Raw genomic sequence first — 72,089 nt, 5'->3', positions numbered from 1 at the left:
ATGGGGTTTTCGAAACTGGTTCTATGCCTGGTGCTAGATCAATCGTGAACTCGATTTCTCGATCTGGCGGTAACCCTGAGAGCTCGTCTGGAAAGACGTCCGGAAATTCACACACAACTGGAATGTCTTCTATTTTAGGACTTCCTTTTTCAGTATCTAATACATAAGCTATGTACACTTCACAACCTTGTCGAAGCAATCGTTTGGTCTGCATTACTGTAAGAAATTTCTTTCGCTATTTTTCGCCCTTGAATGTTACCATTGTATTTTCCGTAGTTCGCAATTTGACTTTCTTATTCGCGCAGTCTATCTGAGCATTATGACATACTAACCAATCCATTCCCAAAATGATATCGAATTCTCCTAGCTTAAAAGGAATTAAGTCTACAGAAAAATGATGTCCAGCTATTTCTATATCACATGCAGGACACACGCGATCCACTGGAACTTGGTCGTCATTCGCTAATTTTATAATTAACGTCTCGCCCAACCATTCGATTTTGCAATGTAATTTATCAAGAAATTCTTCAGAAATAAATGAACGGGTAGCTCCAGAATCAATTAATACTTTTGAATCTACGGAGTTCACCAAAAGCGTGCCTGCGATCACACTTGGACTCTGCACTGCTTCTTTCATTATCATGTTAAAAGTCCTTGCTTTGGGTTGATTCGGCGGCAGCGGCAGAGGTAATTCCAATACTTTCGGAATACTGGCTGCCATTGCTGGTCCAATACAATTACTAGCGATATGCCATTTCTTTCTGCATTGGTAGCAAATGATTTCTGCTGTTTTCCTGTTGGACATTCATTAGAATAGTGCCCTTTTGCTTGCATTTGAAACATGTCACATCTGCTTTAATACATACGCCGGTATGTTTGCGTCCATAAGTTTTGCAATACGGCACTAGAACCTTAACAATTCCCTGCTGCTTGGAGGCTTGGAAATGATTACCTGCTTTTTGTGTACCCTGTCCTATTCTTTTGAAATTCAAATTTGCCCGGGCTTGAAATCCTGGCTTCCTGTTGGAACGGTCTTGGAAACTTCCCTGTCCTCTGTCTCGTTGAGATCTTTCACTTTCTTCTTTGATGATCAAGGCTTTTTGGACTACAGCGGTATATGTTGTTAATTCAAAAACTGCAACTTGTCCATGGATCCACGGTCGTAATCCCTCTTGAAACCTCTGAACTCGTTTCTCTTCAGTATCCACCTGTTCTGGGACGAACCTAGCCAACTCATTAAATTTGGCTTCATATTCTATCACGGACATACTTCCCTGCTTCAGTTCCAAAAACTTTATCTGCATCTGATTCCTTACGTAGCGAGGAAAATGCTTCTCTAAAAATAACTCTTTAAACCTATCCCAAGCAATAACATCTTCACCCTCTAAAGCCTTTTTAGATTCCCACCAATAATTTGCCTCTCCCTTCAACAAGTAACTAGCAAAATCAGTCTTCTAGTCCTCACCTATCTTCACTAGTGCAAACGCTTTCTCTATTTCTTTTAACTAGGTGGTGGCTTTAATAGGATCAGTAGACCCATCAAATTCTGGAGGTTTAACTGCCTGAAATTGCTTAAAAGTAACAACAGGTAATGCTGGTGGTAATTAAGGCTCAGGACGAGGTGGCTGTTGTAACATTTATTGTTGGATTTGTTGTTATTGATGTTGCATCTGCTGCTGCATCATTACCATCTGTTGTTCCATCAGACGGAACATTTGGTTCATGGTCTCATTAGTCTGACCTTCGGAATTGTTGTTAGAGGTCTCAGCCCTAGTCTTTCTTTTTGGTGCCATCTTCTTCTGATAATAAACAAGTGATATTTCTTTAACAGTTTAATAAACAATTGACAGTATGTAAGGAAAACAATTTATCCTGTATTAATAACATGATTTATATAAAGAAAACAGTTACTGAATGTAAAAACTGGAAATGTAAACAGTTAAATAAAATGGTTGTTCTTTTCTTCTTTTCTTCTCTCTTTTTTTTTTCAACAGGAATTATAATATGAAAAGCTGTAAAACAATGAAGTGAAAGTAAATGCTGAAAAACTGTAGAGACTGAAATTTAAATAAAAGAAATTTGGAAAAGTTCAGTTCATATATATGTGACACCAGCCTCAGGTGTAAATGCTTGATACAAAAAGTCTCGTGCTACTGGTAATCACTACGGCTACAAGTCATACTACCGCTATAGGTTAAAATCCTACTACAGGTTAATCTACTAATACACGCATACACACTACTCACTAGGTTATACTATGCTGCCTCTATATATATCTGTACTCTGAAATCACTGTCTCAAACTGTCCCTGTCTCAAAACCTAGACGGAATACGCCTAAGCTCCTCTCTAAGTGCCTGGACCAAAGTCTGTGCTAAGTGGAATATCCGATAGAATTCTGCGAAAGAAGGTGGTCCCTCATGGGTCAAATCATCAAGCTCCCAAGTAGCGCTCATCAACACCGACTGCACTCTCTGTCTCATATAGTAATCCGGCTGTAGGGCCGCTAACGGTCCTCTGTCCCTCTGGTCAAACAGATGCATGATCTCTCGACACTGTGCCCGCCAATACTCCACATCATCCCTCATAACTCTATACTCATGGTATGGTACCATATACGGCTGAGCAACCTGTCCTACTGACTCCTGTGAAGGAACCCTCGGTATACCTGCACCCTGCTGTGGTAATCCTAACTGTAGATCCACCTCATGTTCTCCCATCCCCTCGACTGGAATCATCTGAAACACATCCGGCTTTGGGGCATGCACTGGTATGAGAGGTAGTAATGGTGGTGGTGGTAACTCCTGCTCAATACCCGGTATAAACCGATGCTCAACTGGTAAAGGAACCATCGGCTCAAAGAACTTAAAGGGATCAAACATCTCTATGGGGTCATGAACTATCCCCTGTACTGGTGGTACCGGCTCCTGTGGCAATGGTGGTGGAGGTGGTAGAGGAGGAAACATGTACTCAGATACTGGAGGTATAACTGGTGCTGCTAGCCCGGTAACTGTCCTCTCGGAAGACGCAAAATAACCAGAAGATGCCATCTGATAATATACCAAAGAAAAGAAAAGGTCACTAGACAATCCTAAGATTTATACTTTCCTATTCTAACCTGACCTAAATCCTAACACTATTCTTCCTATTTGACTATTCCTATCCTATGTGATCTCCCTATCTTATCTTAATCCTAATGTTCTTGTTTTCAGGGACCAAACCTACAGCTCTGATGCCAAACTGTAATGCCCTCCAAACCCGGGGTATAAGTCTGGGGGTTATGAGCTATTCACCAAACCTGTACAATCTTATTAATAAATAATAAAGAAATGAAACTAAACCCCTTTAACACTAACTAGGACCTTTTTAGGTTGAAGTATGGAAATAAGAACCACTAACTACTTTTATTACAAACCAACATTCAAAATCTCACAAACTCTTTTTTTTATTACAAACCATTGTCTAATTCATTTTAAACTAATTAAGTTCATCTTTTATTCAAACACACATACTATCTATCAACACTCCACCTGCTCGGGCAACTCAAAGCTTTCTTCCTGGATTGGGATCAGCACCTTGGGTATGAGAGTATCCCGAGGCTTGACCCGCTTCTTTACCACTCGAGTCCTGATGGGTTTCATATTCCTTCTTAACTGAAAACAATAAGGTGAATAACAACAAAAGGGGTGAGCCAAAAATTGCTCAACAAGTCCACAAAATATAAATAGTGTTAAAGCAATTTAAATGAATCTGTAACCCAGGTATATCTGCAAAGATATAACCTCACGAGAATAGAAAGAAGGCCATTACTGGCGAATACAAACGAACTAAACTGGACTCAAGTTCGCAGCTATACCCTGTTGATCAGCCAGGATACAGTGCAGATCTATATCTCACTATATAGATCCCGTCGGGCACCCAGGCACTACGGCCTATCTCAAGGATCCGGTTTTGTTCCGATCCTTAGGATTAAGTAAACTTAATCCCCAAAGTATTATCCAGTCCCTGGAATAGTAACCGGAACAATCGGTATGCTTTGATATATTCTAATCACCAAAATATATCAATAATTGTGAATGACAATTGAAATATGAACAATGAATTCAAATGAAAAGAATAAATCAAGAATCGAAATGGAATATGAATAAGAGAATTAAAAGAGTACAAGCGTAATAAAAATTTGAAATGAATATTACTATTCTGAAAGTAGAATAGGGGAGAAACTTTCCTTCTACGCGACTTACTGCAATTAAATCACTTTCGTCTATCACCTACTTGACCTGCGTTGCTGGCTTAGCTTCTGTTAGAAAAATAGACTGGTTAAGTCATTTTGTACTTCAATTGCATCTTGAATCGACTTCATTTCGTTCTTATTATCTACCCATGCGCTCATGACTGACTCTTATATTACATATAAGCAAGTAAGACTCGATTAATCACATAATACACATAATCACATAATCACATAAGCACATAATCATTTTTTTATAGTTAAAATAAATTTTAGATACAAAATCGACTCGCTGATTACTCCGCTGATCACCTTTTGCCTCATTTCCCATTTTTTCCGGAATTCTTCGGACTCGTCTCGGCACGCATTTCGACTGATAATCAAGTAATTAATAAAGTCAACTAATTTCTAGAAGAAATTAGGTCTTCATATTATTTTTAATGAAAAGAATTCATTTTTCTGAGTAAAATGGCTTTCGTTCGCTCAATTCGGACTAACGGTTGAATTATTATCAATTAAACATTGATAATTCAATTTATTATTCAATATAAGTAATTATTACAAATTTTTAAATCATAAAATAATTATTTAAGAATAATCAAAGTCAAAATAATTTTTTTTATAATTTTTGGAGTTAAAATGAATAAGTTATGATTTATTGAAAGTTATTTGATTAATTATCGGAATAATCAATCACTTTTAATGATTTAATAAATAAATAACTAATAAATAATAATTTAATAGTTTAAAATAATTAATCCCTAATTATTAGGATTAATCACAATTTATTACAAATATTTACAACTTATCGTTATTTATTCAATTAGATCGATTATTTATAAATAAATAATCGATATCATTAACTGGTACGTTAATTATTGAATAAATGAGTTATTATTCGAATCATATTTCAACTCAACGATCCACTACTCGTATTTCTACGAGATATTCGCGTTTCTCGCATAATTATCGAAACATTACGGTTATTATTACAGTTTATGCGACTTAAATTAACTATCTGTATTTAATTACCCGCTACGAGTAATTATTACGATATTTTATGAACAATTAACTATCGACTGAATAATAATAATAATATTAATAATCGAACTTATCGTTCAATTACTCGTATAATTACGAGTTATTCATTTTATTCCCCTAATTATCGAATCTTTAATCATGGTATTCGATTAATTTTAATACTTAATTATTAAATAATTACTTAATTACTAAATAATAAATAAATAAATAAGTAATTAAATACTTAATTAAATCACTAAATTCGAATTTATAAATTAAGAAAATAATTTAAGAATTATTAATAATATTTTTCAGAATTTAAAACTGATTTTTAATTGATTTTCAGAATTAATAAAACTAATTTTATTTTATAAAAATATAATTAAATAATTAAAAATCCAGAAACATTTATCAGAAATCAACCATCTGACAAAACAGATCAAAACCGGGTCAACCACACGGGTCAACCGGGTCACCATCCGGGTCATGAAGAACATGACCGGATTTTTCCAGAATCCGGCGACTTCACCGGATTCCGGTGAATCAATTACAGCCCCAAATCAACACCGTTTGATACGGTTCTTGGGTGCTTTTCATTGCAAATCAACACAGCAATCTAATCATAATCAAAACATCCCGGAATCATCCCTGTAACAACTTCTCCGGCCAAAATCGATCAAACACCGACTTCAACTTCGGCCAAAAACCCATCTTTTGATTCTGTAAACGAAACTTAATGTTCTATAGTGCAAATTAAAGCTAAGAACATATACAATCAAAGCCCTAACCTTTCAAGAACCAAAGATTCACAGAAATCATCGAGTTATAATTTGAAAATTCGGTATAAACCCTAATAATCGAACTTCGCTATTTAGGTAGCGTTTCATCAATTAAACACCATGAATCAACTGTAAATCACATAACCAAGCTATATCAATCATCAAAACATCAAAATAACCCTGAAATCAAAAAGGCCTAATTCGAACATAAACCCGAGAAATCAAAAATCAAAAACTACGAATTAAAACTTGAAATTAATGCTAGAAATGGAAAGAACAGATCAAAACCTTTGATTTGGTTACTGGAATCACACGATTTGATGAAGAAATCAGCTGGAAATCACGGTTTGATTCTCGACCCGATTCAAGTTCTTCCCGACCCGAATTTCAGAGAAAATTCTGATTTTTAATGATTTATCAATTATAATTAATTAAAAATTAGGCTATTTATAGTAGTAAAATTAATACTCCTAAATAAAATTAAGGGGCTAATTATACATCTAATAAAAATATTTGGCCCTAATTTTCATAATTTTTGGGTATAAAAATTTAATTTATAATTATTTTATATATACAATATATATGTCAAAATTTCCCAAAAATTGTGAATAATTCAAAAATACAAAGAAATGGTATAAATAAAAGTCCTATAATTTTATAAAAATAAAATTGTGATTTTTGTGGGGTTTTCAACACCCAATGGGCCCGGAAAAGTCATTTTTCGTAAAACGAGAAAATTTATAAAATATCTAGATGTTCAGAATAATGCGATTGTAAAAGCCATTTGATCAAAAATAAGGCCCATTATTTTATTTGAAATACTGGCTTTAAAATCATTGTTTGGGTCGTAAAACGTTTGAAATGAAAGCTATGAATGTGAAATAAAATATCTGGAAAATACCTTAAAAATACAGAAATGACACGGAATACACGTAACACATAACAATTAGGGTTTAACAGATAATCACACATAAATGACACATTAACATACCACATTTATTATAAATATAATATAATACAGACGTAAATTTCCCAGTCGTTACAGTTGCATCATCTCTGCATCAACATCCATTTCTGGTAAACTTTCAGTTTCTGAATTATCATCATCAGAATATGATGACTCTGAATCAGACTTTATGATGAGAGCCTTTCCTTTGGCCCTTTTTGAGGCAACCACTTTAGGAGATTCCTCCTCAGCTTTAAGAGCAACTGTCCTTGACTTTCTTCCATGCCTCTTGCTCCTTTGATCCATCTCAAGTTCATGAGTCTTGAGCATACCATAAATTTCATCAAGAGTAGTTTCAGTAAGGTCATAGTTGTCTCTTATGGTACTAGACTTCAAATCCCAATTTTCAGGAAGAGCTAAAAGGAATTTTAGATTTGAATCTTCAAGATCATATTCCTTGTCCACCAGTGACAGATCATTCAAGAGTTTGGCAAACCTGTCATATAAATCAGTTAATGACTCATCAGATTTTGAGTCAAAGTGCTCATACTCTTGAGTGAGTACAGTCCTCCTGTTCTTTTTGATTGCATCAGTTCCCTGACATCTTGTCTCCAAAGCATCCCATATCTCCTTTGCAGTCTTATAATTAATTACCCTGTTTGACATGGCATTATCAATGGCACTATGCAGCAAATGCCTTACCCTTGCATCCTTGGCAATAGATGAGATGTCTTCAGCTGTGTAATCACCTTTCTCCTTTGGTATAGACTTTGCTGGTTGATCAACAACTGTAACAGAGAGCTTGGTAGGCTTATATGGTCCTTCATTAATCCTATCAAGGTATTCTGGATCTGTAGCTTTCAGAAATATAGCCATCTTCACTTTCCATATGGGATACTCAGAAGGTCTCAGTATGGGAACCCTAATAGTCTCATATCGACTATGGGTTTGGGTGTTTTGAGTTTCTTGAGTTTTGGTGGGCTTAGTTTGGGTTTGTTTTTCTTCAGACCTGATTGTTTGGATCTTTACTGTATGTGTGTTAACAGAAAAGCTCTGATACCAATTCTGTAGAAGGGGGTTGAATACAGTGTTTATACAATCAAATCGATTTTAACACAAGTATGTAACAAAGATCAAGTATATTTAACAAACTCTGTTACAATATGAACTGTTGTTCTCTCTCGGTGATGAACAAATATCACTAAGAGCTGCTAGGTTACAATGTATAATCTTCTCGATAATGATAACACACATAGTGTAAACCCTAAGTTGTGTTTATATAGCTTATAGTTACAAGATAACTTCTAATTGATATGGAATACAATTATGTCTCCTAAAATAGATCAATCAGATATCTTCTACAAGTCTTCCAGTCTTCTAACTCTTTCCATGCATATCTTCTATTGTTTTAGTCCAGATCCTCTCCTGTAAATTAGCCGCATTCCATATCTGATAGTCTTCCCGCACTTAAGTTCTGATATGATCTTAAGTTCTGATATTAAGTTCTGACTTCCAGTAAGTCCTGATATGTCCTGTTGTTAAGTTCTGAAAACTAAACACAAATCATATTAGACATGACATCTCAAATATATCTAATAGTTGTGAATCATTTTGATACTTTATTTAAGTGTGATACATTATTTATTAGTGGTGTATATTTATTGGAACGTATTATTCTCTACAAAATGATTCCAATAAACATTTACATGGTTAAAATGAATAAAACGATAAGAGGTAACTTCAAATTTGAGTTGAAAGAATAATTACCTCAAATGTGAATAGATTTACTCCCTTCGTAGATTTTTACTTCTTATTTAGGAAAATAATTCAATGGTAATTTGAGTTTTATTAATCTGGTAGAAATTTTTTATGAGAATAATAACATGATTATTTCAAATTTGAGTGAGGACAAAAGTTTAAGAGAATATGAGATTATTAATATTTTTCTATATAATAATTTAATTTTTTTTAAAAAGTAGAAAAATAGATTGAGACGATATGAGAGGCGCCACCTCACTACCATCATCTTCTCCTTTATATTTGATTCTTTACATTTTTAATGGCAACTCGGTAAATACTAAATTTCTATTCTGAATTTATAAATTTACCCTCATGAATTTGTATGGAGAGACCTGTTACTACTATGTTATGCCTAGGCCATCCTAGGGTACATGATTACAAATGATAGAAAAAGATACAAATTATATATAATATGATAACTTTAGAGATATATGTGAATGTAAAACTTTATTATAATAAACCTAGAGTTTATAATGCATGTCTGAACTTATAAAGAAAATCAATATAAGCTAAATACCGAAAATACTCGTATAATATAAATATATATTCTAACATTTCCCTCAAACTCATGATGCTGCAGCAATGAGCATTAAGAGTTTGTCAGACAATAAAAAACACACGAAATAGAGCGAGCCTTTGTAAAAATATCAGCAATCTGAAGCGAACAAAGAATAAAAGGCAATGAGATAGTGCCTTGCAGCAGATCATGACGAGTAAGATGATAATCAATCTCAATATGATTAATGTACTCATTAAATATCGAATTACGTGCAATATGAATTACACTCTTATTATCACAATATAACATAGTGGAACTAGGAAAGTTAACACCCAAATCTGCAAGTAAGCGACGTAACCAAACAATCTCACAAGTAATGGAAACCATGACACGATACTCAGCTTCTGAATACGATCATGAAACAACATCTTGTTTCTTACTCTTCCATAGAATAAGAGAATCACCAAGAGAAATAAAAAAATATGTTGTGGGTTTACGATCATGAGGATCACCAGCCCAATCAGCATAACTATAAGCACGCAACTCTAAATATGAGGTAAAAGGAAATAGACTTTGAAACTGAGTCCCACGAAGATACCTAAGAATACGAAGAAATGCAGCCCAATATACGGAAGTAGAAAAAATGACAAATTGACTAAATATATGAATAACATGTACAATATCCGGACGAGTAACGGTGAGATAAATAAGACTACCAACAATTGTGCGATATGAAGTAGGATCTGCTAAGGGAAAACCATCAGATGAAGAATATCTAGCATTCATCTTTAAAGGAGTTTCCACAGTCTTGTTATCAGTAAGATGTGCACGGTCAAGCAAATCAACAATTTACTTAGATTAACATAAAAGATACTCTTATGGTGAGCTAGCAACCTCAATTCCCAAAAAGTAATGGAGCAAACCCAAATCTTTCATAACAAAACAATGATCCAACTCATGTTTCAATGACTCAATACCATCATAACCATCTCCAGTAATAATCATATCAACATATAATGATAATAGAATACACGCCCAGCACTCGTAGATCGTACAAATAGAGCAGAATCATGATTACTAGGACGAAAATTGTGATATCCCGTATTTTCAGAATTATTATTATTATTATTTGAATATGTTTATGTTATTTTCTGATTTAGAAGGAATAAAATTGGGGATATTTTATTCCTATTTGACGAGTTTGTGTTATTAAATGGTAATATGCTAATTGTTGAGTGTTATATCGATCCTTGTTAATATCTGAAAATATTTCCTTAAATGTATTATTTTCAAAAGTTTATTTGAATACCGATCATTTTATTGATATCAGTAAATTGAGTCCGTTTAGTAATATTAGGGATTGGAGGGATATTATGTCTGCTATGTGTTGTATGTAATATTAATTATATGGGACTCAGTTGTGATTGAGGATTATTTGTATTATTAATTACTGAGTCGTATCGTTTTGTTTTTGTCTTTAAAAGTGATTTTATTGAAAATTTTAATTTTATAAATATTTAAATTATCTTTAAAATTATTTTTATGACTTTATAATTACAATAATTATTTTTGAGATTTTATAAAATTTAGAAATCAATATTTAATCAATTATTTAGCCCTGTATGATTTTCTGATTGCATTTATTTGTAAAACCCGTATTTAATTCCAAAATTCTTCAAAAATTATGAAACTCATATTTATATAAGTTTGGAATATTCCGAGAATTTTAAAATTATTTTGGAAATTTTTAGGAATAATTTTACCCGCGCGTTGAATCGTTTAATCGATAAAAGCGGGTATAAATTGCGTTTCAAAAATTGTTTTAAAAATTTATGTTTTTATAAACTTCGGGATATTTGTAATATTTTAAGACTATTTTCGTGATTTTCTGAATTTGTTTCAAGTGCAGCTCGGTTCGTTAAATTGTAAAATGCGGGTATAGTGCGCAAGTCAAAAATACTTTAAAAATTATGAAAATTTTATTTTACTAGTTTTCTAATTATTCTGAGAATTTTAGAATTTGTTTGATAATTTTTCTGATTTTATTTACCGGCGCATTTATTCGATAAGTTGAGAAATGCGGGGCAAAACAAAATTTTCAGGTATAAATAAGGATATATTGCTGTGCCCTGTTAAAAAAAAGAAAAAAAGAAAAAAAACAAAGAAAACGTGGCAGGAGGCCACCACCCCCACCTGCCACCCCGTGAACAACAAACCCCCCCTATTTCTTCACCCTTCCCCGTTTCTTTTACCAAACACAACAGTCCCCTCTCCTCCGTCTTCTGTCTCTCCCTATTTTATATACTTTTAATTTTCAAAAATTCATATCTTCTCAACCGTTCATCCAAATTTCAATTGTTATATATATAAACGATCAGCGCTTCAATACCTACGCATAGGTATATATATTGCAAGGTTTTGAGGAGATAATTTGCGGGGCATATTTCCGTTATATTTCTGTTTTAATTTATTTTCGGGACATTAGAAAGGAGTATGACGGTGTTGATTACTCCACATGGCATCTCAACGTGTATATGTCTATGACTATTAATTTCGGATTTTTCTGGAGATATTTTCCGGACATCAGATTTTCTCTTCGGGGTGATCAGAATTTATTTTGGGTAACGATTTCGAAATTACGCCTTCGTACTTGTGAATATTATAGCATGTTAGTATTTATATATTTATTTCATAATTTTTAGAAATTATTGGAGAAGTCACTTTTGGTCCGAGTTTTGGTTCAGGTAGCCGTGTTATTAATTTCTGGGGTGTTTATACACGTAAATATAAATTATTGTGTTGATTGTTGTTGGTTGTGTCGATATGATATCGACTGGCAGTCTGAGAAATAGAGGAGGTGCTGTCCGATTTCCAAGAAAATATTATTTTTAGTTCCGAAGATTATTATTTTTACTATTATTTGAAAATAAATCCAAATTATTTAGTTAATGAATTTTAATTGATTATTTAATTCGAGTTAATTATTTCTTATAATTTAAAAATTCTGAAAAATAATTCGAGCTCTAAAATATTATTTTAAATTATTTTCCAGGATCGATAATTCTTATAAAATTATTTTCGGGTGTTCGAGCCCTATTATTTAGTTATAAAATGATTCGGAGACCCGTTTTAATTCCGAAAAATATTCAAAAATTCATAATAAATAAACTGTTCGTCCGTTTAATACGAAACGAACGCCTCCAGACTCAGAAAAATATTCCACTTTCAATAAAAATACTTTCGAGACCCAAATCCTTTTGTTTCGAAAGATCGCTTGTTTTACGATTCATTTTGAGTCGATTTTGATCGATAAATCATATTTTTGACCCGATTTCAGTTTTAAACATACCAAGTCGAACCTTTTGATGAACCGAGTCATATGTGATATGAATTAAGTGATACGTGAGTTATGGGTTATGTGTTATGTGAATTACGTGCGTACGTGGGTTAAGAGTCTTGTGTTTGACTGTTTTAATTCTTGTGCGGGCTATCGTATGGGTAGACGATAGGGTATTGACGCGTAATTCATCGAGTGATTATCGATTAGACGATTAAAGTTCTATATTTTATTTATAGATGCGGATCTCTCGAGTTGATCAGGACAAGGTGTTGGATAAAGAATGAAATGGAATGGTATTGGATATTTGGCTTCTAGCAATCGCAGGAGCAGCATATCGGTGAAGTGTTGAAAAGAAAGACGGTGACGTTTTGAGACAGAATGTCAGAATAGATGTGTCGTTGCGAGTGTGACTAACTACTAAAACCCAAAGGCAAGTATCCCTATCATCACTTATTGTTCAAGTGATATTTATTTTAAATCTTTTGATGCAAGTATTGCTTTCCCTATTCTCAGTTTAGAATCGATAAATATTTTACATATCGCTGAATTAAATAATTCTGTTATGCAAATACTCGTCTGCTGTTCTATGTTAAGAATAGTCAAGTGATTTTACTTATCCAATTATCGGATTTATAAATGTTTTGGATTTTGAGAAAAGTGATTTGGTTGCGAATATTCCTACCCAAGAATTGGGGGAATAAAATTATTTCGGGTGTCAATTATTATGACCCCATTTCAATAAAAGGTTTTAAGATTGGATCATAATTGCGTAAGTGACCGGGATGGACGGTCCAGCGGAGGGCTATTTCTAAGTGCCATATGGAATAATATGACACAATTTTTGCCACAGGCAGGTATATTGCCTTTTGTTTGAGTACTCGTGTTTTTGGGGTCACGTTTCTATGAATCATGACCTTGTGCTATCACACGGGCTGATCAACATGTGATAGTACGTCCGCCGGAGAATGATCCTAATCTAAATTATATATCGTTTTTTTATATCCATAGAATAAATGATTTATCAACTGTTTATGTTTTGGAATAATGGTAAAATGCAGTTTTGATTCAGATTTTGATTTATGCTGATACTTACGTTGTTGTTAAATATCAAAGGTGGTGTTAGTATAGATGATTGATGTTGACTTCAGTATGGGATGTTGTGAGCATCAAAGTTCGTATTGATATCTAATTTGATATGACAGCAAAATAAGTATTAATTTCAAGAGTTCGGTTTTAAGTAAAGTTTATGATTCATTCCATGATCATTGTTTCATGTTATTGTGGTTTACGGTATTTCCGTAAACACTGTTTTACGAGTTTTATTCTCGTCAAGATTCAAAGTATTGCTGAATCATCTCGCTCAAAAATATCAAATTTGTTTTGAATACAATTAAGGAATTAAATCTGGGATTCCTCAACTAAAATTTTATGATTCAGCAACTATGATTTTAAATGTTCTGCTCTAATGCAAATGTCGGTTTTATATCAAAACAACCATATATATATTATGATGAACTTGCTGAGCATTTCTTTCGCTCATACTTGCCTGTTTTCAAATTTAACCTCCAGTGAGGACTAGCTTGAGCTGTTTAGCTGCGTAATTAAAGGAAGCAAAGAATAAGCTTTTGGGAAGGTGGTTGGTCCAGGGTTTGCGGACTAGTGTAAGTTTTATTGTATAAAGTTATTTATATTAGATTATATTATAGTTGTGTATTTTATTTGGGCCTAGTATACTTCATTTCGAAGTTATACTAGTGGGTTTAATTGTGAGTTGGAATTTGTTGAAAAGAGTTTTAAAAGAAAGTGAAAAATTTATTTGTGGAATTTGGATATCTTGTTTCTAGAACTGTAACCTTAAAAGATCTTGGATTAGTTTGGGGTCATAAATGATAAATATCTTCCGCTGGCATTTGTTTATCGATTAAACAGGTTAATTTGGGTTGAAGTTTTATAGTGACGACCAAATCCCTAGACCCCGGATTTGGGGGCGTTACAGGTTGGTATCAGAACTGAGGTTATAGTAAACTAGAAACGAGAGTGTGTAGGAGTGTGTATAGCTATGTGAGGACGTTTGAGCTCATATCGAGTTCATGTTGGACTATCGGATATAGTGCCAACGAGTAAGTTAAGATAGGCGCATTCGTTCGAGATGGTTGTGTTGAGCTGGATGGAACTCCGGGAAGCTGCAAACTTCTATGGTGGAATCTTCCGAGGCTACTACGATTTGACGATGATGAAGATTATCGATATCCCTGCAATATGAAGAAGTGTCGAGAATCGGATGACGAGTCAACAGAAGAATTCAAATAGAAGATAAGCATTAAGACTTTGGCAATACCTCATCTTTCTATAATTTCCTTTGGCCTCTCTCAAAAGAAGTAATTGTTAGAGGATATATTCCCTAACACTCGTTTAATCATTTTATTACAGAATCTTGTTTTCTGGATTTCATTTTTCTCCAGAAATATCAGGTTTGAAATCTTTTCAGTTTTATTCATTTGATTTTGAATTCCTTTGATATTCTTTAATTCTGACTGAGATGAACAACCCTAACTATAGGGGACACAAGGTATACCTGTCTGTGTGATAGGATTTGGATGGGACGCCATCACTTGTATGTATTGTGAATACATGAAGGTTAACCACCTTTAGTAGTGTCTTAATTTGGGCACGCAATACCAAGTTCGTTTGATCATATTGATCTCTCAGTTATTCTCTTATTTCAACAATACTTTTTCTCAAATTCAGATTTTGGTCCCGTTATGACATCAGATTCTTTTCTTTCTGAAATTCCATGATTTTATCATTCCAAATATTCGAAGGTATGCCAATCAAGTTAAGTTGAGTATCCTGGTCAAGTCAAAGTAAGGCGATGGAATTACAAAGGACGACAGTGGAGTGTAATGCGATTAAACTATCAATGGCGTACAATGAAGTCAATCTGTTTCTTTATTTCTCTCTCTATCTCTCTTTTTTTTCTTCTCTCTATCTTTCTCTCTATTCTTCTTTCTCGCGATCAGTAAAAAGTGATTATATTGATGAATTGGTCAAAGGATGTGAATGGAACAATGGTGCCCAGTAAAGCTCCTGTAAAAGTTTTATTATACAAGGAATACAAGAGTTATTTGAGATTATGGAAAATTGAGGTTATTTGGAAATGGAAATTTGGTTAGAAAACCCTTAGTGCTTTCTTCTGTTGATTCCAAGGACGGAATCCTTATAAGGGGGTAGATTGTGATATCCCGTATTTTCAGAATTATTATTATTATTAGTTGAATATGTTTATGTGATTTTCTGATTTAGAAGGAATAAAATTGGGGATATTTTATTCCTATTTGACGAGTTTGTGTTATTAAATGGTAATGTGCTAATTGTTGAGTGTTATATCGATCCTTGTTAATATCTGAAAATATTTCCTTAAATGTATTATTTTCAAAAGTTTATTTGAAAACCGATCATTTTATTGATATCGGTAAATTGAGTTCGTTTAGTAATATTAGGGATTGGAGGGATATTATGTCTGTTATGTGTTGTATGTAATATAAATTGTGTGGGACTCAGTTGTGATTGAGGATTATTTGTATTATTAATTATTGAGTCGTATCGTTTTATTTTTGTCTTTAAAAGTGATTTTATTGAAAAATTTAATTTTATAAATATTTAAATTATCTTTAAAATTATTTTTATGACTTTATAATTACAATAATTATTTTTGGGATTTTATAAAATTTAGAAATCAATATTTCATCAATTATTTAGCCCTGAATGATTTTCTGATTGCATTTATTTGTAAAACCCGTACTTAATTCCAAAATTCTTCAAAAATTATGAAACTCATATTTATACAAGTTTGGAATATTCCGAGAATTTTAAAATTATTTTGGAAATTTTTAGGATTAATTTTACCCGCGCGTTGAATCGTTTAATTGATAAAAGCGGGTATAAATTGCGTTTCAAAAATTGTTTTAAAAATTTATGTTTTTATAAACTTCGGGATATTTGTAATATTTTAAGACTATTTTCATGATTTTCTGAATTTGTTTCAAGTGCAGCTCGGTTCGTTAAATTGTAAAATGCGGGTATAGTGCGCAAGTCAAAAATACTTTAAAAATTATGAAAATTTTATTTTACTAGTTTTCTAATTATTCTGAGAATTTTAGAATTTGTTTGATAATTTTTCCGATTTTATTTACCGGCACGTTTATTAGATAAGTTGAGAAATGTGGGGCAAAACAAAATTTTCAGGTATAAATAAGGATATATTGCTGTGCCCTGTTAAAAAAAAGAAAAAAACAAAAAAAACAAAGAAAACGTGGCAGGAGGCCACCACCCCCACCTTCCACCCCGTGAACAACAAACCCCCCCCCCCCTATTTCTTCACCCTTCCCCGTTTCTTTTACCAAACACAACAGTCCCCTCTCCTCCGTCTTCTGTCTCTCCCTATTTTATATACTTTTAATTTTCAAAAATTCATATCTTCTCAACCGTTCATCCAAATTTCAATTGTTATATATATAAACGATCAGCGCTTCAATACCTACGCATAGGTATATATATTGCAAGGTTTTGAGGAGATAATTTCTGGGGCATATTTCTGTTATATTTCTGTTTTAATTTATTTTCGGGACATTAGAAAGGAGTATGATGGTGTTGATTACTCCACATGGCATCTCAACGTGTATATGTCTATAGCTATTAATTTCGGATTTTTCTGGAGATATTTTCCGGACATCAGATTTTCTCTTCGGGGTGATCAGAATTTATTTTGGGTAACGATTTCGAAATTACGCCTTCGTACTTGTGAATATTATAGCATGTTAGTGTTTATATATTTATTTCATAATTTTTAGAAATTATTGGAGAAGTCACTTTTGGTCCGAGTTTTGGTTCAGGTAGCCGTGTTATTAATTTCTGGAGTGTTTATACGCGTAAATATAAATTATTGTGTTGATTGTTGTTGGTTGTGTCGATATGATATTGACTGGCAGTCCGAAAAATAGAGGAGGTGCTGTCCGATTTTCAAGAAAATATTATTTTTAGTTCCGAAGATTATTATTTTTACTATTATTTGAAAATAAATCCAAATTATTTAGTTAATGAATTTTAATTAATTATTTAATTCGAGTTAATTATTTCTTATAATTTAAAAATTTCGAAAAATAATTCGAGCTCTAAAATATTATTTTAAATTATTTTCCAAGATCGATAATTCTTATAAAATTATTTTCGGGTGTTCGAGCCCTATTATTTAGTTATAAAATGATTCGGAGACCCGTTTTAATTCCGAAAAATGTTCAAAAATTCATAATAAATAAACTGTTCGTCCGTTTAATACGAAACGAACGCCTCCAGACTCAGAAAAATATTCCACTTTCAATAAAAATACTTTCAAGACCCAAATCCTTTTGTTTCGAAAGTTCGTTTGTTTTACGAATCATTTTGAGTCGATTTTGATCGATAAATCATATTTTTGACCCGATTTCAGTTTTAAACATACGAAGTCGAACCTTTTGATGAACCGAGTCATATGTGATATGAATTATGTGATACGTGAGTTATGGGTTATGTGTTATATGAATTACGTGCGTACGTGGGTTAAGAGTCTTGTGTTTGACTGTTTTAATTCTTGTGCGGGCTATCGTATGGGTAGACGATAGGGTATTGACGCGTAATTCGTCGAGTGGTTATCGATTAGACGATTAAAGTTCTATATTTTATTTATAGATGCGGATCTCTCGAGTTGATCAGGACAAGGTGTTGGATAAAGAATGAAATGGAATGGTATTGGATATTTGGCTTCTAGCAATCGCAGGAGCAGCATATCGGTGAAGTGTTGAAAAGAAAGACGGTGACGTTTTGAGACAGAATGTCAGAATAGATGTGTCGTTGTGAGTGTGACTAACTACTAAAACCCAAAGGCAAGTATCCTTATCATCACTTATTGTTCAAGTGATATTTATTTTAAATCTTTTGATGCAAGTATTGCTTTCCCTATTCTCAGTTTAGAATCGATAAATGTTTTACATATCGCTGAATTAAATAATTCTGTTATGCAAATACTCGTCTGCTGTTCTATGTTAAGAATAGTCAAGTGATTTTACTTATCCAATTATCGGATTTATAAATGTTTTAGATTTTGAGAAAAGTGATTTGGTTGCGAATATTCCTAACCAAGAATTGGGGGAATAAAATTATTTCGGGTGTCAATTATTATGACCCCATTTCAATAAAAGGTTTTAAGATTGGATCATAATTGCGTAAGTGACCAGGACGGACGGTCCAGCGGAGGGCTATTTCTAAGTGCCATATGGAATAATATGACACAATTTTTGCCACAGGCAGGTATATTGCCTTTTGTTTGAGTACTCGTGTTTTTGGGGTCACGTTTCTATGATTCATGACCTTGTGCTATCACACGGGCTGATCAACATGTGATAGTACATCCGCCGGAGGATGATCATAATCTAAATTATCATATCGTTTTTTTATATCCATAGAATAAATGATTTATCAACTGTTTATGTTTTGGAATAATGGTAAAATGCAGTTTTGATTCAGATTTTGATTTATGCTGATACTTACGTTGTTGTTAAATATCAAAGGTGGTGTTAGTATAGATGATTGATGTTGACTTCAGTATGGGATGTTGTGAGCATCAAAGTTCGTATTGATATCTAATTTGATATGACAGCAAAATAAGTATTAATTTCAAGAGTTCGGTTTTAAGTAAAGTTTATGATTCATTCCATGATCATTGTTTCATGTTATTGTGGTTTACGGTATTTCCGTAAACACTGTTTTACGAGTTTTATTCTCGTCAAGATTCAAAGTATTGCTGAATCATCTCGCTCAAAAATATCAAATTGGTTTTGAATACAATTAAGGAATTAAATCTGGGATTCCTCAACTAAAATTTTATGATTCAGCAACTATGATTTTAAATGTTCTGCTCTAATGCAAATGTCGGTTTTATATCAAAACAACCATATATATATTATGATGAACTTGCTGAGCATTTCTTTCGCTCATACTTGCCTGTTTTCAAATTTAACCTCCAGTGAGGACTAGCTTGAGCTGTTTAGCTGCGTAATTAAAGGAAGCAAAGAATAAGCTTTTGGGAAGGTGGTTGGTCCAGGGTTTGCGGACTAGTGTAAGTTTTATTGTATAAAGTTATTTATATTAGATTATATTATAGTTGTGTATTTTATTTGGGCCTAGTATACTTCATTTCGAAGTTATACTAGTGGGTTTAATTGTGAGTTGGAATTTGTTGAAAAGAGTTTTAAAAGAAAGTGAAAAATTTATTTGTGGAATTTGGATATCTTGTTTCTAGAACTGTAACCTTAAAAGATCTTGGATTAGTTTGGGGTCATAAATGATAAATATCTTCCGCTGGCATTTGTTTATCGATTAAACAGGTTAATTTGGGTTGAAGTTTTATAGTGACGACCAAATTTCTTGACCCCGGATTTGGGGGCGTTACAAAAATAAAGTGAATAAAGTATAGTAGAAAACTTCTCAAACCAACAATGAGATGATTGAGAAAGACCATAATAGATTTACGAAGTCTACAAACATAACCCGGTTGATGCGGAAGACCGGGATGATGTGTCATATAAACTTCCTTGTGAAGATCACCATACAAGAATGCATTCTTAACATCCATCTGAAATATTTTCCACTTACGAACAGAAGCCACTGTAATCAAAGTATGAATAGTCTTCATCTTTGCAATAGGCGCAAAAGTCTTTTCATAGTCCAAGCCATACTCTTGAGAGGAACCTTTAGCAATAAGTTGAGCCTTATAGCGCTCAATGGATCCATCAGATTTTGTCTTATTTTTATATACCCAATGACAACCAATTGCATTTTTCCTTGCGGTAATAGAACTAAATCCTCTGTATGAGTTTGATGTAAAGCAGTAAGTTCCTCAGTCATAGCATTCTGTCATAGAGGATCATGAACAACCTCTCTATATGATGCAGGCTTAGACAAATGGTGAACATAATTAACGAATGAAGCAAATGATAGATAATAAGATGAATAAGTAAAATCAAGCAGTTGGGTGGACTTATGTATGCGAATAGACTGCCGAACTGGCGGAGAAGTTGAAATTTTGATAGACGATTGAGTGGGAGGAGAATACAAAATCTCCGGTGATGATTGACTGGTTGTAGAAGCATGTGAAGATGTTGGATTTTGAGATGTAGATATAGAAGTCGGTGGAAATATGGGAGTTTGAGATATAGATTTCTTCGGAATAGAATTATAATTTATGGTTGAAACATCCTTAATGTTCGTGTCAAAAGGATCAATACAAATAAGGTCTTCCTGTGTCATATGATGTAAACTAGCAGGAACATAAAAAATTAGAATATGCTCTAAAAAGTAAACATGTTGAGAAACATACAATTTTCCACTAACCGGGTCAAAACAACGATACCCATTCTGGCTAACACCGTAGCCCAAAAACATACATAAATCAAACTTAACAGAAAATTTACTATGCTCAATATGAGGTTTGAGAAAAAAGAAGGTACAACCAAAGACACACATTGTAGCATAATCAGGCACAAACCAGAATTTTGAGCAGTTGGAATTCGGTTAATCACATAAACAACAGTAAGAAGTGTTTCACCCTAAAATACACTTGAAACATCAGCCGACAACAAAAATGAGCAAGTTGTTTTAACAAGATGAAAATGTTCTTTCAGCAACACCATTATGTTGAGGAGTGCAAGTACATGAGTTTTGACATATGATCCCATCGGAAGCAAGAAAGTGACAAAAATCTTTATAGCTGTATTCACCTCCCAAATCACAACCAAAATATTTAATGAAAGTTTTATATTGAGGTTTTATATGAGCTCTAAAATCTTTAAAAATATTCAGAAAATCAGACATATGCTTCATAAGATAAATCCACGTATACCCAGTGAAATCATCAATAAATGAAGTTGATCCTCCTTTTGTAGGCATAAAAGCAAGTCCCGCACATCAGAATGCACAATATCAAATGAAGCAAGAGAATACGTAACACTCTTATGAAAAGGTAAAGCAGCAAATAACATTCTTATGAAAAGGTAAAACATCAAATTTTGCTGCTTTACAACCACTACAGTCAGAAATAACATGAGCTTTTAGTTGTCCCAGGGCTCCTGTTGAAACTAAAAACTGTAAACGAGATTGAGAAACATGACCTAAACGACCATCCCATGGTAGAAGTTAGAATAAAAATTACTCATTCGTGTGGTATAGTTTTGTGTTTTGTACTTTCGTGTACTTCACGGGTAGAAATAGAAATGACACGACTTCTATTCATGTACCCAGTCAGCTGACCCAAAAATGACACGGTTATTAAACAGTTGGATATGGCACGAACTGATGTACACAATTTTTTTGTACCTATCCGTTTACACGAAAATGAAACGAAATTACCTGATATACGAATAAACGAAAGCATGAAATGTACACAAAGTAGAAACACGAACTGGTTCACAGATAAGTACACGAAATTTTAAAAAATTACATCCTTGTTCTGGTTTAAAGTTTAAACAGAAGCGAGAGGCACATAAATATAAAGATAAATTCGTGTGATAGTCTTCATAGTCTTCATTCCATAGCTCGTATATCCACTCTCCGGAACTCCAGAAGAACTTCATTCCTTTAATAAAGGCAAAATAATTATTAGCACATGAATATTGCAAAAAGAATATAGCACATCACAGTGCATTCTGCAGGGCCTGCAATCCAGTCTCCAGTAAAATCATAAGTAATTCTTAATATGCCATAAATGGGATGGATTAGAGACATGGGGCGAAGAAGAACTTCTAGACATCATACGAATTATCAAAAATGGGTGCCCCTGTACATATTTAGTTTGACAAATATATATTTTGTCGACTGTTTGGTCTTGTGGATTGTCAAAACACCACTATAGTTTTAATTTATTATTCTAATAAAGTGATGCACTTATTTGTTTATTCAACATCAAAAACAAATTGAAGAATATAGACATAAACTTGATAATAAAGATGGTTGTACTGAAGACCTCACCAAAGTACATAAACTGACATAAACTTGAACATTTGGTCTAATTTATAAAGACCATCTGGTCTAAGGATCAATGATCTCAAATTACTAATAATATTTCAGGAATTTCAAAATTGGATTTATTTTGTTTAGTCCTAATAGACATGCTTGAGAAGCTACAATTTCGATCTTTTTCAAGTGAGTCCCTCGTAAACTTTTCCACAATCTTTTAGCCTTTAAACTTGAACACATTATCGAGTGTAGTAAATTTCTAATAATAAAAGAAAATAGACCAGATGGAAAAGAAAAAGGAACAATAAAAAACACTAAATAAAAATCAAATTAACATCGCACTGCAACTACACAACTGGTGTTATCCTGTAAATCTATTTTACCTAAGATTACAAATAACATATAGGAACTATTCACTAATCAGAACTCAGAATAGAAAAGTTACGCCACAAAACCGAACAATTAGCAGAAAGTTTTGTGTCGTATTTTCGTGTCGTGTAAAAAATTTATCGGGTCTACTTCTAACGACATAGAAGTACTGTCACCAGTCATGATGGATAAAGATGAATCATTAGAAAATGAAACGAAAGACGACAAATACGGAGACATGATGAGATGTACCTGAATCCAAAATCCATAGAGAATAAAACATATTGGAAGTACCAGTTGACAAAAAAACATGTTGACGATGAGACATACATGTCAAGATATTGTTGAAAACTAAACTAAGAGGGGTGTATTCATTTTAGATTTTAAAGAATTGTTAATAATCTATAGATTTTAAAATATTTTCGTTGATTTTAATTGTTCGTGGATTTTGATGGAGTTGATCCAAAAATCATGTAGAGTCTTGCAGATTTTTTGGAGTTTTTCAAAAATCCATCAAAATCTCATGTATTTTGAAGAGATTTCAAAATATTAAAAATGTACTAGCAAATCCATCAAAATCCACAACTTTTCTAAATAAAAGAAAATCCATGGACTTTTGAATATCATCAAATTTTGATGGATTTTTAAAAATCCAAATTGAATACTACCAAATTTTGATTGACTTTTTAAAATCTAAATTGAATACACTCGGATTTTAAAAGACTTTTTCCAATCCTTGTTGAATAGCTTCAGATTTTAAAGGATTATTTAAAATCCAAATTGAATACCCCATGATTTTCAAAATCCATAAAAATCCTTCAAAATCCAAATTGAATACACCCCCCTAAGGCTCCGTTTGAGATTGCTGTTAAAAATTGTTGTGCTGTTAGAAAAAGTGCTGGTGAAAAAAGTGTTGTAGGAAAAATCAGATGACTATTTCGTAATAATTTTAATATGTATATGTTTTGATATAAAAATTTTAAAAATAAAATTTTTGATGAGGTTTGATGTTAAAATCAGCATCTGCTTCCCGCAAAAACTGAAAAACAGTTTTTTGGAAAAGCATGGGGGACCTTACTTTCTCTAACAGCAGTTTTTACGCCAAAAACACTTTTCAGAAAAGCACCTCTTAAATTTTACCAAACAGTTTTTTAGCTGTTTTTCAGCAAAAAAAAACTGTTGCAGCAATCCCAAATATACCCTAAAACCAAATGAAAAACAAAGTTGAATACAAATTCAACACCAAATTCCAACTATATCAAATTTAATATCCAAACTGTATCAAATGCAATCAAGAAACCAAACCTGAAATCAAACCCAAACTCAAATAACCAATTCCAGTCCAAAATCAAATTTGAAGTCCAAAATCAAATCTGAAATCCAAAATCAAATCTTAAAGCAAATCTAAAACCAATTTCAATTTTGGTTGCAAATCCAAAACTAATATTAAATTTAAAACAGATAATTCAAATATTACAATTGTAACATCCAAATAATAGAATACTACAAAATCAATCAAATTACCCAAATTAAAATATCAACAATGATGGAAAGAATAAACTAAGAGCAAATTATAACTCTGAGAACAATCAAAAAATCGATTTATGGAACTTCAAATATGACCTCCACTGTTCAAAAATTTAGATACACATGATTAAAATTTTAGGATGATCCAACGATTAAAACTTCGGGAATTGTAAAAACAAATTATCTGATTTGGGACAAAAATAATAACGTAAATTTATTTATTTAACAATTCAACTAAACTTTCACGATCATTCCTAAACATGCTAGTCATATCACTCAACCTAACTCTGATGCTTCATAAGGGACGTGTTGCGTAACCAATGATGTCTCTGGCTTACACTATTGAAGGGGGCAAAAAGTTTATTCCGGGACATGATGCTTATATAGTTCACTAAAATTCCATATGTAGATGAGATAATGGTGTTAAACTAACTTAAAAAAGCCGAAGTATGCTTTTCCCCATGCATCTTTCTTCCATAGAGTGCACCAAACACCACATATACCAAAAACATACCCACAGCAGTAGAACAACAGATTTTCCAGCTCACTTTGAAAGTCATCATCTGGAGATTGCATAGTGGGAACATCAGAACCGACGTCAGAACCAGGGCACTTTGACTGAAGAGGCTTCCCACATAATAAAGGATTGCCTTGAAAAATAGACGCATCAGTGAGCGTCTGCATTTGATTTCCCACTGGTATCCTCCCAACCAAATTGTTGTGTGATACATTGAAGTGACTCAAAGAATGCAGCAATGAAATGCTGTCTGGAATAGGTCCTGAAAGTTGGTTGTTAGACAGATCAAGTGTTTCCAACCATCTCATGTTTCCAATTTCATTCGGGATGCTTCCTGTAAGATAGTTCCTTGAAAGGTTTAAGGTTCCCAGTGCTGTAAGGTTTGTTATTCCAAGTGGTATTTCACCTGTTAAATTATTGCTGGAAAGATTTATGATTTTGACCAACCCCAGAGTGCTGCTATATTCCATTTCTCTTCCTTTCGTCACCATAATCATTTGCTCGTTAAAATCCCAGCTGGCTCTAGTCATCCAGTTATTTTTAGTATTTGTAAGTGAGTTCAGATTTCCCAAACAGCTTGGAATAACTCCTGATACACTGTTCTCGGCCAGATCTAGGATATGAAGAGTTGATATATTGCACCATTTTTTAGGGATGGGTCCTCGGAGCTTGTTAGATCTCAGTAGTAGGATCCATAACCTGACTGAATCATTTCCTATCCACAGTGGTAGGGTCCCTGACAAATTGTTATCTCCAAGGTCTAGGCTCTGCAGGGACTTGCAATTCTGAAGAGACGACGGAATCTCTCCACTCAGACTATTGCTGCTTAAACTCAATATTTCCAGAAAAGATAGGACGCCAATTGAACTTGGGATTTGACCAGATAAGTTATTGCTTGCTATATCAAGAGCCCTTATCAGTTGAATATCACCCCAACAGTGTGGTAGCTGTCCAGAGAACTGATTTTCCCTTAAAGATAGAACTTCCAAAGCTGTCATTGTACAAATAGTTGATGGGATCATACCAGTTAGATGGTTCTTGGAAACATCAAGAATTGTCAGTTGTGTCATTTCACTGATATTGTCCGGGATAGGACCTGAGAATAAATTTTGTTGAAGAAAAACGTATATGGCATTGGTAAACCCCTGTGGCAGCGATCCCTCAAAGTGATTTCTCCTCAAGTCAACATGTTTAAGTTCTTGAAATTTTAACTTCTGTGGCAGCTTCCCCTTCATACTGTTATCAGACAGGTCCAGGAAGGTGACCTGGGATGATATATTAAAGAACCATTCCTCTGGTATGGTATCTTCAATTCCTGCATTTTGAAGGATCACATTGTTGAGTTCACTTTGTACACGAATCCAAGCAGGAAATATAGGACCCACTATACAGTTATGTAGCTCCAGAGACAAGAGCCTGAAAGGGGGATTCCATTCAGTTGTAAAATTGAAAACCAATGGTCTGGCTCTGTCTGTGCTGACATATAAATATCACAATCTTGTGAGATTCATGATATGGTCTTCTGTTATAACACCTTGCCAGTGGTTGTTTTCAAAATTCAGAACAGTGATCTTTGAAAGTTGCCCTAATGTTCTTGGAATAGTTCCGTTCATCTCATTGAGGGAAACATCCAATTCCTGCAAGAATGATAAGTTTCCTATAGATTCTGGAACAGACCCCCATAAACAGTTATGACTAATATGGAGTTGTTTCAGATACTTGAGTTTCCCCAGTGAGCTTGGCAAGGCCCCTGTTAACTGGTTGCCGCTCAGACTTAAGGATACCAAGCTGTTGTTGGGACAAACTGTGGTAAAGCTGTCAAAAAATTCATCTAGTTTACCTGTTAAAAGATTTCCCGAGAGGTTTAATACTTTTAGACCACAAAGATGTCCCAAGGATCCTGGTATTTGACCTTCTATTCCATAGTATAGTTGAGGATCAAGATTTTCTTTAGAGTCCTTGTTCCCACATTCTCTAGGAATATTTCCATTGAGATTGTAGTAGTCATTGCTAAGATCTAGTTTTGTAAGACTCGTGAGATTAGAAATCCAGTTTGGTATTGAAGACTGAATTTCGTTATTTGAGAGGTCAAGGACAGAAAGCAATGTCAAGTTGACATATGAAAGTGAAAGTGGGAGATTATCAAGGTCACAGGAATGCAAGTGTAACTCTTCAAGAAAAGGAAGCATATTGACTGCTTTAAACAACTCTGACCCTTGGCCGAGTAGGTTAACATTTCCCAGATTGAGATATTTTATGGAAATAAGACCCGAGAGCCATTGCAAGCGTTTGGAAGATAAAATGTATGATATTGGAGTTACAAAATCATTTGTATTAAGATCTAGATGTTGCAAGCTAGATAAATTTCCAAGATGAGGTGGAATTTCCCCCCCAAATGACGAGAAAGAGAGATTTAAATATCTCAAATTCTTGAACATTCCAAAGAATTCGGGGATTATAAGTCCCTCAAAGCAGTTCAAGCTGAGGTCAAGATAACCTAAATACTCTAACTCAAGCAAAGAAGAGTTTATCTCACCACCGAAACATGACCTTCTGGAAGTGGTAGATGGAAATGTATTGTGTAGGTCGAGCTTGATGACATTTCCTAACATGCTGCATTTGATGCCACTCCATCGGCAGCAATCAACACCAGTCCAGGAAGAAAGCCTGCCTACTGGATCTTGGAGCCCTCGTTTGAAGCTGAGAAGTGAGTCCCTCTCTTTATCTAAACAAGTGGTGGTGTTGAAACTTTCTTGTGCCAAGCTGAGCCTGATGATGTCCATATTGGGAGATACAATCACGATGGCTAACATAAAAAATCTGATGAGTTGAAATGGATAATTTAGTGTTAAGGTGCTATGCATATTTCTATCACAATAAATTTGATGGCTGTTTGGTCAATTGATTTCTTTTTCTTGAGATTGAAAGGCAGAGAAATCATCCACGTTTATTCAATGCTGAGCTCTTCTCAAATCCCATATGATGACTGAACTTGTACTAGGGATTGTTGGAGTTGCACACTTGTTTTTTTGTTTTGTATAGTTTGCTTACAAGAATGATTCCTCTACTTAAATTGCAGAAACTGTTTTCATTATCTTACGAAAATTTAGCTTCTGTCCACAACCTAAAAGACGAGGCCAAAGATTATAACATTGAGAACCTATCACAAATAACCGGCAGAAGGAACAATTAGGCTGTTTCTTGATAAAGAAAATATGGGGCTTGGTATCCTAATATGCAGACAAATGCACAATACCACAATTTAAACAAATTTTGATCAATATGGGGAAATGACCAAATACCACAATATGTGTGAAGATCTGCTTTTATGAACAAAACGGAAAAGGGGGAATGTTTAAAAATACCCAAAAATGGGGTGCAATGGCTGAAAATACCTATTTCCAAAATACATGACTGAAAATACCGTTTTGAATACGCATTTTGTAATTAGGTAAGTGTAATACGCATTTGAAAATTAGGTATCTAAGAAAATTACTAAATATACGCATTTGTAGTTTGGGTATTACCATTGAGATACGCATTTGCCAAATGCGTATTTTAAAAAAAATAAAAAAAATAAATTGGATACCCATTTAACAAATGCGTATCTAGTACAAAACAAGATACCCAAATTACAAATGTTTATCCATTTTCAGCCATCCACTACCAGAACGGGTATTTTCAGTCATTTGCACCAAAAAATTATTATTTTTAACATTTTTTCACGGAAAAGCACCGCCGCGCAGTGCTAGATTTCTGATTATAACTATAATGCATGTAAACAATTATTATTTGACTTCTCGATCACAAACACACATTAGTTGTTTCTTCTTCTGATTCACATATCCGAGTCAGATGTTGTAAACATTTGGGGAACCCTTAATGGCCATTGACAGAAATGATTTAAGAAGAAAACCCTCGAACTGAATATCTAACTCTATACATGTTTCAATTTTTAAATAATGAATTTAAGGTTGTACCCAGCTTACAACGCTCCCTCTATAGTAGGTTATGAAGAAGGTCATGGTGTTCATTCTCATTTTTTTTTTATAGAATTGTTTCAAGAGCTTCAAATTCATGACATAACAGGAAATCAAGTAGACATTTGATGATCGCATCAAGAATGACCACAACTCTGACCCAAGGTTGTTAATTGTTAGAACACCTAACAGACCAATGTGGTTTCTGTGCTTATTCATTTCTTGATCCAATTATTTGTGTAAGAAATGTGGTTTTTGTACTTAACCTATTGTACTAAATAAACAATTTTTGTTACACTAAAATCTATGCTCTTTATTAATAAGCCAAACTATGTATAATTTGGTGTTAAAAGTACCAAAAGTACCAAACTCTTTATTAATATTTATTAATAGGCGAAACTATATATAATTTGGTACTAAAATTACCAAATTTTGGTACTTAACTGAGATAAGTTAACTTCTATTCTCTATTAACTTCGTTTTTTGACACAAATCAACTTCTATACTTTGTAAATTTTATTTTATTTAGTTAGTGTATATTCAATTGTCTATTTACTTCATAAAATAAAAATATTTTTTAAATGATTTATAAATTATATTAAAAATTTATTAAGTTACGTTAAATTAAGTAAAATAACTTATGTTTATTTTTAATTTTAGAAAAACTATAAACTATTAGGTAAACTACTAACACGAATTGACATATATTCTCTGTAAACTTTATTTATTTATAAATTATATTAAAAATTTATTAAGTTACATTAAATTAAGTAAAATAATATATATATACTTTTATTTTGAAAAACTACTAACTACAAACTAAACTATTAACACGGATTGACTTCTATTCTCTGTAAAATTTATTTTCAATATCATTATTATAAAAATAATTAAGTAATAGCAAATTACTTTAGTAACATTTATTAACTTTTAAACTGAAAATTATTAATTTAACGATCGTATTTGTTATTGTCCATCACGTCGTTTATTTACTTTAAATTAAAAAACATATTTTAACAGTAACAGATTTATAGGTTATATTTAGATTATATTAAGTAATATTAAATTAAGTTTAATAACATCTATTTACTTTTAATTTCTAAATTAATTTTTATCGATAATTAAGTAATATTAAATAAACTATATTGAAAAGGCTAATTATAAGATAATTATCAAATTATATTAATTAATATTAAATTATCTAAAGAACATATATTTGGTTCATGAGATAGAGATATAATTTGTTTCACAAAAATAAAACTAATATGTTAGAATTCTATATCAAGTAAAACAATGCAAAACTAGAATTATAGTGGAAAATTTCATAATTGATTCGATTCTTTTTAACCACATAACTATTTTTTGCAAGTAACAATTTAATATTTGATATTAATATATTAATTTTAATTTGTGTTTCGCACGAATTATGAATAATTCTCTACAAATATTAATATAATATTTTTCGTCTCGGGTCTGTATTTAACACGTGTTATGAACTAAGTATCCTAATAAGCGCCCATAAGCGTCTCATTACTAATTAGTGGAGAAAGACAGAGGGTATATATATCAAACGGCAATCATACAGCTGCTAGTATCTAATAATTTGTATTTTCTAGCATGCGACGTCTTTTAAACAAATAAAATTGAGAGAGACACATGAACCTCTCCACATGGAGCAAAGTTATTCGCTTAAATACTGTCTCTTGCTTTCATTTGACAATTTTAAATTTATGCCCTGTACTCTTACCATGTGAATGAAGTTTATATGCACATTAGACAACTGAGTATAGAGAGAACCGGGCGGCAGTTTGAAATACAAGTTCAGATCATGCAGTGCCTGATTCTAAGTGTATGTCTGAGTGGTAGGAAACAGTATTAAATAATTTAAATGAAATAAAACTGCCTTTATTTCTGTACCAAAACTCTCACTCCAAACATGTTCATCAGTAGCTTTTGTTGTGCTCCGAAAGGGGGAGTGGATTGGAGTACTGGACAATGGGCCCATCCAATGCCAACATCCATCCACATCCACTCTCGCTGTTAACAAGAAAGATTATAATAAATAGAAAGAAAGAATACAAATAGGCTGACCATAAAAATTTTATTGATATCGAGGAATACATATTACTGTTGGACTTTTAATCTCAAACTTACTATTTGTTTATTTTGGTTAATAAAACATGTAATATTTATTTCCTTGTTTTGAAATGTCTGAGGCATACCAGTCCTGGCTGATTTGTAGGATCGTATAAATAAAGGGATTGTGGGAGAATCCTGTTAGGAAAGTAGTTTGATAATTCCTTATTTTTTGGGTTGCTGATTAGCCTTTAAATCTGATGTATTGTTTCGAAAAGATATGCAGTGAATCAATTCTCAGACAAACCTTTGTGCACTTTGTTTATCAGTTTCATAAACATAGACTTATACATATATTTGATAGTATATAAGTAAACAGGTTTTCAAGAATTGGTATCAGAGCCATGGAGACGGCGAAGGAGAATAACAGGGGTAAGGGAGGAGCATTTGGACTGAGTTATCCTATGCTTGCCAGGAGTAACTATACAGTATGGGCCATGAAAATAAAAGGGTTCATGCAAGCTCACGAAGTGTGGGAAGCGATCGAACCCAATGATCCCAAAGCACCAGTTGTGGAGAAGATGGATAAGATCGCACTGGCCATGATCTACCAGGGTGTGCCTGAGGAGATGTTACTTTCACTTGCAGAGAAGAAGACGGCTAAGGAGGCCTGGGAAGCCATAAAAACCCTATGCCAAGGGGCTGACAAAGTGAAGAAGGCGAGGATTCAGCACTGAAGTCTGAATTTGAGTCACTCAACATGAAAGATAGTGATTCACTAGATGACTTCACCATGAACTTGAATGGATTGGTAACAAACATACGAGTATTGGGGGAAGATGTAAAGGAGTCATATGTTGTCAAGAAATTACTGCGAGCAGTGCCAAGGAAATTTCTCCCAATCACTTCGACTATAGAACAATTTGGGGACTTGGAAAGCATGACCATGGAAGAGGCCATTGGCTCTCTCAAGGCATATGAAGAGAGAGTGCATGGAAACTCAGAGTCAAGTGGAGGCCAGTTGATGCTCACAGAAGAAGAGTGGGAAAAGAAAGAAGGACAGGAGAAGAAGCTGTTGTACACTCGAGAAGAATGGATGAATCGTTCAAATAGAAACAGTGTGGAGGCACCTCAGAGTCAGAGAAACCGGGGGAGAGACAAGTCTAGGGTGAGATGTTTCAATTGTAATGCATTCGGACACTATGCAGCAAAGTGCAGAAAACCCAAATGTAACAAAGAACAAAGACAAGAGGTAAACATCTCACAAATAGATGATGATGAACCCGCCCTGTTGCTAACACAGTTGGATAAGAAAGCTAGTGACCTGATGCTAGTAAATGAGAGTAAAGTGGTGCCTTCAAAATTTCCTGGCAACGGAGGGAACAAAACTGAATCCAATATGTGGTACCTTGACAGTGACGCTAGCAATCATATGACTGGATGTAAGTCAAAATTTACGGAGCTCAATGAAGGAATCACAGGAGTCGTCAAATTTGGAGATGGCTCAAAAGTCAAGATTTAAGGCAGGGGATCTATAACTTTCAAATGCAAGAATGGAGATGAACGCACCTTTCATGAGGTATATTACATCCCTAGCTTGTGTAATAACATTCTTAGTCTTGGCCAAATGTCCGAAGAGGGAAACAAAATCGTGATCAAAGGAGAACACTTGTGGGTTTATGATACAAATGATGACTTACTTATAAAAGTGAAACGATCGTCAAATAGATTGTACAAGTTGATCATTGAATCTAGTAACTCCATGTGTTTGATGTCGAAAGTAGAAGAAGAATCAAAACTGTTAGTCCCTTAACAATATAACAAGAATTACAGAAGGGGGGGGGGGGTTGAATGGAATTCTTGAACCTTTTTCTCGAAATAAAAATGTTCAACTCGAATATAGATATAAGTGTTTTGATTAGCACAATGCGGAATAGAAACTTAATTGAATCAAAACATAAGTAATTAAAAACAAGAGTCTTTAAAAACTTTCTGGTGGATTTAAACAATTCCACCAGAGATATATATTATATATCGAGAGAACTCTGTGTGCAAGAATGCTCACAGCTGCTTATAAATTGAACTACTGAAAATACAGGGAAATGCTAAAGATCCTGCTTACAAAGATTTCTCTGTTTTTGTATCTCAGCTCACTTGTTTCTATTTGCTACGTTCTTGGTTTATACATTACCAAAATTACAAAGTCAAAAAGACTGAATAAATATAAAAACTATCAGTCTTAAGCTTTGCTACTTTTCGTCCTTTATTACCCAGTTAATGGGCTTCCACAGTAGATTTGTATACATCTCGACGGCTGTGCTCAGCTTTCACTATTCAACTGCTGTTTGAATTCTTTATATGATCATCCATTGGACTTTATGAACATCCGTTGGATATATGATCATCCGTCGACTTTCTGAACATCTGTTGATGGCTTCATTGATCATCCGTCGACTGCTTTGTTAATCATCCGTCGGTAGCTATTTTGATACTTGACTTCATTTCACTTATGCAGAATTACAAGATACCATTTATATACAATTAATTAACCTATTCTACATATCTAGTTAAAGTCAACATGACTTATAGGTTACTACAGAATCTATACAAAGTTGTATACAGAACTGTGCTACAGACTCATTATTACATAAGTTACTCACTCGATGGATAATCATCCGTCGGGACTATAAAGAGTTATCCGTCGGGACTGTAATGAGTTATCCGCCGGGACTGTAATGAGTTATCCGTCGGGACTATAATTCTTATCCGTCGAGTGCTACATTATTTCACTAAGTAAAATCTACTTAGATATTTTGTTTATGAAATCATCAAGTACACAACATATGCACAACAATCTCCCCCAATTTATGTCTACTGGAATTGTAGCCATAAATTAAGAGATACTTGATAATAACAAAATATCCTAATCATACAGCTTTAAAGATAAGTAGATAATACTGAAAGTGCTTCAATTAATCAAAATGTACAAAGTTTGGCTCACAGTCATTTCAAGATGCTCCTCTAGCCTGAGCAGATTTTTCTAGTTTCTTGAAGGTCTGGATTTTCTTCCAAGCTTTCTGTTGTTTTCATCAATCTGATTTTGGAGCTGCCTGTGGAATTTCAGTTCATCAGATTCTGAGAGATCTAGCTTTTCTTGTATTTCCAAGAGAGTGTCATTGTTATAGATACTCAATTGGTCTTCTAACCTGAAGAATCTTCTCACACCTTTGTCATCCATGAACTCCATCAGCCAGTAGGGCCTTAGATGCACTCTTCTCCTTGTGTATGGGATGATTATAGTCTTTGGGAGTGCATCTTTAGCTATAATACTCCTTAGTTCTTCAATCTTCTTCAATACTAGTCTTCTTGCAGTTACATTGAACCCAAAGTTCTTCTTGAAGGATGAATAAACTTTAATCAGTATAGCTTGGCTTTCTTGAAGAATCCTGTGAAGTGGCCACTGAACCTCCCTTCCTCCTTTGTACTTGAACACTAACATTTCAGGTAGGTTCCTGTATGCATCAATTCCCCTCACTTCATCTAGTTTATCCAGATAGAGGTTTAGATCCGAAAATTCTTTGATGTCACACAAGTACAAGTAGTCTCCCTTGTTGACTTTGGGTTGAGCTTTAACTACTGATTTGGATTTGAGAGGTGACAGCTTCACTTTCTTGACTACCCTTGACTTTGTCCTTTTTGGCTTGCTAAGGATTGGTAAACTGAAGTCATGAATTGGTATGTTATCCCACTCTATTGGCTCATCCTTGGGCACAATAGGTTCACCATGAATATTCCTGTAGGGATCCACCACCTTTATATCTTCAAATACCACAGAGGGCTTTGATGCTTGAGTTGTAGCTGGTGTGGGTACCTTAGGAAATTGATCTTCCAATTCCTTGTCAACAATATCCAGTTTCCTTTTTGTTCTTCTAGCCAATTCTTTCTTCCTTGGGGATTTCTTCTGTTCTTCAATTTGCTTCCTTGATTCAGTGGCTTCAGAAGGTTGAGAGGGAATTTGTTGAGATGAACTTACAGCCTGTAGCTTGGCTAAGATAGCAATCTACTCTTTCTTTTGTTTAGCCTTCTTTGCATCTAGAGCAGCTTGCTTCTTTTCCTGCTTTAATCTTGCCTTTTCTTCTCTCTTTGCTTGAGCAAATTGAGGATGTCCAGCTATCACACAAATTTCCTTTCCATTTCTGAATATCTTAGCAATTCTTCTTTTTGAAGCTGAATCAACTGGATCTTTAAAGAAAGTAATTGATCTTGACAAAAGCTTCTTTTCATCCGGCTTGGGTGTTTCAAACACAGTATCCAAGGGGTTCTTTAAGGATGATTTTGAATAATTTACCCTTGGTTTAAGAATCATTTCAGCCTTTGGAGATTTGATGCAGGAAGATTATCCTCTTTCCAGATAATTCATGCTCATCTCATTCACACTGATTTGCTTGACTTGAGAGTGATGGATGGCTGACTTAACTGGCTCCTGAAAGGAATATGTCCTAAGTCCAATCATGTATTAGGATTTAGGAATAACTTTTATGTAATCTGTTTTGATTTCATTGATATTAATAAAGACCTGTTTTGTTTTTATCACGGGCTTTATCTATTTAACTGTTTAAATAAGATATACCATAGTTTAGAGTAAAGCTTTTTATGGATTATGATGAGATCATAATAGTGAGACCTAAAAAGATGATAACTCTAAACTTAAATAGTTCCTGGTCATAGGATTACTAACTGGTAATTAATAATCTGTAAAGATCGGTACATACTATGCTTGCTTCATTATGAAGGATGTCTGTTCTCATGGACATTTGTGTGGTGACACTATAGCTAGTATGTAGGTGCTTATTATAGAAGAAGTTCACTGAACATGACTCGCCCAGCTGAACAACTGATGGAGTTCACTCACGTGTCAGCAGTTGTTCGCTTAGTGATAGTTGTACAAGTATCCTTTGACTTGAGGTCATCATAGTCATCTTGTGTACACTGAACTATGCTTTGGTTTAGTTCTTAGTCTCCAGGGACAATTATTAGGGCTCTTCTGGGTATAGGAATTTGTACACGAAGATAGTGTATGATCAATAAAGGATCTACCCTTTCTAGTGAAGGAAGCGAATGTTCAAGGCTGATCCACTTATGCTAGTTCAGGAATCTCTGGCCAGAGTGAATGAAATTAGAAAGGAGATTCTAATTTGCATAGAACTATGCATAGTAAATGGTAAGCAAAGTGATTGAATTAGATAGGCTTGACACGAGATCCATGCCTTGTATTTAATCGGGACATTGTAGGGTAGAAGGAGTTTATTGTACGGTAACTATTCACTGACAGGTTCTTGGTCTTCTAAGCAATGAATTCATATTATCCGGATAGTCGCGATATGTTGAGAAGCATCACTCACGATGTAGAATAAATGTGATTAATTAATTAATCATATTTAATAAATTAGAGAATTTATATAAATAATGATAAAATAGTTTTATTATTATTTATTTCTACTACCGGCTTAATATTGAACCTACAGGGTCACACCATAAAAAGAGAATGATTTTATGGTGGAGGAATTAATTAATAATGGCTAATAATTATTTATTTGTGAAATAAATAATTAATTGGCAAATTTAATAATTGATTAAATGAGATTTAATTGATTATAAATTAATTAAGAAAAGTTCTTAATATTATTAATTAAGGATTTAATTTTTTGAAAATTAAATCAAAAGAGAGAATTATTTCTAAAGTGTTTAGAAAAAGGATTAATAATTAAAAGGTGTTTTAATTATTAATAAGAATAATAAATGGGATAATAATAATAATATTTATAGGAAAATTTCAGCTGAAACTTTTGCCTATAAATACACTATTATAGACCCTATTTTATTCTAACCCCAGAAACCCAAAAGTTTCAGAAAACCAAATTCTCTCCACCTCCTCCTCCTCCTAAAAGTCGTTTTCTTGGTGGATACCGGTGGAGTGCTTCACACTTGAGGAGCAACTGCTAAGGATCTCTGATCGTTGTCTCCGAATTATTTTTAAAGGTTAGATTCGATCCCTCGAATTTTTATTCACGATTTATATGTTTTTATTTGGATTTTGTGTGTGTAAAAGTGTTTTGCCATGCACCCGCTGCGTTAAAAATCCAACAATGGTATCAGAGCATAGGTTGTATGCATATAGATCTGTGGTAAAAATTTCAGAATTTTATGTGATTGTATGAATTAATTATGATTTTTACAAGTTATATCATGGATTAATTTTGTCTGATGAGAAATCGTTTCTCAGAATAATTTTGAATGTTCATCTGGGTTCTACAAGTGATGTAGATCGTCTGGGTATTTTTTTCATAATTTTAGGATGTATAGATTTTTTATTATGAATTTTTGAAGTTGTTTCAATTAAATTCGTATTAAATAATCATATATATATATAATTGTTAGTAAGTATATATATATATATTGCATCTCCTGTTTTGTATTGTTTGTACACTGCTGTTGCTGCTGTGTTGCACGGAAAGAGAAGAAGGACAGGTACGGCGGCACGGAAATCCGTGCGAGGAAAACGGCGACTGCTGATAACAGGACGAAGGACCGCGCGTCGACCACGCGCGCGTGGGGCTCACGCGCGGGCGTGCCACGCGCGGCGCGTGGAAGACACGCGCTGGTGACGTCATGCTGACGTCATCAGATGACGTCATGCTGACGTCAGCATAGGGGTTAGGGGCGCGTGAGGCGCGTGGGCGCGCGTGGGGGAGGTCTGACACGCGCCTGACAGCGCGTGTGCGCGTGGCGGCGCGTCGGACACCTTCTCGGGGCGCGTGAGAGCGCGTGGGAGCTCAGAATTGGGTGATTTTGGTGCCGTTGGATTCGTCTTTTCGAGACGCTTCTAATGGTATATTATATGATATTTTATGAAATTGTTTCGAACTGTTTATAGCTAACAGAAGTGTTTTTAAGCTATTTTTAGCTGTTTAAATTGCTTTTAAATACTTCATGTGATACATAGAGATGTATATTGCTTAGACGAATGTGCTAGATGATGTAACATGCCTACCTTGATGTTTATTCATGTTTATATATGTGATATATGCTTAGTTTATCATGCGATGATAGATTTAGGTGAACTTGAATGAACATAAGGCGTTTGTTAGACAACCTAGTATAGTGAAATTGTTTCATAACCTTAATAATAATATTATGAATACAATCATGAGATTCTTGTGTTTATGAAACACGTAATTGAATATGAATTTTCGATATGAGAGAAAGGATGATTCTGTCAACAACAGATTTCTATCTGTAAGAAAGGGTTATTAAGTGACGTCTCTTGACAATGCTCCACCCGATCTGGGAATCATCTGATTATTGATTTAAAATATTTAATTTAAAAGGAAGAATTTCTTTATAATATGATTATGATTGTAACGTAATATAATCCCTCTAAAATTAAATAATATCAAGTAGTAATTGGCCAATGATACAACGGGCTTGTGTCGGTCATAGCCTTCCAACATGATAGAAAAGTAGTTCTTATTTTTGAATCATTGTCGGTTTGTGCTACAGCCGAGGGCTTTGATTTTGAAATAAGAAATACTTGTCTATTATATAGAGATGTGTACATTGAATAAGAATCTAAAGGTCGGTACGTGCTACAGCCGTGGGCCTTTGGGGACTGATTCAATTGTACGGAATGTTGGGTTAGACTTGACTTAGAATATTGAGTTTGTCGTGCCACAGCCGTGACTCAATTATTCAAGAGGCTAAAGTTTGATTAGGGAATAACATGAGATGTAATTGACAAGAGTTGTCTGCCTATTGAACATTGCATGGCGGTTCGTGCTATAGCCGGGGTTGTGTAATGGAATGTAGGATCCCTATTCCCACTAGCATTATGAATGCTTAATTTTTCACATAGGGGGTTGAATAAATTAGGAAAACTAGTGGGAGCCACTTATGAATAAAGACCCGATTCATATAGTGTTTTGAAATGAAATCGAATATTTGCTAAGTGTTGTTATGTGTTTATCATTTACAAACTTACTTTGTACGTTATGTCTTCTGCACTATCACTCAGGAGCATACTGGATGCTCATAAATTGACTGGTCCTAATTATGCTGACTGGCTTCGAAACTTGAGAATTGTTCTCAGGATTGAGAAGCTGGAATACGTGATTGACTCACCTAAGCCTACTGAACCTGCTAGCGATGCGCATAATGATGAACATGTTGCGTATCGTAAGTGGATAGATGATGCAAATGTTGCTCAATGCATCATGCTAGCTTCCATGAACATTGAGCTACAGAAGTAACATGAGCATATGGATGCTCACACTATCCTCATGCATCTACAAGAGTTGTATGATGTGGCGGGGAGGACAGCTCGATATGAGATATCGAAGGAGCTGTTCGGTTGTAGGATGTCTGAGGGATCATCTGTGAATGACCATGTACTTAAGATGATCAATTTGATTGAACGTCTTGGACAACTTGGTTTTGCCATGGATGGGGAGCTGAGCCAAGACTTGGTCTTGCAATCGCTTCCGAGTTCGTTCTCGCAGTTTTTTGTGAACTTTCACATGAATAAGTTGGATGTCAGCCTGCCTGAACTCCACAACATGTTGAAGACTGCGGAATCGAATTTTCCCCCTAAGAAGAGTTCTGTTCTTCTAATTGGTGAAGGTTCCAATCCTAAGAAAAGGAAGAGGAACTCTTCCAAGAAGAAGAAAGTAGGTGAGAAAACGCCGGTTCCACCAAAAGCTGAAGACCCCAAGAGCAAAGTTGTTTGCTTTCACTGTAACAAGGTGGGGCACTGGAAGAGGAACTGCAAGGTTTACCTTGCAGAATTGAAGAAGAAGGGTAGTGAGACTACCGCTTCTGATTCAGGTATGTTCATGATAGAAGTGAATATGTCATTTCTACTTGGGTATTAGATACCGCCTGTGGTTCTCATACCTGCAATTTGTTGCAGGGACCAAGGAGAAGTAGGACTCTTGAGGAAGAGGAGGTGATTCTACTAATGGGAAATGGAGCAAGAGTTGCTGCTGAAGATGTAGAATCATTTCATTTATATAGGCCTACGGGCAAGACTATTGTTTGAAATAATTGTTATTTTGTTCCCTCGATTGTGAGGAATATTATTCCCAAGTTAGACTTGGATGGATTTTCATTTATTATTGAGAATAATGAATGTTCTATTCTTAGAGATAATATTCTTTATGGACGTGGTGCTTTAAATAATGGTCTGTATATATGTGACATAATTTACTTCAGATTGAACAAACTAATAAAAGAAAAGGGATGATGAAAATCTCACTTCGTTGTGGCACTGCAGTCTCCATTTAGTAGACATGGAGAGAGGACTGCAAATTTGCTAGGAATGGTACACACAGATGTATGTGGACCAATGTCTAAGCAAGCCATGGGTGGATTTTCATACTTCATTACTTTCATAGATGATAGATCTGGATTCGGATATGTGTTTGATGAAACACAAGTCTGAGGCCTTTGAAAAGTTCAAAGAATATAAGTATGAAGTGGAGAAACAAACCAAATATAGTATCATAATTCTTCGATTAGATCGAGGTGGTGAATACTTGAATGGAGAGTTTCTGGATTATCTCAAAGTAAATGGTATAGTCTCCCGGTGGACTCCTCCAGATTGGTATCTGAAAGGAGAAATCGAACTTTGTTAGACATAGTTCGGTCCATGATGAGCTATGCAAGTCTTCCAGTATTCTTATGGGTTATGCATTGGAAACCTCAGCATATTTACTGAATAAGGTGCCTTCCAAATCTGTTCCTCAAACTTCATATGAGATATGGAAAGTAAGAAAATCGAGTCTTAAACACGTTAAGATTTGGGGATGTCCAGCTTGTGTCAAGTAAGTTGACCCAGATAAGCTGGAATATCGATCCGTAAAATGTAGTTTTGTGGGATATCCTAAAGAGACTTTAGGGTATTACTTTTGCACCGATCATCGGGTGTTTGTCTCCAGACATGCTACCTTCTTGGAAAAGGAGTTTATCCTTGAAGGAAACAGTGGGAGCAAAATTGAACTTAATGAAGTTCAAGAAGCACAAACTACTACAGATCAAGTGGAAACACCTGTTCTGACTGAACAACCTTTTGTGGAACAGCCCATTCATAGATCAGGGAGAGTGTCTCGCCAACCTGAGAGGTAATATGGCCTTGTCATTGAGAATGACAATGAGTTGTCAATCATTTGATGATGATGACCCTGTGACCTATAATGAGGCTATGAGTAGTGTTGACTCAGAGAAATGGCATAGTGCCATGAAATCCAGAATGGAATCTACGTATACGGTATACAAAAGATAGATTATAGCAGATGACCAGGTGGAGACCTATAAGGCCAGGCTTTTGGGAAAAGGATTCAAACAAAGGCAATGGATTGACTTTGATGAAACTTTTTACATGTAGCCCTGTTAAAATCAGTTCGGATTTTGCTTGCGATTAATGTGGTTTAAAGCAAGCTTCTCGTAGATGGAACATCCGTTTTGATGAGACAATCAAAGAGTTTGATTTTATCAAAAACGTGGATGAACCATGCGTCTACAAAAGGGTTAGTGGGAGCGCGATAACATTTCTTGTATTATATTGAATTAGAGATGACACACATAACAACATAGCAGACCCTCTCACAAAGCTACTTTTTGAAAGTCACTTTGATCGTCATAAAGATGAGATGCGTATTAGATACCAGAGTGATTGGCTTTAGTACAAGTGGGAGATTGAAAGGAATATGTCCTAAGTCCAATCATGTATTAGGATTTAGGAATAACTTTTATGTAATCTGTTTTGATTTCATTGATATTAATAAAGACTTGTTTTATTTTTATTACGGGCTTTATCTATTTAAGTGTTTAAATAAGATATACCATAGTTTAGAGTAAAGCTTTTTATGGATTATGATGAGATCATAATAGTGAGACCTAAAAAGATGATAACTCTAAACTTAAATAGTTCCTGGTCATAGGATTACTAACTGGTAATTAATAATCCGTAAAGATCGGTACATACTATGCTTGCTTCATTATGAAGGATGTCTGTTCTCATGGACATTTGTGTGGTGACACTATAGCTAGTATGTAGGTGCTTATTATAGAATAAGTTCACTGAACATGACTCGCCCAGCTGAACAACTGATGGAGTTCACTCACGTGTCAGCAGTTGTTCGCTTAGTGATAGTTGTACAAGTATCCTTTGACTTGAGGTCATCATAGTCATCTTGTGTACACTGAACTATGCTTTGGTTTAGTTCTTAGTCTCCAGGGACAATTATTAGGGCTCTTCTGGGTATAGGAATTTGTACACGAAGATAGTGTATGATCAATAAAGGATCTACCCCTTCCAGTAAAGGAAGCGAATGTTCAAGGCTGATCCACTTATGCTAGTTCAGGAATCTCTGGCCAGAGTGAATGAAATTAGAAAGGAGTTTCTAATTTGCATAGAACTACGCATAGTAAATGGTAAGCAAAGTGATTGAATTAGATAGGCTTGACACGAGATCCATGCCTTGTATTTAATCGGGACATTGTACGGTAGAAGGAGTTTATTGTACGGTAACTATTCACTGACAGGTTCTTGGTATTCTAAGCAATGAATTCATATTATCCGGATAGTCGCGATATGTTGAGAAGCATCACTCACGATGTAGAATAAATGTGATTAATTAATTAATCATATTTAATAAATTAGAGAATTTATATAAATAATGATAAAATAGTTTTATTATTATTTATTTCTACTACCGGCTTAATATTGAACCTACAGGGTCACACCATAAAAAGAGAATGATTTTATGGTGGAGGAATTAATTAATAATGGCTAATAATTATTTATTTGTGAAATAAATAATTAATTGGCAAATTTAATAATTGATTAAATGAGATTTAATTGATTATAAATTAATTAAGAAAAGTTCTTAATATTATTAATTAAGGATTTAATTTTTTGGAAATTAAATCAAGAGAGAGAATTATTTCTAAAGTGTTTAGAAAAAGGATTAATAATTAAAAGGTGTTTTAATTATTAATAAGAATAATAAATGGGATAATAATAATAATATTTATGGGAAAATTTCAGCTGAAAATTTTGCCTATAAATACACTATTATAGACCCTATTTTATTCTAACCCCAGAAACCCAAAAGTTTCAGAAAACCAAATTTTCTCCACCTCCTCCTCCTCCTAAAAGTCGTTTTCTTGGTGGATACCGGTGGAGTGCTTCACACTTGAGGAGCAACTGCTAAGGATCTCTGATCGTTGTCTCCGAATTATTTTTAAAGGTTAGATTCGATCCCTCGAATTTTTATTCACGATTTATATGCTTTTATTTAGATTTTGTGTGTGTAAAAGTGTTTTGCCATGCCCCCGCTGCGTTAAAAATCCAACAGCTCCTTGACAAGTTCAAACTTTTTCTGTATCTCCTAATCAATCTTATCCCAGTTGATCAAACTCAACTTTCCTTTCTCAGCAACTTTCAAGTTTGCTGCTGCTGCTTTAATTAGATCTATACCATCTGCAACTGGTGGCTTGGAGACAGTAATTGAAGGTACACTTACTTTGTTGATTTGAACTTAAAGTTTCTCCCCCTCACTTGGTCATTTCTCCCCCTTACTTGGTTCTCTCTCCCTTTTTTTGTTATCATCAAGTTGAGGAGTTAGACCTTGTGCTTTAGCCAGTTGCATGAGAAGATTTGTCTGAGACTGTTGATTTTGAACAAGGATGGCCACAGAATTCTCAATAACTTGAACTCTATCTTCCAGCTTGGCCGGCTTCTTTTCAGAATCTGATTCTCTCCCCAGTCTCAGTAATAGATCCTGCATGGTACCATATGGCATGACTGAATCCAGCTTCTCAGAATTATAGGTCTTCAAGTCAGCTATATCCTTTTTGATTTCATCTACACTCAGATTCTGTCTGACTTGTTGTAGCTTCATTAGATGTAAAGAATCTAGGTGAGCTTGAAGAACAGCCTTGGTACCAGCATTTGAGCTCTTCTGAATGGCCTTTTGGATAGACATGATTTGTTTGACCAAGGATATATTGAATTGTCCAGGTGTGGATTCCTTAGTCAAGGCCCATTCAGGTAGATCAGGAATAGACCTTGGGCCTTCATCTCCCCCTAAGTTCATGCTTCCATCAAATGAAATAGAGTCATCATCATTAGAATTTACTCCAAATTCTTCAGATGGCTCATCAGCTGTAGGAGGCATTAAATTGACAGCAGCTTTATCCCTTTTTAGAGATTCTGAATTATGCACCAAATTTAATGTCTTTTCTGCCTCCTCATTGCCCTGAGCAGCCAACAATTGATAGGCTGACACAGGATGAGTAAAAGTGTCAGCATCCAAGGAAGTGTTATCAATTACAGCCTTGTAATGTTGCTGAAATTGTCTTTCCTTTTCAGCATCATCCACAATCATTGACTCATGAGCAATGGCTGTATCCACCCTTATTACTTCTGTACCTGCTTTTCTCTCATAATCTCTCTTTTGTTGCATTAGGGTCTCACCCTGGCTCCCCACCCTCACACCCTCACCTTCACCTACTAAGGTGGGACTCCTCTCACTCACTTTTGCCAATCCTGAATAAATGGATTGCTGATTTTCACTCTTTTCCTCTCCTTTTGCCTGGGAGCAACCCAGCCTCTCACTCAATACACTCTCCCCTCTCAGTCCTAAGAGTGACTGTACAACCACTAAATCTTCTGCACTTGAAATAATTGAAGTTTGAAGTTGTGCAGAGATACTCGACGGATAAGTGATATCCATCGAGTGAGTGGTAATGCTATCCGACGGATAATTGTTGTTAAGCTTATCCGTCGGGATACAATCACTACTCGACGGATGAGCAATATCCATCGAGAGAGTAGAAATGAATGAGGTAGGAAGAGAAACTATTGTTGACTCTATGTTGATTGAAGATATTTGAGGCACAGATGTCACAATAGTATCTGAAAGAATTGGCAAATGAGCCAACAAATCATCTAAAAGATGATGCTCACTTGCACTAGATTTTGGCTTCCCCAACAGAGTTAAAGAAGGGGAATCATGAATTGAAGTATTTATCATATCCACTTCCAGAGAGTTTGTTGGTGAGTATGGTATTTCAGATGCTTCTATTATTAGAGATTTTGGCTGTGACTCCACATTTATTGGAGCCACATCAAACTGAATTTGAGAGAGTGCAGAGACTGTGTCTTTAGCACCAGTTTGCACTGTGTGTGTGCCCTGTGCATCCCCAGAGGTTTTAGATTTCTTCTTTCTTGTGTAAGTTTGGGATGAGCTTGTGTCCCTAACCCTTTTGGCCTGTGCTCTTGGCTGAGAGCTTTGTTCAATAACTGCATCCTTTTGGGAGGATGCAGCTAGAAGTGAGCTTTTATCCTTTTTAAGCACTGCAGTTTTTTGGAAAACTGCAGTGTGGCTAGGCTGGGATTCACTCAACTCTCCATCCTTATTCTTGTGGTTTCTTTGATGTTCACCCCTTCCCTCACCTGACTTTCCCTCCTTCACACTCCCCTCTTTTGCTTTTGTGGATTTTTCAATTGGCATCTTTTGAGAGATGCCAGAGGGGGTTTTCTTTGATTTAGATTTGGAAATTGTAGAGGGTTTGGAGGCTTTGGTAGGCAACTGTTTGGTCATTGGCACAGTTGTCATAGCTACTCCTGAAGTCAAAGAAATAGTGGAGGTTGGAATAGTTGTAGGGATGGATGAACTTACCTCACTTACCTGAGGTGCCTGCATTACAGGAAAATAGAACATTGGCACATCCCTGTGATGGTTGGCTCTATTCAAGTCTGCAATGAGTCTTCTCTCTTGAACCCAACAAGCCAGTTTGTTGTTTGAGTTCTCAAGCACAATCTCTTGACATAGATGGTTAGCCAATAACATGAAAAATCTAGCATAATACACATTCTTTCCTCTTTTAGCTAACTCACCTAGTTTAAAACCTAACTCAAACTGGACAAGGTCACTGAAATTATAAAATTTATCTGTAACTAGCATGTATAGCATGGAAATATTCACTGAATCAAAATTACTGACTTTTCCAGAGAAAACTTTAGTAACCACATCACACAAGAAAGTCCACTCCTTCCTAAGACCCAATCTCCTAATATCACTTAGTTTAGTAGTAGGAAGTGCATAATGCATGGAATTAAGCATATTGATAATATCAGTGTCATTGTGTGGTGAAGTCACATTATTATCAGGAATTTTGAAACATGCTTTTATCACATCACTATTGATACAGAACTCATTACCTTTGATGGTTAGAGTGATGGTCTTGTCAGCAGAGTTGTAGATAGCAGTGGTCCACATCTCTTCAACAACTTCACAGAAGATTGTGGGTGACTCCAGCATGGCGTAATTTAGCTTGCAATTCTTCACAAAGTCCATCATCTTGTGATAGTCCTCTGATTACTGAATACCCTTATTGACCAAAGCAGTGAAGTTGTTCTTCTCATAAATGAACCCAGTTTGAGACATAATCTTTACTACAGGTGCCATTGTTAGAGAATGAAAGCTTGAAGAGAAAGAGAATATTTGCTTTAGAGAGAATGAAATAAAAGCAGTTGAATTTGAGAATGATAAAAGAAAACAATTGGAATGAAATAAGCTTTTATACTATCTCAAAAATAACTGATAAAAATAATAAAGAAAAGTAAATTAAACAATAGAAATTTTCTAAAATAGCCGTTTAAAAGTAAACTGTAAAAATTCCACCCATTATCCGTCATGTAATGCTTACAAACTGTAAGTATACTCGATGGATAATGTTCAGGGAATTAACGGCTGAGATTTAGACAATTCGATGGATGAGGATAAACTGATATCCGTCGAGACATAAAGTATTCCAGAAAAATAATTGACTTTTATTAGCAAGTAGTATATCGACGGATGACTAAACTCGATGGATAAGGGTCATCCGTCGAGATGCAAATTTTGACTTATCCAAAATTTCATCCAAGACTTAAAAATCAACTAAATTTCTGGCTACATTATAACTTGCAAAATAACTCAGATAAATTTAAGAGTAATTAAGCATACCTAACTCACTTACCAACCTTGAAAAGGTGGATTCTTCCAGTGGCTTGGTAAAGATATCTGCAAGTTGCTTTTCACTAGGAACAAAATGTAATTCCACAGTACCATTCATCACATGTTCCCATATGAAATGGTACTTGATGTCTATGTGCTTTGTCCTTGAATGTTGCACTGGATTCTCAGTGATGGCAATTGCACTTGTGTTATCACAGAAAATAGGAATCCTCTCAACTTGCAAACCAAAGTCTAGCAACTGATTTTTCATCCATAAAATCTGTGCACAGCAACTGCCAACAGCAATATATTCCGCTTCAGCTGTTGAAGTAGAAACTGAATTTTGCTTTTTACTGAACCAGGACACAAGCTTGTTTCCTAGAAATTGACAAGTTCCTATTATACTCTTTCTATCAATTCTACAACCTGCATAATCTGCATCTGAATAACCAGTTAGATCAAAACCAGAATCTCTAGGGTACCAAATGCCAAGTTTTGGTGTTTCCTTGAGATATCTGAAAATTCTCTTAATAGTTATCAAGTGAGATTCTCTAGGATCAGCCTGAAATCTAGCACATAAACATGTAGCAAACATTATATCTGGCCTACTAGCTGTTAAGTACAGAAGTGAGCCAACCATGCCTCTATAACTTGAAATATCCACAGACTTTTCAGTAATGTTTAATTCAAGCTTAGTTGCAGTGACCATGGGAGTTTTTGAAGATGTGCAATCCATTAGATCAAACTTCTTTAAAAGATCAAAAATATATTTAGTTTGACTAATGAATATTTCATCACTAACTTGCTTAACTTGCAAACCAAGAAAGTAAGTTAGTTCTCCCATCATACTCATTTCATACTTACTTTGCATCAATTTGGCAAACTTTTTGCAAAGTTTCTCATCTGTAGAGCCAAAAATAATATCATCTACATAGATTTAAACAAGTATACTAGAGCCATTAACATTTCTGAAAAATAAAGTTTTATCTACAGTACCTCTTGTGAAATGATTTTCCAAAAGAAACTTTGATAAAGTGTCATACCAGGCTCTAGGTGCTTGCTTCAGTCCATAAAGTGCTTTCAGAAGATAATAGACATATTCTGGAAAATTTGGATCTTCAAAACCAGGAGGTTGACTAACATACACTTCTTCCTCCAAATCTCCATTTAGAAAGGCACTTTTGACATCCATTTGATAGACCTTGAAATTGGTATGAGCTGCATAGGCTAAGAAGATTCTGATGGCTTCAAGTCTTGCAACAGGAGCAAAAGTTTCATCAAAATCTATTCCTTCTTGCTGACAATAACCCTTAGCAACCAATCTAGCTTTATTCCTGATTACTATGCCATTTTCATCCATCTTGTTTCTAAATACCCACTTGGTGTCTATTGGATTCTTTCCTTTAGGCTTGGGTACCAGCTTCCATACATTATTTCCTTCAAATTGGTTTAGCTCCTCCTGCATAGCTAAAATCTAATCAGGATCCAACAAAGCTTCTTCTACCTTCTTTGGTTCTTCCTTTGACAGAAAGCTGATGTATAGACATTCTTCCTGAGTTGCTCTTCTTGTTTGAACTCTAGAAGAAATATCACCAATGATAAGCTCAAAGGGGTGATCTTTTGTCCATTTCCTTTGTTGAGGTAGATTAGCTCTAGATGAAGAGACCTCATGGTTGTCTTGATGTGTGATTGAGTTTTGATTGCTAGAAACTCCCCCTGAGTTTGTGGATCTTTGATTTGAGAAAGGGGTACTTTCTACAGGTAATCTATCTTGACTTCCTGCTCCTCTTGATAACCCGACGGATGGTGAATTTTGAGTACCGACGGATGAGGCAGGTTGTCTTCCGACGGATAACACAGATTACCTTCCGACGGATAACACATATTGCCTTCCGACGGATGAAGCATTATGCAACTCGACGGATGTTGAGTTTTGTGCTTCATTGGTGGTAGATTTGTCTGCATTATCCTTAGACACTGTTTCTTGATCACTCTCATCATCAATGTCATCACTAACCATCTCCACATTGTCAAATTTGAGGCTCTCATGGTAATCTCCATCTATCAGTCCTTTAATCTTTTTATCATCAAACACAACATGTATATATTCCACAACAATGTTGGTTCTTAGATTGTAGACTCTATATGCTTTACCATCAGCATATCCAACAAAAATTCTTTCATCTGCTTTAGCATTAAACTTCCCATTTTGATTAGTTTGATTTCTCAGGATATAGCATTTGCAGCCAAAGATATGAAGAAAGTTTAGAGTTGGCTTCTTGTTCTTGAACAATTGATAGGGAGTTATGCATCTTGCTTGATTAATCAAAGAAATGTTTTGAGTGTAGCATGCAGTATTTACAGCTTCAGCCCAGAAATATGTTGGTAGTTTAGATTCTTCAAGTATTGTCCTTGCAGCTTCAATAAGTGATCTGTTCTTCCTTTCCATTACTCCATTCTGTTGTGGAGTCCTTGCTGCTGAAAACTCATGCAGAATCCCATTTTCTTCACACAATGCTCTCATGACAGAATTCTTGAACTCAGTTCCATTGTCACTCCTGATTCTTCTAACTTTGAAATCAGGATGATTGTTGACTTGCCTTATGTGATTGATGATGATTTCACTAGCCTCATCTTTAGACTTTAGAAAATATGTCCAAGAGAACTTTGAGAAATCATCTACAATTACTAGGCAAAATCTTTTCCTTGAGATTGATAATACATTGACTGGCCCAAAAAAATCCATGTGAAGAAGTTGCAAAGACTCTTCAATTGCTGAATCAAGTTTCTTCCTGAATGATGCTTTAATCTGCTTCCCTTTTTGGCAGGCATCACACAGTCCATCCTTTGTAAACTCCACTAGAGGAATGCCTCTTACTAGTTCTTTCTTTACCAGCTCATTCATGGTCTTGAAGTTTAAATGGGATAGCTTCTTGTGCCATAGCCAACTTTCATCCTGACTTGCTTTGCTGAGAAGGCAAGTTACAGATTCTGCTTTGGATGAGTTGAAATCAGCTAGATACACATTTCCTCTTCTCACACCAGTGAGAACCACTTTGTTGCTTTAATTATTAGTCACAACACAGGCTTCTTTGTTGAAGGTTACTGAATTGCCTTTGTCACAAAGCTGGCTGATACTCAACAGATTGTGTTTGAGACCATCCACTCAGGCAACCTCCTCAATGATGACATTGTCCTTTGAAATCAAGCCATATCCCACAGTATAACCCTTGCTGTCATCTCCAAAAGTAATACTTGGGTCAACTCTTTCCTTAAGCTCTGTGAGCAGTGTAGAATCACCAGTCATGTGTCTTGAACAACCACTATCCAAGTACCAAAGATTCCTTCTGTTTCCCTGCACACATCGAAATCAAATCAAGTTGATTTTGGTACCCAAGTTTCCTTGGCACCTGCCTTGTTAGCTTTCTTCTTCTGTTTCTTAGGTTTTATCTCATTTGACTTAGGAATTTCAGATTCTTCCTTAGTTATTTGGGTTGGACCTTTGAAACCAGTCAATGCAACACAATTATCATGCATATTATGGCTAATAGGAAATGGCATGCTTGGTGTAAACATGTTATTCCAGTAAGGCATGCTAAATGGCATTTGAGGCATACTGTATGCAGCATAATATGGATTAGGTGCAAATGACATATTAGCATACTATGCATTCATGTTCTGTGTAGGCATAGCATTAACAGGCATGGGAGGCATGACATTCATGTTAGGAAATTGAGACTGAACAGACATGGGAGTAGGCATGACAGATTTGCAATTAACAGATAAATGATTTACACTACCACACTTGACACAGATTTTTCTAGGAGCATATTTATCAGGTGTGTAGTTATTGTGTTTGTTAATCCCTACTTTACCATTCCTATTGTTTTTCCTTTTAGTCTCTGTTTTTACCTCAATTTTCTCAAGTCTGTCACGTAACTGTTTGACAGTCATGTGACCAACATTAGCCTTTTTCCCTTTCTTAACTTGACTTGACTCTCCTGAAACAAAGTTCTTGGAAACAGACCCATACTTCTCATTCAGCTTGATTAGTTTGGCTTTGCTAATGGGCTTGCTCACAGCCGACGGATGAGGATTTTCATCTTTCGATGGATAACACTTTTTATTATCCGACGGATAGTCCTCATCATCCGTCGAGTCTACATCTGTTAGCAAACCATCTACCAAATTAGGTTCTAGTTTCTCTTTGCTCTTTTTCCAAGCTTCATCACAAAAAGACTCAATTCCTTGAACTTTGGTGATTTGAGCATGGACATCCCTGGATGTTTTCCATGCTTTAATCACCTCTTATTCACGCTCGAGCTGCTTCTTTAAAATCTCTTCCTTTTTCAAGGACTCAGTTAATTCCTCCTTGGCAATCTTACACTCAATTCTTAGTTTCTCAAAATCAACAAACTGAGACTCAAGCACATTATTCATCTCACTTAAAAACAAGTTGTTTTATTTGATTTTAGCATTTTCTTTAGTAAGAGACTTAAGTGTAACACGCAAATGATATAATTCTGTAGACATGTCATTTATGACATCATTACACTCAGCTTTAGATAAATGTGCAAGGTTTGTAGTAATTACCTGATTGCTTGAGGAACTTGTCTCTGTTTCATCAGACTTGGCCATTAGGGCTAGATTGACATAGCTGACATCTTCATCTTCATCCAAACCATCTGCTGCCCAGTCATTCTCTTGTGTAATAAAAGCCCTTTCCATTTGTTTGAGTAGATTAAAGTATTTTTGCTTATAATCCACAGACTCAAACCTTTTCTTACTGGAATCTGACTTTCTACACTCATTTGCAAAATGCCCTGCCAAGCCATATTTGAAACCCTTGAATTTTGACTTATCCACCATGTTTCTTTTTGGCTTGGCTGCTCCAAAGTTCTTCTTGAACTTGAGCTTGGCAAATCTCCTGAAAAGAAATGCTAGGTGCTCATCAATGTTCTCCATGTCATCTTGGCTCAATGAATCTTCACTTTCTACTGCAAGCCCCTTGCCCTTGTTCTCACAGACCTTAGAAGTTGACTCAACAGCTTCCATCTTCACTTCCTTCTCCTTTTCCAAATCAGCAACTAGTGCAATGGGTCCTCCTTTCTTCTTTCCTCTCTCCATCCTTTCATCATGCTCTATCTCAAGCTCATAGGTCTTCAGGATGCCATACAGTCTCTCCAAAGTAAACTCTTTATAATCTTGTGAGTTTCTTAATGAGACTGTCATTGGTTTCCATTTCTTTGGAAGAGATCTAAGGGATTTCAGATTAGAGTCTTTAGTCTGATAGACTCTTTCATGCAACTTAAGAGCATTTAGTAGTTTTTGAAATCTACTAAAAATGTCAGTGAGTGACTCACTTTTCTTATTGTGAAAATGCTCATATTGCTGAATCAAGAGCTGCATCTTGTTTTCTCTAACTTGCTCAGTGCCATCACAGATTATCTGTATAGTATCCCAGACTTCTTTGGCAGTTTTGCAATTGATAATGTTGTCAAACATGTCTGCATCAACTCCATTGAACAGAATATTCATGGTCTTTTTATCCTTCCTGACTTGTTCAATGTCAGGATCAGACCATTCGTGCCTTGGCTTGGGAACTGATGGCTCGTTTCCTGTTGCAGCTCTCATTGGAACGTGAGGGCCTCTTTCTATGCAGTCCACATAGGCTTCATCTTGAGAAAGCATATGAAGATGCATCTTTACCTTCCAATGATGGTAATTATCTTTATCTAGAAAAGGAATCTTGACTCCAACGTCTTTCTTGTTCATCTTGCTGAATTGTTTTGATCTTTAAACTCTTTGTAGATTAAGAGCTTGCTCTGATACCAATTGTTAGTCCCTTAACAATATAGTAAGAATTACAGAAGGGGGGTTTGAATGAAATTCTTGAACCTTTTTCTCGAAATAAAAATGTTCAACTCGAATATAGATATAAGTGTTTTGATTAGCACAGTGCGGAATAGAAACTTAATTGAATCCAAACATAAGTAATTAAAAACAAGAGTCTTTAAAAACTTTCTGGTGGATTTAAACAATTCCACCAGAGATATATATTATATATCGAGAGAACTCTGTGTGCAAGAATACTCACAGCTGCTTACAAATTGAACTACTGAAAATATAGGGAAATGCTAAAGATCCTGCTTACAAAGATTTCTCTGTCTTTGTATCTCAGCTCACTTGTTTCTATTTACTACGTTCTTGGTTTATATATTATCAAAATTACAAAGTCAAAAAGACTGAATAAATATAAAAACTATCAGTCTTAAGCTTTGCTACTTTTCGTCCTTTATTACACAGTTAATGGGCTTCCACAGTAGATTTGTATACATCTCGACGGCTGTGCTCAGCTTTCACTGTTCAACTGCTGTTTGAATTCTTTATATGATCATCCGTTGGACTTTATGAACATCCGTGGGATATATGATCATCCGTCGACTTTCTGAACATCCGTTGATGGCTTCATTGATCATCTGTCGACTGCTTTGTTAATCATCCGTCGGTAGCTATTTTGGCACTTGACTTCATTTCACTTATGCAGAATTACAAGATATCATTTATATACAATTAATCAACCTATTCTGCATATCTAGTTAAAGTCAACATGACTTATAGGTTACTACAAAATCTGTACAAAGATGTATACAGAACTGTGCTACAGACTCATTATTACATAAGCTACTCACTCGATGGATAATCATCCGTCGGGACTTTAAAGAGTTATCCGTCGGGACTGTAATGAGTTATCCATCGGGACTATAATTCTTATCTGTCGAGTGCTACATTATTTCACTAAGTAAAATCTACTTAGATGTTTTGTTTATGAAATCATCAAGTACACAACATATGCACAACAATCTCCCCCGATTTATGTCTACTGGAATTGTAGCCATAAATTAAGAGATACTTGATGATAACAAAACATCCTAATCATACAGCTTTAAAGATAAGTAGATAATACTGAAAGTGCTTCAATTAATCAAAATGTACAAAGTTTGGCTCACAGTCATTTCAAGATGCTCCTCTAGCCTGAGCAGATTTTTCTAGTTTCTTGAAGGTCTGGATTTTCTTCCAAGCTTTCTGTTGTTTTCATCAATCTGATTTTGGAGCTGCCTGTGGAATTCCAGTTCATCAGATTCTGAGAGATCTAACTTTTCTTGCATTTCCAAGAGAGTGTCATTGCTAGAGATACTCAATTGGTCTTCTAACCTGAAGAATCTTCTCACACCTTTGTCATCCATGAACTCCATCAGCCAGTAGGGCCTTAGATGCACTCTTCTCCCTGTGTATGGGATGATTGACTAGGGCACGTGAACTATCAGGCCATGCATTTGATGTCCTCAAAACTAATGGTACGTGGGATACCAAAGGTGGTTCAACCGAAAGAAAGTTGTGTTGGGTGTTTGGTGTCAAAACAAGCTCGAAAACCATTTCCATCACAAGCTCAGTATTCTGCTACAAAGATCTTGGAGTTAGTACACTGTGATATCTGCGGCCCTATATCACCAGAAACTACAGCTGGGAACAAGTATTTTTTGTTGCTAGTAGATGACTACAGCCGTGTCATGTGGGTGTACCTGTTAAAGAGCAAAGATGAAGCACTGAGTGCTTTCAAGAAATTCCGAGCTGTTGTTGAGAATGCTGTTGAGAACGAATCAGGCGAGAAGGTGAAGACTCTGAGAACTGACAGAGGTGGGGAGTTCACCTCTAATGAGTTCAAGATTTATTGTGATGATGCTGGCATTGAACGCCATTTTACTGCTCCATACACACCCCAACAAAATGGGGTAGTTGAACGAAGGAACAAGACGGTGGTTGAAATGGCGAGATGCTATCTAAAACAAATGCAGCTACCTTCAATGTTTTGGGGGGAAGCAGTACGACACTCTATGTATGTACTGAATAGACTGCTAACGCGTGCTTTGACAGGTGTGACGCCGTACACAGCCTGGACCAAGAAGAAACCACAGATGAATCACAGATGAGTCTTTGGGTGTTTGAGTCATATGAAGATACCTAATGTACAAACCAGAAAATTGGATGATCGTAGCAAACCGGTGGTTAATTTGGGCAAAGAATCGGGCGCCAAAGCTTATCGATTATATGACCCTGTGACCAAGCGAATTTATGTCAGCAGGGACGTATCCTTTGGGGAGAACACACCATGGCCTTGGAAATCAAGAGAAGATGGGTTGAATAAGGGTGAAATGTTCACAGTGGTTGACATTGGTGAGGATGCAGAAGTCACACCTCACAGTCCAGAGAATGAGCACACGAGTAATGCAGGTGAAGGTCGAGTGGAAACTCCATGCTCACAACAATCCTCACCACGACTGAACCCTGATAATTATGATGACAGCAGCGAACCCAAAAGATTTCGGTCTTTGGATGAAATTTATAACGAAACAGAAGAAGTTGAGTTAGATGAGGAGCTCTTGTACATGGGAGTTGAGGAACCCACCTCGTTCTCACAAGCTGTAAAAAGCCGTGACTGGAAGCAAGCAATGAATGGCGAAATAGACTCGATTGAAAAGAATGGGACGTGGAAACTGGTAAAACCACCGGTGGATCACAAAGTGATAGGGCTGAAATGGATATACAAGATAAAGAAGGATGCTGGGGGAAGATCGTGAAGTATAAAGCAAGGCTTGTAGCAAAGGGATATACACAGGAACAGGGAACTGACTTCGACGAAATATTTGCCCCTGTAACTCGACTGGAAACAGTTAGATTGTTGTTGGCCTTAGCAGCAAAAAACAATTGGGAAGCGCATCATCTAGATGTCAAAACCGCATTTTTGAACGGAGAAATTGAGGAAGAAGTGTATGTGTCATAACCGGAGGGATTCGAAGTGAAAGGAAGGTAGGACTACGTTTACAGACTGTACAAAGCATTGTATGGCCTAAGGCAGGCCCCTCGTGCGTGGTATACCAAGCTGAGTAAGTGTCTCGAAAGTATGGGTTTTATCAGGTGTCCCTACGAACACTCTATATACACAAAGAGGGATGAAGGTAAAGCAATAATAGTGGCAGTCTACGTGGATGACCTTCTGATTACAGGAACGAAGCTGTCAGTCATAGAAGAGTTTAAGGAGCAAATGAACTACAAGTTCGAGATGAGCAATCTCGGAAAGTTGAGTTACTATTTGGGAATTGAAGTGGCACAGGGAAATGGGTATATTGAACTTAAGCAAACTGGGTATGCTAAGAAGCTGCTGGTGAAGTCAGGTATGAGTGGATGCAATCCCACGAAATTTCCCATGGATCCCAAAGAAAAATTGCACAAAGATGAACAAGGTGATGCTGTTAATGCTACTGATTACAAGAGTATTGTTAAGGGACTTCGCTATTTGGTGCACACAAGGCCCGACGTGGCGTTTGCAGTTAGTGTAGTTAGCAGATTCATGGAAAGACCTACAGTTCTACACTCAAATGCAGTCAAGAGGATATTAAGGTATGTTCAGGGAACCCTCAGTTACGGGCTGGTGTATACAAAAACAAGTGGCAACAATATTTTAACTGCATTTACTGATAGTGATTTGGCTGGCCACTTAGATGATAGGAAGAGTACAGGGGGTATGATCTTCTATTTGAATGAAAGTCTGATAACTTGGGTATCTCAGAAACAGAAAGTGGTTGCATTGTCGTCTTGTGAGGCGGAGTTCATGGCTGATACTGCAGCTGCATGTCAAGGCATTTGGTTGGAAATTTGCTAAGCCAAATCACAGCTGAGAGTGTTGGTCCTGTGACTCTATACATTGACAATAAGTCAGCTATCGACCTTGCTAAGAATCCGGTGTTTCATGGTCGAAGTAAACACATCGACATTCGTTATCATTTTATAAGAGAGTGTGTGCAGAGAGGAGAGATTAATGTCAAACAAATCAACAGTGCAAGACAACGTGCTGATATTCTTACTAAGGCACTACCAGTGGCCAAGTTCGAGGCAATGAGGAAGTTGCTGGGAGTTGCAGACCTGAATACTGGAGTTTGAGATTAAGGGGGAGATTGTTGGACTTTTAATCTCAAACTTACTATTTGTTTATTTTGGTTAATAAAACATGTAATATTTATTTTCTTGTTTTGAAATGTCTGAAGCCAGGACTGATTTGTAGGATCGTATAAATAAAGGGATTGTGGGAGAGTCCTGTTAGGAAAGTAGTTTGATAATTCCTTATTTTTTGGGTTGCTGATTAGCCTTTAAATCTGATGTATTGTTTCGAAGAGATATGTAGTGAATCAATTCTCAGACAAACCTTTGTGCACTTTGTTTATCAGTTTCATAAACACAGACTTATATATATATATATTTGATAGTATATAAGTAAACAGGTTTTCAAGAATTACAACATACGTTTAGATTATGCCCTAGAGAGTTTATATAGTATTCTCGAACTCTCAATGTTCGGGGCAATTACTAATTCAAGGAATATTCTAACTAACACTCGCATCTAGGAATATTCTAACTAACACTCGCATCTGCCACAAAAAAGTGACATAAAATTGGAGACCGGAGAGTGTTCCAGAAATTTAATCCCATAGCTGCTAGCGCTAGGTAGTAATCTGTTTTGTTCTCCAGAAATGATCTTAAAATACCAGTTTTCGTGCTCTCCAAGTGTGTTATTTTGATATACAGTGAACTTGCAAGAAAGGTCTCTACCTCTGTCCTAAGATTTTATGCTCCAGTTGTCTACTATCTGAAGTTTAGGCCCAAAATGAAACACCTTAAAATGGCTAGAACTTTAAAGGATCTGAATTATGCATTGCAGATCCATTAGTTATTCAACCAAATAAAATATCATGATTCTTACTCAACTCAAGCAAGATCAGAAACTCAAGAAGAGAGCAGAAAATAACGAAGGAACAGATAACCAGCTGGCTCAATTGCAGCAAGGGTAGTATCCAAGTTCAAGCTGCTATCTATGATACAAAATAGCTCTATTCAGGTCTAGTTTAGTGTAGTTAGTTAGCTCTGAACTCATTTACTGATGCATAGGTACAGAGATTACAGCTATGAATCCCACGGTGCGGCAGACCAGAAAAAATAGTCAGCGGGGTTGAAGAGAATATCCGATAAAAGTTGAGTGGGTTCTTCCCAGTTCTCACTATATATCTGCCTCTAGATTCATGTTGTAAAAGTTCAAGAATTTATCATTTAAATGTAGTAGGAATCTAACAAGAAAATAAGATACTTTGACCCATCTTCTTTTTCACCAAGTTAACATTCACAGATTTGTATCTTCTGGAATCATGCTGCACTAATCAATAACACACATATTTTGATCACCCATTCAATTTATTTTCTACTATATTATATGTACAATACATTGTATGCTGAAGTTATTTTTGCATATGTCCCCATGTAATTTTTAGTACTAGATTCTCCATTAACTTTCGCAAAAATTAAATTCAACATGTTTTCCCATTAATTAACTGTAATGTCCGAAGTATAAGTGTAATATATTAAAATATTTTAACATTTTAAACCTGTTCAGCTGTTTATCAGACAATATAATGATCAACTGGATGATGTTGATGAGTAAATTTGCACGGTCATTTCACTAAAATTTGGAAGCAGGGTCAGTTAAGTTTCAGAAATTAGCAGATTAACAGTGGTTATAATCACTATATACAATAAGCATGAGCCTAGTTCGCTAAATTTTTATGTACAAAAATAGTACAGTTAAGCTAACTTAAGGAACCGAAAGTATGCTTCCCTCCATGTATCTATCTTCCACAAAGTGCACCAAACACCACATATACCAAAAACATACCCACAACAGTAGAACAACAGATTTTCCAGCTCACTTTGAAAGTCATCATCTGGAGATTGCATAGCGGGAACATCAGAACCAGGACACTTTGACTGAAGAGGCTTCCCACATAATAAAGGATTGCCTTGAAAAATAGACGCATCAGTGAGCGTCTGCATTTGATTTCCCACTGGTATCCTCCCAACCAAATTGTTGTGTGATACATTGAAGTGACTCAAAGAATGCAGCAATGAAATGCTGTCTGGAATAGGTCCTGAAAGTTGGTTGTTAGACAGATCAAGTGTTTCCAACCATCTCATGTTTCCAATTTCATTCGGGATGCTTCCTGTAAGATAGTTCCTTGAAAGGTTTAAGGTTCCCAGTGCTGTAAGGTTTGTTATTCCAAGTGGTATTTCACCTGTTAAATTATTGCTGGAAAGATTTATGATTTTGACCAACCCCAGAGTGCTGCTATATTCCATTTCTCTTCCTTTCGTCACCATAATCATTTGCTCTTCGAAGTTGTAGGCCACCAAGTTGATATAGCCAATGGTCGAGTCAGTTTGAGTATACTTTAGTGAACTCAGATAGCCCAAACAGCTTGGAATGACCCCTGAAAGATTGTTCCTGGAAAGATCCAGGACATGAAGAGTAGGAATATTGCACCATTGTTCAGGTATGGTTCCACTGAGCTTATTAGATCTTAGGCGTAGGATCCACAATGGGGTGGAATCATTTCCTATCCACAATGGTAGGCTTCCTGACAAATTGTTATCTCCAAGATCTAAGCTCTGCAGGCTTGTGCAATTCTGTAACGACGATGGTATCTCTCCACTTAGACTATTGTTGCTCAAACTCAATGTAATGATATAACTTAGGAGACCCATGGAACTAGGGATTTCACCAGATAGGTTATTGCTTGCTATATCAAGTACGTATATTTGTTGATTATCATTCCAGCATTTAGGTAGCTGCCCAGAGAATTGATTTTCTCTGAGGGATAGGATCTCCAAAACTGTCATCGTACAAAGGGATGATGGGATCCTTCCGGTCAGATGGTTCTTTGAAAAATCAAGAATTCGAAGTTTTGTCAGTTCACTAATATCTTCCGGAATAGGCCCTGAGAATAAATTTTGTTGAAGATAAAGTTCGGTAGAATTGGTAAGCCAAACTGGCGGTGATCCCTCAAACCGATTTTTCCTTAGGTCTATAATTTGCAGTTCTGGAAATTTCAAACTTTGTGGCAGCTTCCCCTTTATTTTATTATCAGACAAATCCAAGTTGATGACTTGGGACGATATGTTGAAGAACCATTCCTCAGGTATGGTGTCTTCAATTCCTGCATTGTGAAGGACTATATACTTGAGTTCCCTTTGTACACGAATCCAAGCAGGAAATATAGGACCCACTATACAGTTATGTAGCTCCAGAGACAAGAGCCTGAAAGGGGGATTCCATTCAGTTGTAAAATTGAAAACCAATGGTCTGGCTCTGTCTGTGCTGACATATAAATATCGCAATCTTGTGAGATTCATGATATGGTCTTCTGTTATAACACCTTGCCAGTGGTTGTTTTCAAAATTCAGAACAGTGATCTTTGAAAGTTGCCCTAATGTTCTTGGAATAGTTCCGTTCATCTCATTGAGGGAAACATCCAATTCCTGCAAGAATGATAAGTTTCCTATAGATTCTGGAACAGACCCCCATAAACAGTTATGACTAATATGGAGTTGTTTCAGATACTTGAGTTTCCCCAGTGAGCTTGGCAAGGCCCCTGTTAACTGGTTGCCGCTCAGACTTAAGGATACCAAGCTGTTGTTGGGACAAACTGTGGTAAAGCTGTCAAAAAATTCATCTAGTTTACCTGTTAAAAGATTTCCCGAGAGGTTTAATACTTTTAGACCACAAAGATGTCCCAAGGATCCTGGTATTTGACCTTCTATTCCATAGTATAGTTGAGGATCAAGATTTTCTTTAGAGTCCTTGTTCCCACATTCTCTAGGAATATTTCCATTGAGATTGTAGTAGTCATTGCTAAGATCTAGTTTTGTAAGACTCGTGAGATTAGAAATCCAGTTTGGTATTGAAGACTGAATTTCGTTATTTGAGAGGTCAAGGACAGAAAGCAATGTCAAGTTGACATATGAAAGTGAAAGTGGGAGATTATCAAGGTCACAGGAATGCAAGTGTAACTCTTCAAGAAAAGGAAGCATATTGACTGCTTTAAACAACTCTGACCCTTGGCCGAGTAGGTTAACATTTCCCAGATTGAGATATTTTATGGAAATAAGACCCGAGAGCCATTGCAAGCGTTTGGAAGATAAAATGTATGATATTGGAGTTACAAAATCATTTGTATTAAGATCTAGATGTTGCAAGCTAGATAAATTTCCAAGATGAGGTGGAATTTCCCCCCCAAATGACGAGAAAGAGAGATTTAAATATCTCAAATTCTTGAACATTCCAAAGAATTCGGGGATTATAAGTCCCTCAAAGCAGTTCAAGCTGAGGTCAAGATAACCTAAATACTCTAACTCAAGCAAAGAAGAGTTTATCTCACCACCGAAACATGACCTTCTGGAACTAATATATTTAGGATTGCTGAGATCGAGCTTAATGACATTCCCTGATATACTGCATCTGATGCCTTTCCATTGGCAGCAATCGGCACCTGTCCAAGAAGAAAGCCTGTCCGAAGGATCAAGGAGCCCTTGTTTAAATCTGAGAAGTGCTTCCTTCTCTTTATCTGAACAAGCAGTGTTGTTAAAATTTTCTTGTGCCAAGCTGAGCCTGATGACGTCCATTTTCGGAGACAAAATAACGATGGCTAACAGAAAAAATCTGATGAGATGATATGAATAAGTTAGTGTCAAGGGGCAATGCATGTTTTTATGGAAATAACTATGATGGATTTTCTTCTGTTTTATAATATAAGGAAGGATCATCCATCACTTGTCCGATCCGTCTGTAGTTAAATGTGCTCTTGACATGTATTAGTGACTGTTGGAAATTTCCTTGTTCCTCTTTTGCTTAAGACTGTATTTCTATTAGTTTCTGTGATACAGCCCCATCAGCTAATTACTTATACTAGAAAGAAGGTAAAAAAGTAAGTGCAGGACAGAAGGGCAGAGTAGGAAATTCACAATAGAAGAGAAGGGCAAAAGAGTCAGGATGGGGAAGAGGGATTTAAGGGAAGAGGGCGGCAAAATTAGGGTATTGAGAAGTTATTGTCATTTCATTTCTTATCAGTAGTAGAGAGAGCGGACCTCTCGAATTGTCCAGCGTTGTAATTGATAATCGAACACTCAGTGGGTACTTAATTGACAACTGAACAATTATTGTCCTGGTTATATTCCCCCAGTTGGTTGATTATTAGTCCGTTCATTACTAGTGGTATCATAGCTCTTAACGATCGGAGACGGGACCACCAACTGTTGCATAACGTGTGGATCAAGTCGAAGCTAACAGATCTGGTGGAGAAGATAGCAGAGATGGTGTCTGTAATGACTGGGAAATTCGTGATGTAATTAAATGAATAAAGTATGATTTCTGTGATATGATTATAAATTATGTGATTAAGTGATAATTAATTGTCTTTATTGTATATTAGTATCTGTGAGCGTAGATAGATGCGTTCCAATTTAAAGAGTCAGTTTAGAAGTTAAGCTGTGTTGTCGGGCCGTCAGGTAGAAGGAAACCCGTCCTAAAAAGGGATTAAAGTGTTTAAAATGTGGAAATGTGTTAATATGTGAAATGAAATGTTTAAGTAAATATTGCGTTCTAATGACGTGTCGGTTGGTAAAGGGAAATGAGAAGCGTAATTGAAACGCTGAGCGTCGGGCCGTCAGGCAGAACGTGACCTGGTACGCGTAGAGAGGAATAATGATGAAAAGGGAAAATTTTATGATCAGACATGGGTTGTGATGTGTGAATATATGTGCTTGCTTGTTTGTATGCATGAATACCTGATCTGTTAATTTTTAAATGGATTGAAGGGAATTATTTGATTTAAATAAGGTTCATTGAACCTTTGCACATTTTTATAAAATTATTCGGGTAAGGTCATGGCGTGGAATTTGTTTTATTATCTTCAAAATAGTCCTAGGGACTTTCTAAAAATGATACACGGATTTATTTCATGATCGTTGCATTTTAAAATAATTTTATGTAATTAAAATGCTATTTTTAGCATAAACTTGTAAAAATCATATAAAATCAACCGTACGCTCAAAAGTTTATTATGAGTAATGGTTGGAAAGCTAATTTCGAGATCTACGTCTTAAAATTGTCAATCGCAATATTTTTCAACTTTCTGAGAGAGATATATTTAATATTTATATTCGATTCTATTGGAGTAAAAAGAGAAAGGGAATCAAACTAAAAAGGGGATTAGTAATTTACTAAACTACCCCTGCCCTCTATTATATATACTAGCTCATTTTCTCCCCCTCTCTTTCTTTTCTTTCCCGTGACCCTCTCATCTCTCTCTCTCTCTCTCTCACTCTCATCTCTCTCTCGGCCCTCTCCCCATCTCTCTTCTCTCTCTTACATGCAACAATAAAAACTAATCCAAACTCAAAGATTTTATCATCCATAGCCTTCATTTTCGATATTCTACCCAAACACCACTTGCATGTAAGTGTTTATGTAAGTTTCATAGTTCCATCTCTTTGGTTGTATTCAAGAAAATATGATTTCTTGATATATGATCATAAGAGAGTCTAAAGTGATTTTTGTGGTTTAAAACTCAAGAGGAGACCCGTTATGGGCACTCTTAAGTTCGACCACCACCGGCCGTGATCCAAGGAGAGCCGGTGGGATTTTAGGAATATGATGTACTTAGTTGAAATGATGTGGTTTTTGAGCTCTATGCACTTTAAAACCTATATTTAACCTTTGCATGTCTTGATTTCTTGAAAAGTTCAAAGGGGTTTTGTATTTCTTTTGAAAATTTAAGTGTATTGGTTGATAAAAGGGTTTTGATGATTGTTCTAAAGGTGTTTGGACTTGTGTAATTGTTTAGGTGCTTGACAAATCAAGATTTAATTTATGCATGTTAAGATTTTGGTTCGGTTTTTGTACTAATAAAAAGGGAATTGGATTTTTGTGACTTGCTCTTGGTGTAAGTTAAGTTTAATTAGTAAGAAATGAGATTGCATGTTGATTTATAAAAGGGATTAGTGATGCATGTATGTAATTTGCAAAATTCGATTAGGGTTTTGTGTTACTAAATGATGAATGGTTGAGTAATTCGAAATTTATGATTTAAAAGAGTATTTGATTCAATTAAGAGGTGAATTTGAATTGCATGTAAGAATATATATATATAGATTGGTTCGAATTTTGTTTGGTAAAGAAAAAGGGTATTAGTCTAAGTGTTGGTTTCGCTAGAGATGATTAAGAAATTAAGTATATTTCTTAACAAGATCTTTGCATGCTAAAAACTAAAGTTGCATGGTGTAATTTTTGAGAAATTCGATTGTATAAATAGGGTTGTGGTTCGAATTTTGATGTTAAAAGAAAGCAAAATGATTCTTTTGAAGGTTTTGATTGAGCTATGTGTTTATGTGAGCAAAAGTGAGTATTTGATTGATTTTGTGCTTAGTAAGTACAATAAGGCCGAATAGGCCATAGGAATCAAGAGTCAAAACTTGGTTTTGATAATCAAAAGAATGATTGGGTGTGCATATGCGAATATCTATGGATTTGTTTGTTTGATTGTAGTATGTGGTTCGAATTAGGGAATAAAAGAAAAGGGGAATTAAGTTGTTTGATTTTTAAAGAACTATAAGTGATAGTTATGGTCGTAAAGATTTAGTTGTGAATGAATCGTGTACTCGTATGAGTTATAATAGTTTGATTTGAGAAATAATCGAGATTAAAGCGAGTATAAGTTGATTATTGAGTATATAAAGATATAAAGGCTATGAGAAAAGAATGTGTTATGTGCTATGTGCATGTGTGTATAGGCTATACTCGTATAGTTCGAGTCACGAGTACAATCGAGTTATCGTATTGAGTGAACGTTCCGGGAACGTGAGTTGAGAAACTAATTAAGGTTTTGGTTTTGAATTGTAGATTCGAGCGTGAGGGCATTCAGGCTAGGAAAGGGAAAGGTATACTAGGTGGCAGTAGTTCAACCTTCAGGAAAGCGAATTCAGGCAAGTAACTCTACTTACTTGTGTAAATGGTTAAAAGAAGATATTGTTCATGCCATGTAGAGTATTGAACTGTTAAAGTAATATACCCCTATTATCGATTTTTGAGATACCCTGTCATTAATCTTGTGAACTTGTTATTGATAAGCTTATTGATCCAACCCTTGGTAACTCCTGTTTCCTATTTACTTGTTATACCATGAACTGTTATAAACCCTATAAGTACCTTTACGAACCCCTTGTAATGATGCTTCATTCCTTGTTTACCTTATACTCTATTGATCCTTGAAACGGTTTTGATTTCCCTAACTTGAGTACCTTGTTACCATTAATCAAGATCCCTAGAATTGAACTTTGCTTATCCATGATTCATTTCCTTAACTTTGAATTCTTGAAATTGAACTTAAGAATGAGTTTCGACTTGAAAGAGTCCAAATGATTTCATATTCTTGGTAATGATAAAATGAATTTAGTAAACCTATATTTTTCCAACTCAAGGTTTTCCAAACGAATTCCTGATGGATTGGATTGGGACATAAGAGGCTAGTGGGACTAGTCCAGTCATAGTAAGTAAGAGGCTAGCGGGGCTAGTCCAGTTTAAGGCTGAAATTATGCCATTGGAACCTTAAAGACCGGATGGAGGTCGGTACGGGCTGATCACCCGTATTATTATTATGAAATGAAAGATAAAATAGTCCAATCAAGGGTTCCATAATTATTTAAAAAGGAATTGAAATTTCCTACTCAGTAATTGATTCTTTGAAAATGAAAAAGGTTTATATTGCTTTGAAAAAGAGTTGATTGTGATATTATGAAGCTTACAGCTTGTGAACCCTGATTTTGATTCTGTTGATCATATAATTGATTCCCTATAATGAAAAGATTGTCACTTTCCATTTGAAAGATCAGTTGTGATCATGTGAATGGTTTGTGATGAATGTCGGCTTTCACCCTATCTTGCGCCTTGTTCCTTGAAAGCCCAAAGTTTTCTTCATAACCCTTTTTTCATAGCCTAAAAGATAGAAATCTGCCACCTAAAATTGATAAAGTAGAATGTCATGAGATCAGTAAAGTATATTGTGGATTTTATATCGTAGAACTGCTTTTTAGTTACTTGCTGAGTTTTATTCTCATATGTTTTGTTTTAATCCAACCATAGCAGTTAAGCAAGAAGATGGTCAGGCTTAGGCGCACTGCTCGTAAGAGCGTACCTGGTGGTCCCTATCGTGTTGAGGGCTTCCCGTTGCCAGAGCAGGTAGTACAGGTTTTGAGTGAGCAAGCGCTTAGCCGAAGAGTTGTTAAGATACAATGGGCTATCTGTCGGTTCCAAGCCGGGATCGACTATGTACATTTGGTTTTATTTTGGGTTATAAATTAGATTCTATGGTTGGTAGTGGTAATCTTGTCTCACACTTTATCATGTTTGATCTTGTTAGTAGCTAATCGGGGTTTATGCTTATTTAATTCATAGATTAATGGTGTGTGGGTTCTCATTTCCTAACCCCGAGATTAAGGGCGTCACAAGTTGGTATCAGAGCTACAGGATCTAGTCCCTGAGACAAGTTAGGATTAAAAAGGGGTATTTTGGGAATATATAACTATATCACGATAGAGTTCGACTCATATAGAGTTGAGTTAGACTATTAGGTATAGTCTAAGGAAAGTGTATACTAGCTAAAGTGGTGACTAGAGTTAGGGTGTGAGTTAGCTAGAAGCTTTATTTAACCCTAACACTGTTTCTTGGTTGTTTTGTGTTTTCTCTCAGGATCCCAGTAGTGGTAGTGATTCCGATTCAGGGATTAGTTTTACCGGTACCTCAGTGGACCCCATTCCACCCTCTCCAGAGGAGCCTGTGTATGTTAGTTCAGATCCAGAGGAGGATCCATTTGAGAGTAGTGAGATACCTATGCAGATTTCACCCTTGAGGCCAGATTCAGAGACCCCTGCCCCTGAGATGCCTAAGATTGTTCCTGTCAGTGTTAGTGGCAAGTTAGCCCAGGATCGATACTTTGTTTACTTCCGTATTCCTGAGTTGGGAGCTTTGGTGAATAGGCTAGCTCGAGAGACTAGGCAGAGCACTTCAGTTATGGATGATGAGTGGCGAGTCCGGATTAAGATGATGGAGCAGGTTGCCCGGAGGAGATTGGATGAGGGACCATCCACTAGTGATGCTGATGCTGAGGCCCGGAGGCTGCATAAGATCATTCGCTGGATGTTGGTTGTGTTGAGAGAGATTCTGGATGATTAGATGTTAGTATTGATCTGGAGGGACTTTTGGTTGAGCCGTAGTGGTTGTTTTTCAGCGCTGGTAGGCTTTGGGATACTTGGTCAGATGCCGGGATCCCTTTTTCATTTGTTGTATCATATCTCGGAACTTTGTAGTAGTAGTTGTTAGAAGTTAGGGGTAGATAGGGGGATATTTTCCAGTTTTTCCTCTATTATTGTACCTTATTCCTGAATTTGTGATAACCAGACTCTTATTTATGTACCCTTGGTTTTATGAATCCATTATATATCTTGTTTCCTATTGTGCACCCTAAAAATCTGTAAAAACTGTTCTGAATACCATGTTTTCATACAACCGTGTTTAAAATTCCGTAATATCATACCCTGTGCCATGAGAAAATAACATTGATATGAGAATTATATAGTATTAGGATTGCATGTGCAAAATTGGGTAAAGCTTAAAACCCACAAAAGAGATTTCATAATAAATGTTGTTATATATGCCATGCTATCGTATTGCTAAATAATTGTTCAATCAGGTTTGTAAGAAATGGCCAACTCACCAGATCACCAAGAAGAAGAAATTCAAACCCAAGATCCAGAAGTGAATCTAGAAACTACCATGATGAGCAGACTTGATCAGCTTTTGCAACAACTTGTAGCCCCTAAAGTTGGAAACTTCAAACACTTTCAATATGTTCATCCCCCAGAATTCTTAGGTTTACCAGATCCGATAAAAGCACAGCTGTGGTTAAGAGAAATGGAAAAAGCGTTTGAGTTAGCAGAAGTTAAGGATGGCAAGAAAGCTCAGTATGCGAGTTATTACCTTAAGGATGAAGCGAGTTTCTGGTGGGAATCTTCGAAGGCATTGCTGGAAGAAAAAGACTTATCATGGGAGAAGTTTACTGAAATGTTTCCGGATAAATATTTTCCAAGTTATATGCAAGGTCAGTTGGAGATGAAGTTTTTGGACCTTAGACAAGAAGATATGTCGGTAGCGGAGTACGAAGTGAAATTTTCGGAGTTGTCAAGATTCGTACCTGAGTATGTAAATACGGAGGCAAAGAAGGCCAAAAGGTTCCAATAGGGACTTAAGCCATGGATTAGAAGTCAAGTGGCGTTGTTGGAGATCAAGAATTATGCCGCCTTGGTGCAGAAGGCAATGATAGTAGAATGAGATTGTGAAGCTGCGAAAAGAGAAAATGAAGGAAGGAAAAGGAACTTTGAAAGCTCGGAGCAAAAGCAAGGAAGTTCAAAGTTTAGAGGGAAATTTGGTAAGAATGGTGGAGGTTAGAACCAAAAGTTCCAGAAGTTTAAACCCGGTAACGGAGCCCAGAAGAACCGTTTCCAAAAAGCAGGACAACCGAGAAACGATAACAGACCTCAGATTCAAGAATGCAAGGTTTGTGGGAAGAGACACCCGGGAAGATGTAATAAGTTGGACGTGACCTGTTTCAAGTGTAACCAGAAAGGGCATTACTCATCAGAGTGTCCAAATGGAGCAAAAAAGCCTGACTTAGCTTGTTTCAAATGTGAAAAAATGGGTCATATGGCCAGAAACTGCAAGGAGCCTGTTCAAAAGACCAATGTTCTTAGGATTACTGGACCGCCGTCTCTCCCAGCACCGTCAGCTCAACCCAGAGCTAGGACCTTTAATATGACAATGAAAGATGTTGTGCAAGATGTGGACGTGGTGGCAGGTATGGTCGTTATAAACTCAGTAGAAGTAAAAGTATTGATGGATTCTGGAGCTACTAGATCTTTTATTTCTAAAAGTGTTCTTGATAAACTAAATTGTGTTGCGTACCCTCTGGAACCTAATTTGATTATAGAGGTAGCAAATCAAGAGAAAGTTATTGTTAATAAGGTTTGTTCCAGTTGTGATGTGGTTATAGAAGGTCGGCACTTTTCTGTTGACTTAATTCCTTTTAAGTTAGAAGAATTCGAGGTTATATTAGGAATGGATTGGTTTTCAAACCATGAGGCGTAAATAGAGTATAAAAGTAAGAAGGTGAAGTTAAGAACCAAGGATGGTGATGAGGTGATATTCAAAGGGAAAAGACAAGAAAAGAAATTTCTAACGGCTATCGAGACGAGGAAATTATTACGTCAAGGATGCGAAGTTTATTTGGCTCATGTTAAGGACGTGGAAAAAGAATCTGTGAGGATTGAAGATATTCTAGTAGTAAGAGATTTTCCTGATATGTTTCCGGATGAATTTTCTGGACTACCTCCAGATAGAGAAATCGAGTTTACGGTTAATTTGGCTCCTGGAACGGAACCAGTATCAAAAGCTCCCTATCGTATGGCGCCAGTCGAGATGAAGGAATTGACAGCGTAGTTGCAAGAATTGTTGGATAAAGGAGTAATTCGCCCGAGTTTATCCCCGTGGGGTGCACCGGTATTGTTTGTAAAGAAAAAGGATGGAAGTATGAGGTTGTGCATTGATTATCGCGAATTAAATAAGTTGACGATTAAGAATAAGTACCCTTTACCACGAATCGATGACTTGTTTGATCAGTTAAAAGGAGCTTCGTATTTCTCCAAGATTGATTTAAGATCTGGATATCATCAACTAAAGATTAAAGCGGAGGATATACCCAAGACAGCGTTTCGAACGAGATATGGACACTACGAGTTTTTGGTAATGACGTTTATTTTAACGAATGCGCCAGCCGCATTTATGGATCTTATGAACAGAGTGTTTAAGCAATATCTGGACAAGTTTGTTATAGTGTTTATTGATAATATATTGATTTATTCCAAGACGAAAGAAGATCACAAGGAGCATTTGAGGATTTCCTTGGAAATTCTGAGAAAAGAAAGGTTGTATGCTAAATGTTCGAAGTGTGAATTTTGGCTAAAGGAAGTGCAATTTCTTGGTCATGTAGTTAATAAAGAGGGAATCAAAGTAGACCCACCCAAGATAGAAGCTGTAATAAATTGGGAAAGACCCAAGACTCCTATAGAAGTTAGAAGTTTTCTAGGATTAGCCGGATACTATAGAAGGTTTGTACAAGATTTCTCTAAGATGACTGTTACGTTAACTAAGTTGACAAGAAAGAACGAGAAATTTGTGTGGATGGATAAGTGCAAGGAAAGCTTTCAAGAATTAAAGAAGAGGTTGGTAACCGCCCCAGTATTGGTGTTACCCGATGAAAAAGGAGAATTTGTGATATTCAGCGATGTTTCGTATAAAGGACTTGGATGTGTGTTAATGCAACACGGAAAGGTAATAGCATATGCGTCAAGGAAACTCAAGCCGCATGAACAAAAGTATCCCACGCATGATTTGGAATTGGCAGCAATTGTGTTTGCCCTTCAGATTTGGAGACATTATTTATATGGGGAAAAGTGCGAGATCTATACAGATCATAAGAGTTTAAAGTATATTTTCACTCAGAAGGAGTTGAATATGAGACAAAGAAGATGATAAGAATTGATCAAAGATTATGATTGTGCGATAAACTATCATCCTGGAAAGGCAAATGTGGTAGCAGACGCTCCGAGTTGCAAGGAAAGATTGAATATGTTAACATTGTCGGAGGAATTGATCAAGGATTTCGAAAGGATGGAAATAGAAGTGCAGACTCCAGAAATTGGAGGTGAAGCAATATATGCGATGTCATATCAACCTGAAATTTTGGAAAAGATCCGATGTTGTCAAGAGCAAGTGATGAATCGCGAAAGGGATAAGTTATCAGGAGAAGAAATCATAGCTCAAAAGGATGAAAGAGGAATATATCGTGTTAACTCATGTATTTGGATACTAAATATTGTGGAGCTAAAGCACGAGATTTTGCATGAAGCGCATAACTCGAGATTCTCGATCCACCCTGGAAGTACGAAAATATACAAGGATTTAAAAGAGAGTTATTGGTGGCCGAACATGAAAAAGGAAATTACGGAATGGATAAGTAAATGTTATACGTGTCAAAGAGTAAAAGCGGAATATCAGACCAAGTGGATTGCTTCAACCACTGGACATACCAGAATGAAAATGGGAACATATCGTGATGGATTTCATGGTAGGATTACCTAAAACCAAGTCTAATCACGATGCGATTTGGGTAGTAATCGATCGATTGACGAAATCGGCACATTTCTTGCCAATAAATGAAAGGTTTTTGTTAGAAAATTTGTTTAAATTGTACTTGGACGAGATTGTGATGCGTCACGGAGTTCCTGTATCTATCGTGTCTGATAGAGATCCGAGGTGTAACTCGAGATTTTGGCGACAATTTCATGATCATTTGGGAACTAAACTGAAAATGAGTACGGCATATCATCCGCAGACTGACGGACAAAGTGAAAGGACAATACAGAAGATCGAGGATATGTTGCGAACTTGTGCAATAGATTTCAAAGGAAATTGGGACGATCATTTGCCATTGATTGAGTTCTCCTACAACAACAGTTATCACGCAAGCATTGGTATGCCGCCTTATGAAGCGTTGTATGGAAGAAAGTGTAGATCCCCTACATATTGGGACGAAGTGGGTGAGTGCAAATTAATTGGCCCAGAGCTAGTTCAAAAAATAAAAGAAAAGGTGGAAATGATTCGAAAAAGATTAATTGCTGCTCAAGATCGACAAACGAAGTATGCAAATCGAGAACGAAAAGATATGCAATTCAAACCTGGAGACAAAGTCTTGTTAAAGATATCTCCTTGGAAAGGTTTAACCAGATTTGGAAAGAAAGGGAAGTTGAGTGCTAGGTATATTGGACCATTCGAAGTACTGCGACGAGTTGGAAAGGTG

The 72,089-nt window shown here is 35.7% G+C and overlaps 4 protein-coding genes across 4 annotated transcripts; 1 reads left to right on the top strand and 3 right to left on the bottom strand.

The window, feature by feature from the left end:
* Positions 1 to 24,749: 24,749 nt before the first annotated feature.
* Positions 24,750 to 26,305, bottom strand: LOC141673915 (uncharacterized). Its single transcript, XM_074480642.1, has one exon. The coding sequence runs from the start codon at positions 26,303 to 26,305 to the stop codon at positions 24,977 to 24,979; it is 1,329 nt and encodes a 442-aa protein (XP_074336743.1). The 3' UTR covers positions 24,750 to 24,976.
* Positions 26,154 to 27,853, bottom strand: LOC141673914 (receptor-like protein EIX1). The gene has a single exon (XM_074480641.1). The coding sequence runs from the start codon at positions 27,851 to 27,853 to the stop codon at positions 26,561 to 26,563; it is 1,293 nt and encodes a 430-aa protein (XP_074336742.1). The 3' UTR covers positions 26,154 to 26,560.
* Positions 27,854 to 31,886: 4,033 nt separating this feature from the next.
* LOC141673913 (uncharacterized) lies at positions 31,887 to 32,648 on the top strand. The gene has a single exon (XM_074480640.1). The coding sequence runs from the start codon at positions 31,887 to 31,889 to the stop codon at positions 32,646 to 32,648; it is 762 nt and encodes a 253-aa protein (XP_074336741.1).
* A 26,227-nt stretch (positions 32,649 to 58,875) lies between these two features.
* On the bottom strand, positions 58,876 to 61,749 carry LOC141673910 (receptor-like protein EIX2). The gene has a single exon (XM_074480638.1). The coding sequence runs from the start codon at positions 61,747 to 61,749 to the stop codon at positions 58,876 to 58,878; it is 2,874 nt and encodes a 957-aa protein (XP_074336739.1).
* Positions 61,750 to 72,089: the final 10,340 nt, after the last annotated feature.

Source organism: Apium graveolens, chromosome 7 (assembly GCF_009905375.1).
Source record: "Apium graveolens cultivar Ventura chromosome 7, ASM990537v1, whole genome shotgun sequence".
In the NCBI taxonomy this organism is placed as follows: domain Eukaryota; kingdom Viridiplantae; phylum Streptophyta; class Magnoliopsida; order Apiales; family Apiaceae; genus Apium; species Apium graveolens.
The sequence above is the reverse complement of the archived record's forward strand: the minus strand, read 5'-3'. Positions and strand labels throughout refer to the sequence as shown.

Coding starts and splice junctions, on each gene's coding strand:
- LOC141673910 (XM_074480638.1), bottom strand. CDS start 61,749: ATGGACGTCATCAGGCTCAGCTTGGCACAAGAAAATTTTAACAACACT.
- LOC141673915 (XM_074480642.1), bottom strand. CDS start 26,305: ATGAAGGGGAAGCTGCCACAGAAGTTAAAATTTCAAGAACTTAAACAT.
- LOC141673913 (XM_074480640.1), top strand. CDS start 31,887: ATGAAAGATAGTGATTCACTAGATGACTTCACCATGAACTTGAATGGA.
- LOC141673914 (XM_074480641.1), bottom strand. CDS start 27,853: ATGGACATCATCAGGCTCAGCTTGGCACAAGAAAGTTTCAACACCACC.